At 53.2% G+C, this 68,845-nt stretch overlaps 2 protein-coding genes across 2 annotated transcripts in view; both read left to right on the forward strand.

Annotated features, from left to right (window-relative positions):
• Positions 1-4,839: 4,839 nt before the first annotated feature.
• PIK3R5 (phosphoinositide-3-kinase regulatory subunit 5) lies at positions 4,840-34,316 on the forward strand. Its single transcript, XM_027691868.1, has 19 exons — positions 4,840-4,922; positions 6,477-6,586; positions 15,298-15,398; positions 16,789-16,857; positions 17,584-17,722; positions 19,999-20,068; positions 21,218-21,392; positions 21,926-22,079; positions 22,531-22,614; positions 23,755-24,502; positions 24,599-24,746; positions 24,851-24,976; positions 25,212-25,337; positions 26,127-26,220; positions 27,456-27,532; positions 28,735-28,828; positions 30,409-30,491; positions 30,686-30,795; positions 31,833-34,316. The coding sequence occupies exons 2-19, from the start codon at positions 6,490-6,492 to the stop codon at positions 31,972-31,974; spliced, it is 2,637 nt and encodes an 878-aa protein (XP_027547669.1). The 5' UTR covers positions 4,840-4,922; positions 6,477-6,489; the 3' UTR covers positions 31,975-34,316.
• A 25,068-nt stretch (positions 34,317-59,384) lies between these two features.
• PIK3R6 (phosphoinositide-3-kinase regulatory subunit 6) overlaps positions 59,385-68,845 on the forward strand; it is a 20,089-nt gene continuing 10,628 nt past the window's right edge. Inside the window, exons 1-8 of the mRNA XM_027691781.1 lie at positions 59,385-59,466; positions 60,704-60,795; positions 62,804-62,872; positions 63,312-63,444; positions 65,361-65,430; positions 66,168-66,351; positions 67,094-67,241; positions 68,494-68,580. Coding sequence (XP_027547582.1) covers positions 60,706-60,795; positions 62,804-62,872; positions 63,312-63,444; positions 65,361-65,430; positions 66,168-66,351; positions 67,094-67,241; positions 68,494-68,580 — 781 coding nt within the window. The 5' untranslated portion in view covers positions 59,385-59,466; positions 60,704-60,705. The remainder of the gene's footprint in view (positions 59,467-60,703; positions 60,796-62,803; positions 62,873-63,311; positions 63,445-65,360; positions 65,431-66,167; positions 66,352-67,093; positions 67,242-68,493; positions 68,581-68,845) is intronic.

The following is a 68,845-nucleotide window of genomic DNA, read 5'->3' on the forward strand; positions in this document are numbered from 1 at the left end:
GTGGCTTGCTCAGGGACCAGGCACTGAGGTCTTCGTGTCCCCCTGGGAGTAGAGCAGGAATGGGCTGTCCAGGTTCCTGTACATCTCCCAAGGTGACTGAGCCAGGTTTGTGCAGACAGCAGTAAATGACGGCTTTTTCTTTCAGAGTTGACTTGTGTCCTGGAAGATCCTTCATTTCTGGTGTCCTCTTCCTTTCCTTCATCTGCACTCCTAGAAAAGGAGGAGGATAACAGAGGTGGATAGTGTATTTTTTATTTTTTTCCTGGTTTTGTTGGCTTGTTGGTTGTATTTTTCTCTGTGTAATACAGCAGGGAGCATCATGGGGACCCTGTTGTGGTTCACATTTGTAATCTGTCCTGTTCAAAGTCATTTGACTCCTCGCTCTTTAGACAAGGGGGTGATCCCACAGAGTGCCCAGGCACTGCTATGACTGACTTCTCAAGAAATCAGACCTCTTGACAACTTTTTCAGTCCTCTCAAGCCTCTGCCAGCACCCAGGGGCAACAGTGGTGATGCTCTCACACGGCTTGCATGGGTGAGTAGGTGTGTGGGAGATATGAGTGGTGACACATAAGTGGATTTCTCTCACGTTCCCCCTCTGTGGCCTCATCAGTGTTGGTTTTGGTCAGTTTGTCCATGGCCAGGATTCAGTAAGGGCTTGGTCTGGGTTTTGGAAAAGATTCTCCACGTTCCTTCTCTGTTGCCTGTTCCCCTGTTGGCTGGGGGAGGGAGACTCCCCAAGGTTTTGCAGTCCAAGGATCGCAGGTCACTCATGGTCCCTGTCATGGCCATGGCTCAGTGTGCTCTTATCCTCAGGGTGAGAGCAGCTCCTGTCCTTGCTCAGCAGGACAGGAACCCGAGGCTCTGTAAGGCAGCCGGGGTGTTTGGATGGTAACGCTCCTTTGCGAGCACCCTCAAAGGATGTTTGTCAAACCAGTTGCCTCCTGGATCTTTTGACACGATGCCTTTGTGTGGTTTGAAGGAACATCTTATCACCTTCATCTCCCTGCTCTTCGCAGAGCACTTACTCGGTGGTAAACACATGCAGGCTGAAGCTCGAATCTTGAAAATCGCAGGTTCCTCCCCTCGTTGCCCCGATTTCTACAAAGGCTTCCTCCAGCTGCTCCCTCCCTCGGCTCAGAGTTTCTATCTTTGGCTCCCCTATGGGGTGTAGAGGAGGCAGTAAAATCTTGCAAGTAAAGGGTAGTTGAAAACCAAGATTTCTTCTGTAATCTAAGAAAAACAGCCACTTTCACTGGAGGAGCAGGTACCACGCGTGCCCTTTCTCCACTATGTGGCATAGCTGCATATCCAGCTCCTCCACGGCAGTGAGGATGCATCTCCTAAAGCTCCCTTCCTGCCTGTTGCCCACTACCCCTTTGGAGGATGAAATGGAGGAGGCAGAAAGCTCAAAGGAGATGACCTTGCTGTGGAGCTTGTATGAGGATCTCGCCCTGAAAAAAGCTCTGCTTAGAATCCCTTTGCTTTGATTCCAAATTAAGTGGTTTTCCTCCTGTTGTAGCATCAGCCCAAGCTCCTCTTTTCTTTAGCCTCTTGCCCTTGTCTCCCCGGTGCCCTAAGCCCTTTGGCAGCATCAAGCCAAGTGCTGAGTCACGTCCTGGCACCAACCTGGGAGTTGGTGTCTCTGTGAGACAGTTTGTGTCCCTCCACCAGTTGTCAGGGCCAGCAAACCTGGGCAGTGTGTTCACAAGCTGATCCTGATGGTGAAGGGCTTGTTTGTCCTCTGCTGTTTCCTGCATGGGATGCTCAGCCTCAGAACAACTGGGGCAGGAAAGAGTGTTATCCTGCCATGAAGGTACCTGGGGCCTTTCTTTGGTGCTGGTGGAGCAGTGCCTTGCTTCCTTACTGCAAGGTTCCCTCTGGGAAGGTACAGAACTTTCAGCCAGGTCCTTTCCTGCTCAAGGCATCTCAAGGAGATGCTGCTGGGATTTGCCATGGTGAAAGGGGAAATGTCAGCTTGCTCCATGGCTGCCTGGGTTTGCTGCCTTGGAGGGTGGATTAAAGCAGGGCAGTTTTCTGGCTGGGGTGGTGCCCCCCTGGGGTGTCGTGATGGAGCCATCCAAGGTGGGTGGGCAGGGGTTTGCCCTGCTGGTTGGATTGGAGGTGGCTGGTGTCCCAGAAGGGATTGGTCTAATCACCTTCACTACTTTATTTGGAAACACCAACTTTGGACTTGATCTTGGAGCTCTTTTCCTCTGTTCCCATCTGATGGTGGTTGTTCTGAGCTCCACTGCCTCCACATCCTTTGGATGCTGAAGATAGGACTCGTGTGGACCTTAATGCAAGAAAAGTGTTTCTCCTTGCTGAAAAGGCTGTCACGGGCCATGTCCCAACTGTGTGGGGGCTGCTGATGTCCCTCTGCACAGCCAAGTTGAGGAGATGACCTTCTGGGCAAGAAGAAGTTGATGTGTTCCCTGCTCTGATACTGAGCTGGAGAAAAGCCATGGAAGGGAAAGGTCCCAGGACAGTGAAGGCAAGTGGGGGAACCAGTGTGTCCCAGCTAAGTGGAAAGTCCCTGTGATGGAGCTGTGACACCCTGAGGGATTCCCATGACCTCAGCAGGAAAATACATTCTATATTGTTGGTAGTTTTTCATAGTTTTTGAAAACTTCGGCATTTCTTCAAACCTTGTGCCTCAAAGCAGGACAAGTGAAAATCTAAAAGCAATGATCAGCAAGTTCCTGCTTCCCACCAAGGGGTGAATGTTTACCTGTTTGGTGCTAGTTAACAGGAACACTGTGATTTACCTGTTCAGCTTTGTAACTGGGACAAACAGAGATGAGGGAAGCCTCTTAACTAAACAATCTGGGATGGAATTTCCCAAAAATCTTGCATCCATGCAAGGACAATTTTACAAATACTCTTAAGATACTTTCCAAACTGAGCTTTTGTGTGCTGTGCCTTTTCTCACTCACTTTAATCAGTGGGTTTTTTAGAAATTTTTCAGGTGCTCTTTGGGCACTCAGGCTCTCAGAGGAGTGGGTGGGTTCATCTTTGCCCCGTGCCCACAACGTGGTGAATTGTTGGCCATGTGATGAAAACAGGGCAGAACCTCGAGAGACAAATTGGTTTCTCTCAGGACGTGGGGCTTTTAAAACCAGGGGGCTTAAATGTTGTCCCTTCTGTGGCTGAGGAGGCTGTAACATCACTGGCATGATGTGATATGAAGGAGAGCAAGCCTTGCTCTCTGCCTGCCTCGCCCTGAGCTGTTTGTGGTGTGGCTGCTTCCCTGTGCCCGGATCAGTGTGTTTATGGTTCCTGGGTTCCCAGTTCCCCTCTCAGTCACTGTCATCTCCTCCATCAGGGCAGGCTGCAGATGCACCTTGCTGATGGTGGATGGCTGTTCTGTGTAGGAGACAGAGAGGGGACTCTTGGGATGTGCAGTGGTGTGTTCAGCTTGGTTGGTCAGCTGTGTTTGAACCAGAGCAGTGTGAGGCAATGGGGACTCTGTCTAGGTGAGATCTGACCTGGTTCTTGTGAGGAGTCCAGTCCTTTCTGACCATGCCAATCCTGCAAGTGGCAGAAGGATGGCATGGGGCATAAGGAATGTGCATGGAGAGCTGGAGATTTGCCTTCTGCTCCCAGCTGTGCCACAAGTCACTGTGGGACAGCAGAAAGATTGCTTAACTCATCCAAACATTGGCTTCTCTGCTTCTTCAGTGGTGCCTGTATGGTTTGCACAGTGTTTGGAGGCTGCTTTTAAGGTGCAGTTGCTGGAGAATAGAAACCAACCTCATACTGGAGAACATTCAAGGCTTGAAATCCCAAGCTTGATTTTGTAGGGCTGGGGTCTGATGCATGAACGAGGTGTGGTGGGATAAAGCCCTTTTGCTTATTTTGCTCAGCTCTTGCCAACACTGTGCAGAGCAGGAGGGGCACTCGACCTAGGCACACTTTTCCATATGCACTATCACGGAATCACAGAATCATTGAGCATGGAAAAGACCTCCAAGATTATTGAATCCAACCTTTGACCAACCACCACCTGGTCCACTAGACCAGAGCGTTGAGTGCCACATCCAGTTGTTTCTGGAACACTCCAGGGATGGGGACTCCACCACCTCCCCTTCCAGCTGGGAGAAGAGGATGAACAGACAGATTTTTTTTTTCCCTGCAGTGTTGCTCAACACCCTCATAAAAAGCGAAGCATTGATCCAAAACCTTGACCTCAACACTCGTTTTTCTTAGTGTTCTTGAGATGCTTAACAGGGCTCCTTGGAAAGTCAGATTATGTCCTCAAGAACTGTCCCTTGTCTTGTCATCTCATTCAGTGTGGGTGGGAAGGAAGGGAGAGTTGAGGGAATACGCAGCAGAAAAGATTGCAAAGTTCCTGCTCGGTTGTGGTGGACAAATGGAGTCCTCTCCCACGAAAAATGCTTCCATAAGCACTGCCCTGGGAGAGGAGGTTTAGATTCGTGTGTGGTCTTTAGCACACCAGGAAAAAACCCCCAAAGACTGTGTTTTGTGCTTTGAAAGTTGTGGTAATACCTTGGTTATATTTTGTCCTTGAACTCCCTGGCACACGAGAGGCAGCGGGAAGGGATGGCTGGGCTGGCGTGGGGTGAGGAGCGGGTTCCCCTCCGGGGCCCAAGCTGTGCCCTAAAACAAGCTGATGTGCAGGGAGGTGTGTTTTTTGTGAGCTGGGTGTTGTAAGGGGTGCCTGTGAGTCACACAGTGCTCGTAGTCACCGTTTTCCTCTTGCCACAGGCTGTGACTCAGGTGCTGGTGTGCGATTCCCCGCTCATTCAGCCGTGGCACCGCGTTCCTCAGCGTTCCTCACAAGGGCACTGTGGATGGACAAAGCTTATGGTGAAGACCATAAGAACAGGCTGTGGCAGTGGGACACGAGGCAGGAGCCCATGAGCCTCTTTGGGGTGAAAAAGAGAACTTGTATTTGGCAGGTCAGTGGTTGTTCTTGCGTGTTTGCTTTCACCTGTTTGGAGCTGTTGGTGGATTCTCTCCAGGGCAGGAAGGACCAAGGGGCAAAGCTGGAGCCAACCTCCCCCAGTGCCTGGGCTCTTGGGGAGCCCCAACAGCCAGGCACAGTGCTCCTGAGCCCTTTTGGGGGATTTGCTGGGAATTAAGTGTGGGTGGAGGTGGCTGTGCTGAGTGCACCAAGCAGGGAGGACCATGGAGCATTTGCTGAGATCACAGTGACTTTGGTTCCTTCCAGGGCAGAGATGGGGGGCTGTCATGTGTGCAGCCACCACTGAATACTGAGCACCAAACATTGACCAAATAAGCAGAGAACTGAGAATTTGGGGTAGCTGTGGGAACTATATAGGTGTGTGGCATTGGTACAGGAGTGTTCTGTCCAGGGTGAAAGCAGGTGGGCTTTGTAGTATTGGAAGCTTTTGTTTCTTCTTCCTGGATTATGTTTGTGCATTTTTGTTGCCTCTAACCAAAAAGCAAAGAGTCTATGGGATGAACCCATGTCTGTGCTTTGGGAGAGGAGGGACACCTGCCCCAGGGTCCCTCTGGACTCCAGGCTGGCACTGCAGGGGAGGAGGGAATCTCAACCTGGTCACCTCTTTGATTGCTCACGGCCAGGCAGATCTGAGCAGTAAATCCTCTGGGCAAATGGCTTGTGTGTTCAAGACCTCTCAGACAGATGCATATGAACGGGGTGGGACAAAATCTTCCTCCCCCAGCCCAGGGTTTCAGGTTGCAGCCTGGGCTGTGGGGGAGCAGCGGGATGTGACGGGGCTGCAGCCCCGCGATCTGCAATCGCTGTTTCACAATGTCCTCGGATGTTGGGGCTGAGGTCCCCTCTGGGTTTTCCTGCATTGCCACAAAGGCACGTGGACCTTTTCTTCACGTTGGCCATGTGGCAGCAAGGTGACGGTGCTGGTGGTTTTCCTGGCCACTTGGAGTGGGTTTGTGACCATTGTCAGTGGGCACTAGAGGTGTCAAGGACAATCCATGCCTAATGCAAGGAGTAGAAGTGTGGACTCTGCTGCCACCTTTCCCAGGTTGGACCAGATGATCTTTTGAGATCACTCCCAGCCTGGGCTGTTCCGGGATTCCCATCTGTGCTGTAATCTCTTGCAGTCTTGTCTTCGAAGGAGGTTAACCCACGATTACCTCCTCACCACAGACACGTAAGCGAGACTCGTTCTGCCCTGCAGATGGAAGTTGTGAGAAGGCAGAGATGTCTGCAGTAGGTTTGGGGTGCCTTGGCCCCACTGCCTCTCCTGATTGAGTCGTGGACACGTGTGCCTGCTTTTCTTTGCCAAGGTTGGGAGGGACTGGGGAGCAGAGGGAAGATAAAGCCAGCAGAGTGGGGTGTGTTGTTGGCTTTGGGGTTGGCAGGGGTGACACGAGGCAATAATGGGGTGGTGATTCACCAGGAGCACCTTGTCTGCACTGCAGCAGAAGCGTGGCAGTGCTCCCTTCCTCACACTTCAGTAAGGACATTGTATACAATACTAACCTTCCTGGTTCTTCCCCTTTAGGAGATGAATTAAAATGCAGCACACCACGTGCACAGAGGACAGGATCTACCACGCACTGGAAAGATGTCTACACGGGCTTAGCAGAGATGCTGTGTCCAGCAGATGGGCTGGTAGGTGACCTGTTAACCATGAGCTTGTTCTTCTGTGTGATCTGCTGACCCACCTGGGCACCTGGGTAAGAGAGAGCTGCTGGTGCTACTGGAGGTTTGGAGGCGTTTTTCCCTTCCAGTGTTCCAAGTTATATGCGGGATCCAACCTAGTCAGTCTTCCTGGGCCTTTTGCTGTAGTAGGATGATGATCCAAGACACTGAACAAGTCATGTTAGGTCTTACCTGTGTAAAGGCTCAGCAGAGAAGTCGTGCGTGTTGCCAGCTGTCCATGGGTGAGTGGAGGGAGGAGTCGTCTTTGCTCACCAGGGGGAAGGATTCCTTTGTGCAGTCAGCCAGCCTTGCTTTGATGCTCATGGACCCCAAACCCATGGGTGTGGTCTCTGCTGCATTGTCAGAAGCAAGCACAGAGATATTGTTACTGACTTGATTTAAACCTGGGTCAGATACCATGGTGGCCATAAAGAGGTGAGCCATGTTCAGAGGGCTGCAAAGGGATTTGGGATGATGATGGTGAGGGCAGAGCAGCAACGAGCAGAAGTAATTTTTGAATTTTTGACCTTTCTTCCTCATGCTCGTGTTTGTGAGATGCAATTAAATCCCTCCTGAATCCTCTTACGGATGAAAGAATTGAAATGAATTCGAGGAGCTGTCAAATTCAGATTCCTTTTTGTCTTTGCAGTTCTTTACATCCTTTCTGCTTTTCTTTTTAGCTGTAAGTCAACAAAGAGATGCAAATAGTGTCCCACCTGCTGCCAAATACCAGGGTAATCCCTTTTGCCATGCCCATTTCCTCACACCCACTGTAGCAGTGCCAGGTGATGCTGTAGCATCACCTGGGGTCTTGGTTCGTGCAGTTATGACCAAGACTCCTGTGTGCTTTTCATCTCCCCATGCTCTGGGAACCAGGCCCTGAAGTGTGACCTACATTCCTGGTTCCTGGAAGCGCGACCTCGCGCTTGGCACCGTGACAGCGCGTGTCCAAAGGAGTCCCATCTCACCCAGCGAGTCATTGTGCTCCGCAGAACTCACCTCTTCCTGTAATTACAATCAATCAATTCCTGTGTCACTCACAAGCTCCTAATCCCAGCCCCTTGGAGCTGCTGTTTGAGTTAGGGAAGCCTTTAAAGAACGACTTTGTAATTTTTCCGGCTCATTAGCGAAGACCAGACTGTACAGGGCAGGGACTGGGGGTGGTGGGCTCTGCTGGAGGCAGCTGTGCTGCCCAGGGATTCCTCATTCCTAATGATTTCCCCTCATCTCTCCGCCTGCTGGTTCTCAGTGCTCTTCATGTGGGTTTTGCGGGGTTTGGCAGAATGACCTGGCATTCCTGGGGGAATCTCAGGCGTGTTACACATCAGAAAGTCCCCTTTCATCCAAGGCATTTGTGCTCTTGCCAGCACTCTCCAGCGTGACCAGCGCTCCCCGTTTCCGCACCGGCGCTGGGTGGGTGTTAATGGCTCTGCTGTGCCCTGGCCCAGGTTCTGCTGCTGGGGAGCCCCCAGGGCAACCCTTCCAGTGCCTTCCCATGGGGACTGTCCTTCGTTTTAACGTGCTGCTCTTTCACATCCTACCCCCTTGCAGTCGGAGTAGGAAGTATTTGCAGTAACATGTACGATTTAGGGAAAACAGAGCACAGTGCACCCACACCCCATAGCAGGGCATCCTATTGCTTTTCAAAAACAGAGCAGAAATGGTTTCACATCCTTCTGCAAGCAACAGTTTCATTATCCCTGTTCTATGTCAGATCCAGACTGTTATTTGTGGCAGGGTTGTTCCTCATGTAGTCAGTGAATACTTCTGTCTTGTTCTTAGCTGGGCCGTAACCTTCTCCTCTTTCATTTTTAACTTCTTGCATCACTTCTATTTCCCAATTTATTTGCTTTCCCCTCCTTTTTACCATTTCCGTGCACCAAAATAGCACACACCACATTGCAGCTCTTTGGGCTGAGGCCTTGCTAGGGTTTTGTTCATTTTTAAATTATTTAATGGTTTATCTGAAAATTCTACAGGAGGTTGCTCCAGAGTGGGTGAGTAATCGTTTCCGAGGCGTTGTTTCCCCCCCACGTAAGTGACTGAGCAGCTGAGGTGTGTGAAGTCAGCAAAGAGAAGAAGTTATGAGTCTTTGGCCATCCCAGATTTATACTCTGGATACGCCCATGGCCAGCTCTGGGGTCTAAATAGAAGATCTTTCTGTAGAGTTTATTGGAGGGACCAAATTAAAAGGAGTTGTCTGTGACTCATAAAAATCCCTGTTAGAAAAGTGCTTGGAAGGACAACTCCCTTTTCCTCATGGAGACCCCATTCAGGGTTTGCCTGGTTCGTGTTGCAGGAGAAAGACTGTTGTCAAATTAGAGTGTGATAAAGGAAGAAACATATTTTACTTCTTGCTGGTGAGCAGAGAAACAGGGAGCTTTTGGTGAAGGAAAGCCCTGGTCTTGGGTCTGCCTGCTGGCACTGCTGGGAATGGCCATGCTGGAAATCAGAGGTGGGGGAGAGGCCAGAGGATTGTGGTGGATGGGAGTTGCTGAGAAGTCTGGAGGGCAGCTCAGTGCCTGGAAGGAGCACTGGGATCTGCTGGGAAGGAGCTGTTGTGTATCTACCACAGGGCTCCACATGGGTCAGAGGGGATGACGGATGCTGGTGAGGGAGAGTGGGTGGAGGTCACTGGTGAGCTGGACAGTGTCTCACATGGTGCCCAGAAATTCAGTGTGCTCAGCTCTAAAAAAAGAAAAACTTAAGATCCTGTTCCATTGCATCTAAACACCCTCATGGGGAAGGACCAGTCTGGTGTGGGGCTCCTCCAGCTTCGTTACTGAGTAGTGAAATGCAGTGTCTGAAATACTTCCAACTCAGGGTGCAGAATTGTGGTTACTGGTTACTAAACCTGGCAAACCTTAACCTTTGAGCTGATTTCTCCAGGCTTGTCATGGGTTTTCTTGCCAAAATCACTGCCCAGAGTGGAAGTGCTTGGAGTGGCTCCAGCCCTGGGAGGTGCCCCTGTACCCTGCTGCTGGATATCCATATTCCATATCTAAGCAGCTGCTTGGACATGGAAGCTGTGGGTTGGATTGATGTGCAGTGCAGGATGTATCCCAAGGGGATGCTGTGGCTGCAAGGCTTGGACTGTCCCCTGTCCTTTGAGCATCTCCAGCCCCTCCTTACAAACTGCTGCGAGTTGGCCCTTCCTCTGGGCAGTCCCGTGGAGGAGCCACCTTCTTCTGGGGAGGATATAGGGGAAATGGTGGGAGAGGGTCTGGGGGAGGGAGGAAATGGGGCTGTTTGCTTTTCACCCCTCCAGCTGTGTCGCTTTGGACAGCACCAGCACCTGATGCGCAGCCCAGGCGCTGTGGGCAGCTTGGGCACGATGTGGTATTTCTGCTTTATTTCTCTCCTTTTCTGACTTGAGGGTTGCCCACTACAAAGAGCAGCGGAGGGGAAATATCACCCCCTCCACGAGGCCAGGAAGGAGCTACTCTGGGAGGGGGAGGAGGAGGAGGAGGAAGAGGGCATCTGGGTGCACTTCTCAGAAAAGAAATGGTAAAGCCTCATCCTTCCGAGGCCGCCCACGGGGCCGCTGCTGCCCGGGCTCTTGGCACCGATAGCGATCAAAGCGTGAGCGGGTGCTGTGCCCGGGCTCCCTCCCGGCACCAGGGGCTCGGTGCAGCCCCTGCCCAGCACCCCATCCCTGCTTGGCAGCTTTGCTGTGGTCTTTGCTCTCCCAAAGGGAGGTTTTTCTTTGGGTCTGTGTCACGCTGGGCTCAGTGGAATCGCGCTCTGTTGGATGCTGGGATAAGCACGGCTTAGTCCTGCTTTTGCTGCGGCTCCAATGTGCTGCAGCCCCAGGTTCTCCCAGCTGGGGACATGATGTGTTCTGGGCTGCCTGTGTTGCTGGCAGATAAATCTGACTCATTTTCCATCTTTTAAGAAAAAATAAATAGTGCTGGGTCACTGGTTTAGTGAAGCAAAACCGGATGGATGAGCATGAGGACAGGGTGGATGTCAGCAGTTTTTTAGCTGTGGGGCTTCCCGTTGCCCTGCTGGGAGGTGTCCTGTGCCTCTTGAGACAAATTCATTGTATTTATGGGCTGGAAGGTGGAGTTCAGGTTTGTGCTGCCTGTACAAAGGGCGTCTATAATGCTGATCTGAACACCTCTGGAGCCAGTCTCAAAGGGCTGCTCTCCTTTGAGGCGTTGAGGGATTTGTGAGTGTGATTTTACTTCCCACTTCCCTCAGCCAAGAGGCTCCTTTCTGAGCTCTCCAAACCCTGCCTTGCCATGGGCTTGGAAGTGTTTCCCTCCAACACAGAACTTTCCAGACCTGGCACAGCTCGACAGACTGGGGGTGATGGGGAGCTCAGCCCCTGCTTGCAGTGATGGCAGGGAGCATCCCTGCACTCGCCTTGGGGACTCTCCAGGGCATCCCCGACCTTGCACCCTCCACACAGACTCGGGGCCTCCCTTGCATCTCCTAGTGAAAAATGTTTTTTGGTAATTAAAGAGCAAGTGCAAAATTCAGGGGAAAGCCTGGTTCAAGTTTCCCACATGCCCTCGGTGCACATCTACCCTTGTCCACCCTGGGACAGGGAGGGTGCCCAGCATGGTCTGGTGCTGCTGGGTTTGAGCACACCTGGCACAGTGGGATGGACACAGCTTGTCTTTGTTCTGGTGCTGCTCTGGCCTGGTGTAAAACATCTCTGCTGAGTTGTCCCTGTGGTGGTTGTGCCTGGCCCTTTGTGGTGACACAGTTCAGTGTTGCAGCAGAGCAGCAGTGTAACATCTGCTGGGGCATGTTGAGGTGAGGGGTGGCTGCAAATAAACCTGTCTGGAAACCTTCTCACCTGGCTGCAGCCTCTCCCTGGCCTGGGAATAAGCCAAGTGCTGCTCTGCAGTTCATGAAGTCCCCGGGTGCCACCACAGCCCCAGCTGTGTCCCACAGGGACACAGGACATCTGCAGAGGGACAGAGAGAACTTCTTACTGCTGTTAAAGTTACCTTGGGCTTTTGTGCCTAACCTGTGCACATTAAGAGCATCACCTTCCCTGCCCAATAACCTTTTTGGTCTGGGTGCAGGGGATGCGGTTGCAGGGACTAACTCAGTTCCCAGTGGTGGGAAAGTGGGTGGTTGTGACCTGCACTGTGAGAGGAGGGAAGAGAATTCCCACCCAGGTCTGGATCCCCTCCTGACTGATGCCTGGTGGTGCTGGACACTTTGCTTTGCTGTGTGGTCTTTGTTTATTGTGTGCAGGATTTCCGAGCTGCGTTTTGTGCTTGAGACTATTTTTGCAAGGGTACAGCTGTTTTGGTGTGTCTCTGGTTAATGCAGCTGTGCCAGATTTAGGAGCTCGGATCCTGGCAGCCTGCTGCTTCCCAGCACTGAGTAGCTTAATCCCAGAGCCTTGCTATGTCCATGAATTGAACAGAAATTTGATTATAGCAATATCATTCAAATATACCTGGTTGTATCCTGGAGCTTCATCTCATAGCTCCTGTAGAACACCCAAAAATGGGTGAGAAGACCTCAGGTCTGAATCACAGAATATGCTGAGTTGGAAGGGACCCACAAGGATTGAGTCCAACTCCTGGCCCTGCACAGGACATCCCAACAATCCCCACATGTCCAAACACTCCTTGAGCTCTGGCAGCCTTTGTGCCATGACCACTGCCCTGGGGAGCCTGTTCAGTGCCCAACCACCCTGTGGGGGAAGGACCTTTTCCTAATACCCAGCCTAACACTGCCCAGACACAGCTCCAGCTGTTCCCTCTTATGTTTGTTCCTTTATGCTGTGTTTGTAAGATGCCTCCATTGAGCTTTACCCTTGCCCCTGCTCCCTGCCCATCCTCCCAGCCTCTCCACAGTGGGTTTGCCCCAGTTTCCCCCAGGGGAAGTAGCCCAGTGCTTCTCCCCCTGCCCCATTCAGCACAAATGACGCTGTGAGCCGCTGCCACCGCAGTTTCCTCCTCCCTCGCTACAAGGGAGAGGAAGGAAAGAGCCCATGTCGTGCTGGGCTGTTGGTGTTTGTGGTTATGGTCGTGCAGGATGCGGTGTTCTCCTCGCTGGGAGATGTTCCCCAGTGAGATCAGCCCCACCACTGTCATGGATCCTGCTCCCCATGGCCAGGCTTTGCCCTTGGCAGTGTAGCAGGGCCAGAGTCTCACAGGTGAAAGAATCATGGAATGGTTTGGGTTGGGAGGGAGCTTAAAGCTCATCTCATTCCATGCCCTGCCATGGGCGGGGACACCTTCTCTAGTCCAGGTTGCTCCAAACCCTGTCCAACCTGGTTTTGGAAACTCCAGGGCTGGGACGGCCACAGCTTCTCTGGGCAACCTGTGCCAGTCCCTCACCACCCTCACAGGGAAGAATTTCTTCCCAATATCCCATCTAACCCTGCCCTCTGCCAGTGGGAAGCCATTCCCCTTGTCCTGTTGTTTCAGGCCCTTGTCCCAAGTCCCTCTCCAGCTCTCTTGGAGCCCCTCTAGGCACTGGAAGGGGCTCTAAGATAAGTAATCCTCCCAGCTGGAGCAGGATGGGTTTTTTCAAGGCACCACATGAGCCCAGAGACTTCTTGCCGAGGTCAGCAAAGCTCCCGGCAGCTCTGACCACTTCTGCTGGGCCAGTTGCTTACTTGACTATCTCCCAGGTGCAGGAGCTTTCCCTGGAGGATGCCACGCTCTGGGACAATATTGATTTATTTGGGCAACCTGCTGGAGTCACCCCAGCGGATCTGTGGCTTTGTGGCATCCGCTGGTTTATGGAAGTGGCTCAAAGGAAAACTGGAGCATTGCTGAGTTCCTGGGTCACTGGGGCTGTTCCCTCACTGACAAGATACCACAGTATCTTGGTGGGTGTCAGCAAACCCAGTAAGATACTGCGAGTACAGGAGGCAAATTAGAAAGTGCATCTGAGCTGCTTGGAAACTTTCCAGAGGGATCTTTTCTCCACTGGAAAATGTTGATTCATTGAAAGTAAAAAGTTGTGTGGCAGCCCAGGGGATTTCCCCAGGGGAAGTCTCCTGCCCTGTTAATTCAGCTACAAGCCTGGCATAAAGCCACAGAAATAGTGCATGGCCTGGTGAGCAAACACTTGTCTACAAGTCTGGTTTTGCAACCTCAGCACTAGTTTTGCTTGTCTTGACATTGGTCTTCTCCCACTGGGCCATGTCGCCCTCTCCCCTGGTTTAAATTCCTCTTGCTTAGCACCTAGAAGGTGTGTAAAGGTATTTTTATGACATGTCTGTGTTTGATGAATCTGTAGCCTCTGCAGTTGGGAATAATGTTTGAGGGCCGGACAATGTGATCCCTAGGTTTGTGCTGAACTGCTGTCTCGTGCCAGCTCGTGATGTTCTCTTCCCTGCTCCAGCTTGGGTTGGTGATTTTGTCCTGGGCCACTTAATAGACCGTGTGAGTGAAATCCATCTGATTTATATTATTTTTCCTCTCTGATCTTTAGCACCTCTTCTCTGCAGTGAGAGATGCTCTCTTGATCTTGGTTTCTCTTTTGAGCTGAGACTGGGAGAGCCCCAGTTCCAGCACCCCCTGAACTGTGCCGTGGGCTGCAGGTGAGCTGTGTAGTGTCCACCCTGCATCCCATTCGGCTGAAAAAATCCATAGCAATGCAGGATGGGGGACATGCCAATGTGGGCCTTTCCCAGGTATTTGTTAGGCTGTTTGCTTGAAGTTTCCCCATAACATTTCTCCCTGGGGCTGTGTGGGGTACCCAGGTCCCTGGGAAGGAGGAGGGAGAAGGGGAGGAGGGGGTGCTGCTCACTCCTTGCTCTGCAGATCCTGGACTGCCGGCAGCCAGCAGGCACCTCCTCCTCCCCTGGGATGTGGGGCTGGGATGAATGGAGGCGGCCTGACAGCCTTCACACAGATCATTTCCTCTAAGGCCCTCTGGGAGGTGGCCCTGACCGCTGAGAAGAACGTCGGGAAACACCTTGGGCCATTGTCACCAGTCGGATCCCAGCAGAAGTCTGGGGGAAGGAGGTCGGGGGGTTTCAATCGACTGGGGTGAAGGACCCACCATCCCTTTGCATGGCAATTCTCTTCTTTCACTCTGACTAATCTTCTGGTGGGGTTTTAAGAGATTTAATGAAAATTTGAAGGTGCCAAGAGATGGACTAAATGCCGGGCAGGCTTGACAGCAGCGCAGATTTGTATCTGCTGACTGCTGTGGTGCTGCTGTGTTGGTGCATCTCCAGGGCCCGGGGAAGCTGCACGGGTGTGATGCAGCTGGAGGGGATTGAATGTCTGCTGACAGGAAGCTGAATTTGGCAAGATTTGAGTGAGTTTATAGTTGGGATTGTGCATCTGGGGCGTTTGAGCCAGGGGGCTGCAGGGCAAGGGGTCGCACTGGTGGGTTGTCTGTGCCTGGGCAGAAGGAACGTGGGTTCCACCCATGCCAGGCACATCCCTCTGGCCTCTGCACATGCACGTGGCAGCTCTGGAGTGTCAGATACCCAGCTGGCACCTGGGGAGAGGCATCCAGCCAGGCTGGATGTGTTGGGCTGTGAGAACACAAAGGTGCTCAGGTACGAAGCGGTGCTGCCGAGACAAGCACCATTGTTTGAGGTCAGATCTGTCTGTGAGGTTTTTTCTTCTGCTGTAATCTGATGCCTGTGGTCAACACCTTCCTCCCTGACCCCTTCCCATTGTTTGTCCCTCTTGTGACCTCCTTGAATGGGGGCTGTGACAGTGGCTCTGTGTCCCCCACAGCAGGGCTATGCCTGAACTGCTGGAGCCTGCAGGAGCTGGTGAGCCGAGACGCTGGCAACTACCTCATTCTCGTGGAGAAGATCCTTGGCAAGACCAAAGAGGTGAGTTGGGGGGCCTGTCAGGGAGGACTGCGGGCTTTGAGACATGGTTGGCTCTGTGGCTTGCCCAAAATGGAGTTTTGCTGAGCTTGCTGGGTGATTTTGGGTTGCGGTAAAGTATTGCTGGAGCCCCAGGACTTGGGGTCAGGTGGTGCTATGTCAGCAGGTACAGAACTCTGGTGGGAGTAATGCTGTGTCTCCCACATGAGAACCACAAGGGAAAAGCCCAGCTACGATATCTGTTCTTTGGGCAGCACTGCAGATCCACAGGGGTGGGTTTTGACTCCCCAAAGTGCTGCTCGAGGCACTGTGGGGCTGCATGGATAGAGCCAGCCTTCCCCAGGCCTTCCCCAGCCATCAACTGGGAGCTGCTGGTCCAGAGCAGAGCAAATTGAAAGGTTCCTGTTGTTTTTGATGGAAACTTCTCTGTGTCCCTGCCGGGCTTCCTGTGGAGCTGCGACACTGAGGACCATGGATGGGGTTTGCAGCCCAGCAGGTGACAGTGGGGTGAGGCACATCAGGGAGGTGAAATGGCAGTGGGGCCAATCTGTTGACCTGCTGTGGTCCCATCATGTGCCAGAGAACCTCAAGGCATCGTTGGTTGAGCAGGGTCATCCCAGGCTGCGGCAGGGAAGGCCTTGGAGGAATCCCTTGATGTGGCAGGAAACGGTGATGTGTTTCCTAAATCCCCAGCACTGGGATTCATGTGATGGGGTAAATGCTGCCTTTCATTTTTTAGGGAAGAAAGGCTGCAGAGCTGATAGCAGTTAAGTTTAGCACAGTTTGGTTACGTTCATTTATGTATTTTTGTAATGGTTGGTATTGATTTTGTTGCAGAGAGTGGTTTATTACATTAGGGTTTATTGTAGGGGTTTATTGCACTTTGTGCTGTGCTCATGAACAAGGAGAGACTGTCTGCAAGTGCATCCTTGAGCTATCACTGTGTCCCTCGGTGAAATAGTTCTGCTGGGTATTCCCTGGCAAAGCCTGGGATGGAAATACATGGATTTCACTGTGCTGCCAAGCTTTGCAAGCTGTTTGCAGGAGTTGGGCTGCCTCCCTGCCTCTCCTGGCTGCCTGCTTTGAGGCACTTCCATGGAATTTCATGCAAGGATCAGGAACATCAAAGGGCTGGGAGCTTGGCCAGATCTGAGCAGAGGCAGAGCAGGAGGTTGTGCTTATCTCTCTGTCCCATTGGTGTGGATTAGTGGGGCTTTAGGGATTGTTTTCCTGTCGGGATGAGGGAATTTGCTGGACACGGTGGTGTGGTGGTGCAGGTTGGGTACTTGGCTGCACTGCTGGGGAGTCCCCTGGTACCTCCAAGGATCCTTTTGGGTGTTGCTCATGGCAAACAGCCCAGCTCATCCTCCCGCCCTTGGGCTGTTTCCTACAGGTGCAGGAGAAGTGCGACTACGACCTGGTGACGCCCCTGGCTCTGCTCTTCTACTCCGCCGTCCTCTATGTAAGTGCTGAGGCTGCTGCATGGAGCTGGATCCCAGCCCCAGGGAGGCCATGGAGCCACATGGAGCAGTCCCTGAAATCAGGGTGGCTTTGTCTGAAACCCCACGGCCTGCTTTGATCAGTTCATCTCACAAAAAGATTCCGTACGAGTCTATAGGGATCAAGATCAAACAACCATTGCACAAGCTGAGTGAAAAAAAATGAGCTTCAGGATGTTTAAGCTATTTTTTAAAGGGTGGGCTAATCAGAAAGGGAGATGGACAATATCTCTATGCAGAGAAGGAAAATTTTTTCATTACCCCTTATACTTGTGCAAAATACATTGGCAGTATGAATGAAAAGAAGGAGCGGAGCCTTCACAGGAAGTACTTTTTTTATTATTATTATTACTAGCACAATGCATCATTATCCCAAGGAAATCATTGCTGCCAGATCCTGCAAAAGCACAGGCTGTAATGCAATTCATCTGTATGTGTCTGTGGTGGTTAAAAAGGAATTTATATATAGGCTTTGGCACGTGAGCCACAGCCGGGAGGTTGGGAAGGTGCAGAGCGGAAGGAGCTCTCTTGGAGCTGTGCCCAGTGGAAATCCTTCGACCCTTCCTTGGGAGAAAATGGGGTATCATAGGGTGAACCTCTGCTTTGCTTTTCCTCCTCCCACTTCCAGCCTAACCCCTCGAGTTTGTGTCCTTGCTCCCTTTCTGACCGTGTCTCCCTGTCCCCCGCAGGCTCCTCACTTCCCGCCGGGCTCCGACCTGCTCCTGAAAGCTGCCAGTGTGTACCACAGCTTCCTGACCTGGCCTGTGCCCTACTGTGACATCTTCCGTGAGCTGCTCACCTTCATCAGCAATGAGCTGAGGGCCCCTGGTGAGCACTCCTGCCCTGCATGTGCTGCTGCCACTGCTTTCCCAGAAACCCCCTCTGCCTCCACTGCCCGTGTTTGCTCCCCTGGTGTTGCTGTCTCACATTCCCCACTTGCTTCATGAATCCTGTGAGCGTGGTATCCCCAGTTACCTTGGGCATCCCAAACCTCAGTTTTCCCAGGAGGTGAGGACTCTGCCCTCCATCCTCAGGATGTGGTCCAGCACAGGGTGAGACCAGACTCCCCTGGAGGAGCAGGGCAGGGTGGTGCTTTTGGTGGCTGCCAAGGTGGTGGGAGCATCCTGGGGACTCCCAGCTCAGGGAATTAGCAAAATGGGTAACTATTTCCTGGCTGCCTTTCAGTCTGGTGGGTCTTTTCCATGGCAGAGCACGTGCTGGCTGCTCTCTCCCAGCCCTGGCCTTTGTTTGAGATGCTCAGTGGTGCAACTGGGGTGATAACAGTGAGTCTATTCATTGGCATCAAGGTGGCTGGAGCCTCCGGGCCTGCCCTTGCGTGGAGATTTCCATAGGGCTGAGGGACTCCCTGGCTCGTTCTTTACAGCCCAGACACCACCTTGTGATACAGCTCTGGCCACATCCAGCAGCAGCAGCAGTGCTCCCCTTAATTAAGGACTCCTCCTAGATGTCCTGTTGTTCCCAATGGAGCAGCTCTTCCAATTATTTCTAAAAGGCCCTTTTTCCTAATCTCCCAGTCTTTTGGTGGCTTTTGAAGAGCTGTTATCACACAGAGCAGATTCCAGCCCATGTTTAATCCTGTGCAGGGCCATGGCAGCAAGACTGACTCTGAGGAGGGTTTGAGAGGCCTTGGAGGGAGATGTGGGCTGTGGCTGAGGCTGGGGGTGCTCCCCACCTCCTCAGACTGGGAAGCTGCTTCAGAGAGCCCTGATGAGGATGTGAAATGCAGGGTCTCTGTCATGGCAGCAGCATCCTGTGAGATGGGAGCTTGTGGATCTAGGTGGGATGAAATGTGCTTTCAAAGGAACAAAAGGATGAAAAAAAACCCCAAACCCTGTGCATTGTGAGTGCTGGAATGGCTGCTTTACCCCCAGCATAAATGGCCATGGCCACCAGGCAGGGTCTGGCTGAGTCAGGGCTGTTTTACACACTGCTGGAAGGCTCCAGTGCTGGGGAGGGGGGGCTGCTACCCCCTGCTCTTGTGCCATCACCACCATCACCAGTGCCCAGTGCTGTGTGAGCTTTGGTCCAAAAACTTTCCCTCCTGTGAGCATAATGGATTCCCCCACCCCTGCCCCAGATGCCATGTGGGAGGGACTGGCTGCAGTGGCTGGGGAGCCCAGTGCTGCCCCTCACCGTGGCCTCTCCCCTCAGCTGGAGCCAGAGCCAGCAAGAGCGTGTCCAGTCCTGGTAAGCTGGCCAGGGCCTTACAGGCTCTTCCAGGCTTGTTGCATGGCCTCTGTGACCTGCTGGGAGGCTGAAGCAAAAGCTTTTTATTGAGATGAGGGTAAATATTAACTGAGAACAAGATGTTGTCAATATTTGCCAAGAATGCAATAGCTTTGATCTGCTCGCTGGGGCTGGTGCCTCTGCAAGAAGGGTAAATCCTGCTGTGTTATCAACCTGAGCCCCCCTTGAGTGCTGCTCCCAGGCTGCTGAGCTGGGTTGGGATGTGGCTGCCTGCACTGATAAGGGGGCAGGATCTTGTTGATGCTGTAAGGTCTTTCCCAAGATGTGCCCCAGTCCTGCTGTTTGGGGGAGACACTGGCTTTGCTGTTCCCACCCAGTGCAGATCCATCTGATGTCCTGGTTTGGGTTCCCAATGGCATCCTGGGGACAATCCCAGGGAGGCATCCAGGGCTGTGGCTGCCCACACCAGCCTCTCTCCTGCTGGGACCAGTCTGGGCTCCACCTGTGGGAGGGAAGGTGGCAGTGACCTCCTGTCCATAAGTGACATCAAGGGCCTGGGGGGCTAAAGCAAGTGGGAAAAGCTGCCAAATATCCATGGAATTCCCATCCCACATTAGCAGTGGAGCAGAAGGGACTGGAGGTGGAGCAGTTCTCCTATCCCATCCGTTGTTTTCCCTGGGCTTTTACCCTTTACCTCCCAAGCTTCCTTGTTCCTGGGCTGGTCTCTTTACACTGTGGCTGTGTCTTGTCTCTGTGAGGACTTCTGGTGGGGCCATTCCCATTCCAAGCAGCAACTCAGCCATGTCTACACTACACTGGGAGGCAAAGTCAATGTGCTGTTGAGGCAGAACAGTCTGCAGTGGTTCCATTCCTCATGTCCTGTGCTCTTTCCCCAGGGATCACTTTCCAGAGGCTGGTGAGGACAGAGCAGGGGCTGCCTGTGAAGAACTACCAGAGCTCCACTGTGTGAGTGTGACCATGGGCACTGCTGGTCCCCTCTGTGGCACCCCCACGCTCTGACACTGAGCAGCATCTCAAAGGGGTCGTGGTGGGTCCTGGGGAGAAAGGCTAGATAGTTGGGCTGAGCTGTGGGAAGGGATGAGGAGAGTGGCTGTAGCATTTCCACAGCCGTGGGACTAGGTCTGTGGGCTCCCCAAGCCAGTTATCCCGCAGGGCTGCTGAACTCTAGGGCTGCAGATCTGGGTGACAACAGCTGGGGAAGGCAAAGTCTCCTCCACAGGGAGCTGCTGATCTCAGCACACATTGGAGAACAGCTGGGAAATGCTGTGATCTGCGAGTTTGGGAGCCACCACCCCAACAGGGGTCAGAAGCAAGTCCATCCCAGTCCCAGTGCAGGGCTGAATGAAAACCTTGCAGCTCTGAGCACAAGTTAGACTTTGCTCCTTGTTTGAGGGCTGAACCTTTTTCCCTACCAGGGCACCTCATTTGTAAATAGGGAAATGAGCCTGAGTGGTGTCTGCTGTCCTGGCTCAGGCCCAGCCCCAGGGACAGTCCTTCAGGCACAGCCACTCTGTGCAGGAGGAGTGTCCTTCTCTTTTGGCTTGTCCACTCATGCCGTGCAGCCCTGGATCTGCACCCTTATCTCACCCAGCAGTGCTGGTGTATTGGCTGTATTTTCATAAAGAGCCCTGAAAACCTGGCACAGGTTCCTGTGTTGGAAGGGACCCACAAGGATCATCAAGTCCAGTTCCTGAACTCTGGGCTTATTGGAAGCTTGTGCCCGTTGCCTGAGCTTTCTAGATCCAAGCACACCCCAGCACATCCTTAATTCAGAGCTGGTTTTGCTCAGTGGACACTTAGTGCTATTCTCCATGAACAGAAGCACATGCTGTCTGGGCTGCAGGTTTGGAAATTCAAAGCCTGTGGATGTTCATGTTGTGGTCTGGAGCAAAAATGCAGCTGAAGAACGTGGTTCTTCTCCTTAAAGCTTCTCCTCTGACCTGCATCTTGCAGGAGAAAGATAGTTTGGGGGCCACTCTCATGTCCCACTTCATCCCGTGTCCACTTAGGGCAACTGGCTGCTGGGCTGGAGCCCTGTCTGGGGTTCACCACCAGTGTCCAAGCCTGGCCTAACTGGTGTCCCCTTGTCCCCAGGACGGTGCTGCTGCTCAACCGCTCCGAGGTGCAGAGTGAGTTCCTCTCCATCGCCGAGAAGCTGAGTGCCAGTGAGCACCCCCAGCACGCCACGCTCGTCCTGCTCCTCGAGCACCTCTACCAGGCCAACTTTGGCACCTGCTGTGACCTGGACAGCCTGCACCACCTCCTGAAGGTAGGCTGGGACAGCCCCGGCTTTGGGGATGCCACTGAGAGCAGTTTCGTGCAGTTGGCTGCCGGATTTCCTGACCAAAATAGTACATAATTGGCAAAAGAAAAGAAGTTTTGATAACACTTCTTGTAGGAAAAACACATGTCTTTCACTTCTCAGGTCAGACCTGAGGTCTGCACTTGGGTTTTGTGAAGTGTATGTGGGTCACTTGCCTTTTACCCTGTTCCTCCTTGCCTTTTACCCTGTTCCTCTCCATCCCTAAGTGTAGAGAGGAAGGGCCCCCAGATTTGAAGTGCAGCAAAAGTGTTTGTTTGACCGGAGAAACACTTGGAGGAGAGGCAAAAAATTTTGAAGAAAACCCCTTGGGTGTTTTCAAACACGCTTTTATTTCCTTCGCTAAAGTTTTGGGTGACTTGAAAGGGGGTAGAGGGCGGTGGAGGGAGAGAGTTACCCAGTTCGTGATCCTGCCCAAGGACCTGTGTGTTGCCTGTGTGGAGGGAACCCCTCAGTCTCTCACCTTGGCTCTGCTCCCCCAGTCCAAGACGCTGGAAGAGCTGTCGGAGATCTACTCCAGTGCCGCTGACGCGCAGGAGGTCGCGGCCGCCAGCAGCGACCCCGGGCTGGCCCGGGAGCGGCTCCAGGCTGTGCTCAGGGACATCGCTGGGGCCGCCTCCTTTCCTGCCATCACGGGTGAGAAACCCCCCAGGCCCCTCTTTTCTCCAGGGTGTTCTGCAGGCTCAGCCCCTGCAGCAGCAGCAGCAAACATTTTGCACAAAGTTTCAACCGAGCGAAAACACTACAACAAAAAAAAGCACCAACCCAGGTCCTGCTTCGTAACCATGCAATGAGCCAGAAAGGGTTTCATTAAAACAGCAACAAAACGAATTGTCCAGCCTTTATGGGCGAGATGAAAACATTAAATCAGAAATCGCTGGTAGCTGTGATGTCTGATGGCTCTTAGAGGTGTGGAATGTCCCCTCATCCCCTTTGCGTGTGACTGGCATCATTGGTGTTCAGCATGACCTGAGCTGCCCAAAATGTGTATGTGGGGTGGGTGGCATCTCCCACTGGCCAGGAGAGGCTGGCAGGGGTGGTGTTGGGGGTCCTTGGAAACTAAGTCTTCTCCTTCCTCTCTTCCCAGGTGAGGCTCAGCCCCACAAGCTCCACACCATCCCCATCCCTGCTGCCCGCTGCTACACGTACAGCTGGGACCAGGATAACTTCGGTAAGTGGAGGGGGTCCCCCAGTCATCCCAGTGAGACCACAGCCCTCTGTTCCCCATTCCAGGGGTGACTGAGCAGCATTTCAGCTTGGCTGGGGCTGCTGCATCCAGCTGGGTGTGTGAAAGAGCTGATAACACATTGTTGGTGCTGGAGGGAGAAATGACCCAGCGGGTGCCAGTGTCCCCTGGATGGGACAGGATGTGGGTGACAGCTCAGGTGTGATGCCTGCTGTGATCCCAAGTAGAGGGCACAGGACACTGGTGGCCTCAAATCACGTTTTTCCAGAGACAAATCATGCAGGGCTTAATCTCCTGGGCAGGGTTGTACCTTGTGTTAAGCCGGAATAGATTCATCGCACCCAAATCCATGGGAATATTGGTAGGACAAGACATTGGTAGGAAGCTCCTCTGCAAGGAGGAAACCTTGCTTGTGCCCTGGAAATAATTGTTGGTGGAAAAGCCTTACTGGGATACTGAGGCTTTGTGCAATTGAGACTGGTCAGACATGACAGCTCTTCGCCCCCTCAGCAGGGAAGGCCAAGGAGTGGGTGCCTTTGCTGTGCTCTCAGCCCAGCCACAGCAGTTTTGGAGGGGAAGCAGTGGGTTCCCCTTTTGCCAAACTGGTCTCTCCATCTTCCCCATTCCTGGAAGACCTTGTGTGTTCCTGTGAATGTTCAGTGTTCATTGCCTGCTGCCCCTAGCAAGCTGGAGTAGAGCTCTGGCTCAGGCTTTGCAGTGAGTCCAGCCTTGCCAGGAAGCCACAGTGGGTTCAATTTGGGGTTTGATCAGCCGAATACCTGGCTTTCCTCCTGCCCTCTGGTTAAACCTGGAGTGCATTGTGAAAGCTGTATAGGAAGGAAGCAGAAGCCCAAGTGGTGTTTGCCTTTTGAGAACCCAAACAGAGTGTGACCTTAGGGAGAGAAATATGTTTTGTTTTGCATTGCAACTGAGCAATTTATGGAAATCTGAAAACATTCAGGAGGAGGTTTCCAGCTCCTTGTTTGAAGCCATGCAGGATCAAAAGAGTACTGGCCATGATGTAGTGGTGGTGGTGTCTGGGGCTATCACATCTGGGGCCATCATATCTGCAGTGGTTCTGCTGGAGCCCAGGGTGGATGTGATCTGCCTCTGGTTGCCTTTCAGATATCCTCAATGATGTCCTCAGCAAGGAGTGCAGCGGTGTTGAGCCCATGGCCTCGGAGAACGAGGAGGAGGATGAAGAGGAGGAGGATGTGGAAACCGACAGCTGCTCCCCTGAGCGGGACTCGCTGCTTTCCCCCCTCTGTGCCATTTCCAGTGACTGTGTGTACTCTGTGCTCTCAGAGGAGGGATCTAAGCCCTCACGAATGTCCCTCTTCACCTCCTCCAAGGACTCCATCTCGGAGCTGACAGTGGTCTCCAGAAAGTCCCTGAAGTCGTTCGTCTCCAGCCTGAAGGACTGCATGGACAGCGGGTACGCAGAGGACAGCGACGAGAGCTCCCTGGACGTGGTGGGGAGGACGGAGCTGAAGGCGGAGAAGACCCACCACAAATACAGGCAAACACTGACGACCAAGATCTACAGATTGTTCAAGAGCAAAAGCCAGCTGGTGCTGAGGAGGGAGCTGAAGGACTGCCCGGGCACGGGCTCACTGTCGCTGCGCCGTGCCGAGAGCCTGTGCGCATCCCAGGCCCGGCTGCGCGTCCCGGCGCGCTCCCGGCGCGCGCACTCGCTGCCGCAGCACGTGCTGAACCAGCACCTGCCGGCCCCGCTGGCCCCACGGCACCTCAGCCTGCCCCGGCGGCCCTTCCTCAGCTACGACGAGGACACCAAGCTGTCCACCCTGCGTGTCGTGGTGTTCGGCTCCGACCGCATCTCGGGGAAGGTGGCCCGAGCCTACAGCAACCTCAGGTGAGCCGGGACGTGCGGGGTCTGACTGTGGGGACCCGGCCCTGCTGGGACATCCCGCGCTGCTCTGCTCACCCAACCCTCTCCACCTTCTCGCAGGCTCAAGGAGAGCGACTGCCCCTCACTGACAAGGTACTTCAAGCTGCAGTTTTTCTACGTCCCGGTGAAGAGGAGCTGCTTGGCTCCCTCGACCCCCCTGATGCATCATCCCTCCCCAGCCCTGGGGGACCCACAGCTCCGGGCACAGGTAGGTGTCCCGCTCACCACAGGGCTTGTGGTACCAGGGCTGGCAGGGCAGGCTGAGGGGAGCCTGGGGGACCCTCGGAGTGACCCCAGTGTGTGTGGTTCCAGGATCCCACCTCGGCTGGGATGGAGAGCAGCACTAACGACATCTCCCACTACATCGGCGTGTTGGACCCATGGTACGAGCGCAACGTTCTTGGGCTGATGAACCTGCCCATGGATGTCCTGTGTCAGGTACGTGTGTGCCAGCTTCTTCCTGGAGAAACTGGGGACCTGATCAGAGAAACTTCTGCTTAGCACTGGGCCACCACAATCCTCTACAAGGGCCTGTGCTACATGGACACAGGATGGAGACGGGGGTTCCTGGTGGTCAGAAGGAGGGTTTCTGTCCCCAGTGGGGTGGGATGGACAGTTCTGGATGTAAGTACCACATACCCCATCGTGTTGCTGACTTATTCTCCCACCACAGTCTGCCAAGCCGGAGGCTGAGCCCCAGGAAGACTCCCAGGAGCAGCTGCCCATCCTGGCAGACATGATCCTCTACTATTGCCGCTTTGCCACACGCCCCGTCCTGCTGCAGCTCTACCAGACAGAGGTAGGCAAAGAGGCTCAGCCCCATCTTCTGAGGGGAAAGGGAGGGTCTTCTGCCTGTGCCACCAGGTTGGGACCTGCCTGTGAAGTGATGTGGGTGTGTCACAGCCACCACGTGCTGGTGAGGCAGAGCTCGGTCTCTGAGTGTCCACGTTGCTTTGCTGATGGTCCTGGCTCAGGAATTGAAAGCATACAGGTCCTGCCCAGACAATCCTGAAGTCACACAAGCAGTTTTCCATCATAATTCCTTTCCTCATGACACAAATCAATGCCTGTCAGTGCTGGCAGGTTATTCACATTGCTGGAAGTCTCTCCAGTGCTCTGTGTCCCAAACCAAGCCCCCCTGTGAACCTGTTTTCCACACCCAGCTGTGTGCCTGTGGCAGATGTGGTGGGGAAGGTTGAATGTGTGGCTACAACAACTGTTTTGGTGCTGTGGCTCGGGACTAGATGCAGTGGGGCTGTGGTGAGCCCAGCTGCTGCTTTTCATGGAATTTGTGCTCCCAAAGCAATGCCCAGACTCATCATGGAGTTTCTTTCCAGTGGGCTGTGGAGTTTTCTTTAAGTGAAAGTTAGGGTTTGGGTTGTTTCAGTTGCTGGTGGTCTGTTAGAGCAGCCTGAAGTACAGCTAAAGACAAGTGTCACCCAGAGCAACTCTTGAAAGGTGTGTTTTGAGAACATGAAAGGATTTTCCCAAACTGACCTGTTTTCTGTGGAAAGGAGTTAGAGGGGTGAACTGCCTGGCACAGGTTGGGTGGTCTCACCACCACATCTTCACTGTTCTCCCCTGGCAGCTCACCTTCATCGGGGGAGAAAAGATGACCGAAGTCTTCATCCATTCCCTCGAGCTGGGCCACTCAGCAGCCACACGGGCCATCAAGGCATCAGGTCTGTACCTGCTGCTGCACCCACCCACCCACTGTGGGAGTCTGCAAACCATGGGACTGGGAGGCGAAGGGAAAGAGGGGCTGGAGGGAGCATGGGCTGCGAAACATGCCTGACCCAGCCTGAGCAAAGGTTCAGACAGCTCTTTGCTAATTTGGAAGAGAAATATCCTAATTCTTGCACTCCTCTTCAGGAGCCAAGACATGGCAAAGCCTTGTTGTTTCTGCTGCTGTTAACTCTAAAATGGATTTACAATAAAACAGCTTCAAACTCATTTCCTTCCCTTCATCACCACCTGGTCAAATGCAGCTTTACATTCTTTTCTTTTCGCTGCTGTTTGTGCTTTCTCCAGGAATGGCATTTATAAAACCCATATTTCCATTTCCTTAGTTTACTGGGCAAAGCAAGGTTTGTGTGTGTGCGCACTTGGAGCCTTCCTGAATGTACATTTATGTTAGGAATTTGTAAAATTAATAATATTAGAGAGAAAGAGCAATGGCAGGAGCATCTGTCTGCCTGCAGCGTGATCTCCAGCTCATCCCAGTACCCGGGACATCGTGCTCTGGTGCAGCGCACACAGACCTCTCGTGGCCAGCCCACAGTACTGCACATAAACACGCGGCTTCATGTCCTTAACCAACTGCTTTTCTGTGATCTCGCCTTGTCTTTCTAAACAGAGCTCGTAAAACATCCCCCACATGAAGTGTCACCACCCCACTCCCCCAAAATACGGGCTTGGGCAAGACCTCTTCCCACTAACTCGTGAAACCACCAATCCTGACTCGGATGGTTTTCCCTTGGGTCGTGTGACGAAACACCACATCTGCAAAACATTATCCAGAGGGAGGGGAAAAAAAGACTTAGGAAGTGTTGGGCACACTATTTCAAGGCTAATTTAATGTGGGCAGAAATATGCCTGGAAAAACAGGAGCTGGCCTTTTATTGCTTTGTGTTTTCCCTGGAGCACTGACCCCTCTGCACCAGCTTAGCCAGCGCCTCTTTCAGTTCTGCAGAGCGGCTTGTGGTGCTTTGTGTTGGAATTTCTGCACGGCATTAATTGCTTTCTGGCAGCTTTGAAGCCACCTTTTCTTTTTTTTTTTGCCTTTTTGCTCCACAGCCGTGTTCAGCAAACCATTTCCCCCCCTTTCTGTAGATACTGATTGTGCTGCTCTATCAGTAGCCAGTGAAGGATGGGGATAAAAAGCCACTGTGTGACATTTGCTCCTTGTTTTGTGCAGGTCCAGGCAGCAAAAGGCTGGGCATAGATGGAGACAGGGAAGCAATCCCATTAACACTACAGATTGCCTACAGCAAGGTGAGTGTGTGGGACTCACACAGACAAACGGGGCAGAATCCACCTCTGTGCTGGGCAGGCAAATCTCATCTGGGGGCTGAGAGAGGCAAGGCTGACAGTCTGCTGGAGGAGCTCGAATCCAAGTCAAATTCAGGCTAATTGTCTATTTAGTGGCTAATTGGAGGTGGCTTTCCACTCCTGTTCAGCCCAGTAAAATGGAATGTGTAGCCATCTTCCATAGACTGGCTGTGTTCTCAGTGCCACTTTACACAGGTAGACTCTGCCTCCAGGGAGCAATCTTGTGGTGGGCACAGCAGTATTCCTGTTTTATTGGTTCCTCTGAAGTCATTTAGTGGTTTTGCCTGGGCAATTTTTTTGTGAATCCAAGGTTAATTGAATTTTAATGCGTACACAAACTTTGTGCAGCTCCAAGTGAATCCAGATGTGAGCCAGCCCACACTGATGGTGTGGGGTGGGAGGTAGGGTGACATCAGCCTGGAGTGTGACATTTGTGGTGGGGTCACAGCTCCAGGTTTGGGGCAGAGCAGCTGGAAAGCTGCTGGTGGGAAAGGCCCTGGGGGTGCTGGTGACAGTGGCTGGACATGAGCCCAGGTGAGCCCAGGGGGGCAAGAGGCCAATGGCCCCTGGGCTGTACCAGCCCTGGGGTGTCACAGGCCCAGGGCAGGGACTGTCCCTGTGCTGGCACTGCTGGGGCACCTCCAGTGCTGGGGCAGCTCTGGGCCCCTCGGACAAGAGAGACATTGAGGGGCTGGAGCGTGTGCAGGGAAGGGAACGGAGCTGGGAAGGGGCTGGAGCAGCAGGAGCAGCTGAGGGGGCTCAGCCTGGAGAAAAGGAGGCTCAGGGGGGACCTTCTGGCTCTGCAACTCCCTGACAGGAGGGGGGAGCCGGGGGGATCAGGCTCTGCTCCCAGGGAACATGGGACAGGACAAAAGGAAATGCACCATGGGAGGTTCAGATTGGATCTTAGGTTATATTTCTCCACCAAAAGGGTTGTCAAGCCCTGGCACAGGCTGCTTAAGGCAGTGTTTGACTCACCATCCCTGGGGGTACTTAAGAGACATGTAGATGTGGTGCTTAAGGACATGGTTCAGTGGTGGGCTTGGCAGTGTCAGATTTAGGGTTGGACTCAGTGATCTTAAAGGCCTTTTTCAAGCTAAATGATTCTGTGGATCTCTCTTCTGGGTTCTGCTTGGTCCCTGCAGACAGCTGTCAGTGGAAGAAGTCACTGGAATGATGTTGAGAAGGTCTGCACGTCTGTCAACCTTAGCAAAGCCTGCAAGAAGTATGAAGAACTTGGTGAGTGGAGGTGGTTGTGCCTAGGGAACAGTGGGAGGGACTGGTGGAGTGAGAGGACAGTGTGGATCTTCTGGCTGGGGCAAATGAGGACTGTGTGAACGCAGGAGATACATGGGAGGTGCCTGGTGTTCCCTAGTCCTTGGCTGTCCTTAGCATCACATCAGGGACAAAGGGAATTTCATGTCCCGCTGTCCTAAAGCTTCTAGCTGGAAAATGGAATATCCATTAGGGATGGGGCTGGGATGGTCCAAACAGCAGGATGATTGCTGGAGGGAAGTGCTTTCCAGAGCAACACTTGTTTAGTAAGGAGGTACAACTGTTGTTAGATGAAGCAGGACCAGGGCAAGGTGCTTGTCCTGCATCCACAGCAGCCCTGTCTCACAGCCAGCCTTCAGCAGCTCTTGCTAAGCTGGTACTTCAGCCTGGTCCCCTTCCTGCAGCTCAGAGATAGCTGTTTGCCATGTGTGTTGGCTCCATAAGTCTTTTTTTTCTAGTCAGGTTTCCAATTAATAAAGCTTTGAGCCCTTTAAAAGCACCAAGACTTTTAGTCCGTGTGTGTATTTAGAAGCAATAGAATCACAGAATGTGTCACACCGTGTGCCTGAGAGCATTGTCCAAATGCTTCTTGAACTCAGACAGGCTTGGTGCTGTGATTCCAGTGCTCAACCACCCTTTGGGTGAAAAATCTTTTCCTGAGATCCAACCTACATCTCCCCTGACTCAGCTCCAGCTGTTTCCTCAAGTCCCCTCACTGGTCACGAGAGTGATCTGTTTGTTCTTGCTTAAGAACTGCTGGTTTGGCATTCAGACATCCAATTCTGAATAAACTGAGGGATTTTTAGTTCCTTTTTCCTCGTGTGCTTTGTTCCTGGCAGATGTGGGGTTTGTGAACAGAATAGTCAGGGCAAACGCCTGATCTGCCAAATAGGAGACATCCCCTACATGCTCCATGGAGCTCCACCTAAACCTCCAGCCCTCCTCTCTCTCCTCTTGCTGCCCCATCCATGAAGCCATGCAGGCAACTCTGGGAGAAAAAACAGCAGGAATTAGTTTCTCACCTCCTCTATACTTCGAGTTGGTTGTTCCTGCTCTAGTTCAGGAGCTTCACCTGTGCTGCCAGTGCTGTGGGTTTGCATCAGGGGGTGTCCTCAGCTCCACTCTGAGGAGAAGCTTCATGGATCTCCCTCCTTCCAAGAGAAATCTGGTCCCCTGGATGATCTCCATTGGTTTTCACATTCAGCAGTTTGACCACAGGATGTCACTGTGATGCCAGGCATGAAGATGCATCTCCAAGTGGACATGCTGGGAGAGTTAAAATTTCCTCATGATGATGGGGCAATGTTTTTTCTCCTGTTTGGGTCCTAAGACAGTTAAATGTCCTCTTCCCTCTGTGTCCCTGTTGCTTGCTTTCCCTGTGGATTAGCCTGAGGGAAGGAAAGCTGGAACTGTACTGCATTTCCCCCAGCAATGGGTCCTGCTGGAGCCACTGGCCCTGGGGTGCTTTGAGGAGTGGAGGGACCACTTGGGTTCTCACCAGTGGTCCAGAAACCCCAACTGATTGCAGTTTTGTTTTGTTACAGCCTCAAAGACAGAGTGTCTCAACTTAACCATGACAGAGGTGGTCAAAAGGCAAAACTCCAAATCCAAAAAAAGTTTCAATCAGGTAACTCTAATCATGGTGCTTTTACACTTGGTGAGGTGAGGTTGGCCTGACCCAGCTGGAGAGAGCAGCTCCTTGGGGATCTGTTTGCTGGTGGCCCCCAGACCTGCCTTAGGGGTGCCCAGCTCCCCTTCCCTGCACAGGGCAGTGCCCTGAGCCCACCAGCTCCCTCACCCCAGCTCTCATTCTCTCAGCAGATCAGCGTGTCCCAGATAAAAGTAGACAAGGTCCAGATTATTGGTGTCCAGTCCTCCTTCGCTGTGTGCCTGGACCAGGATGAGCAGAAGATCCTGCAGAGTGTAACCAGGTAGGAACTGAAATGGGGGCCAACTGCACTCCTGGGATGGTGCATCCTGTGTCCAGGGCATCCTGTGTCCTGAACTGGGGGGGGATGAGGTCCTGAGCACCGTGGTGGGTCTGTGCCAGGTGCCCAAGCTGGGTGATACAGCCCCAAGCTCTGCAGGGCAGCTGAGCTCAGCTAGGGTGGGTGGTCCTGCTCAGCTCTCAGCAGGAGTTTACCTTCATGAAGGGCCCAGTCAACTCCTCAACCCTGAAGACATCTTTTTCAGCAATAAACCAGAGGCTATGTGAGATAATGAGGTGTTTGAAGAGCACTGGGTATATGAACAGAGCCTTCAACTTCTAAACCTCATTTGGGTCCTTCCCTGCCTTTGGCATCTCCACTGCAGAAGGAATCCATGATGTTCATGGGAGAGTCTGGGGTAGAGCAGGAATTGTTCATTGGACTGTTCGTCTCTGTTGTCTTCTCAGGGCACCAGAGTGGCTCCCCAGGTGGTGAAATTTGAAATCTCAGTGTAGACAAGATACTTCCATGAGCACAAGAGATCAAACCAGTTGATGTACAGACATTGTAATTTCTCCCTTAGACTGAGCAGAACTCTGCAAGGTTATGCTGCCTCTAACAGAAAAATATTGGGGATCTTATGTCTCAAATAACCCCGAAGAGAAGTGTTTCTCCTAAAGTGGTTTATCGTGAAACTCAGGGGATAGTGGAGTTCAGTGCATGAAATGGTAAAGGAGCTCTTTCTGTCTCCCCAAAACTTGGGGGGTGCAAAAGTTGTTGTTTTTCCAATGAGTTTCAGCAAATACTCTTCATGGATGGTTCTGCTCTTGGTCCCAGTCTGAGCCAGCTGAAAGATCTGAACTCCCAGCACTCAGACTCCAGTCCTGTTAAAGGCTGCACTGATTCCTGTTTGGTTTTAGACATTCCTGCTGCACCTAAGGAATACCAGGATATACATAGAATGTTCTATATTATCACAATATACTGTACTATAATATCAGAGTATACTTAGATCTTGATTTCTCTTTGTTCCCGTGCAGGTGTGAGATCTCTGTGTGCTACAAACCCAGGGACAGTGATCCCTTTGCACTGAGAGGGTGCTCTCTGCCTGCCCAGGACCCCTCTGAGTTCCACTCTCTCCTGTGTTTACCCATTGCCACCTTCAGTGGAGCACTGCCTTGAAGACCCCTGTGTCCTTCCAGACCAGACTCCCATCCAACACCAATCCAGGCTCAGGAAAAGGAAGCTGACTGTCCTTCTTTGGACACCCAGCTGTGCTCATCCAAGATGTCCTGTAGCTGAAGTGTTATTGTGGTGGCTTAGCCCATCCTTGGGAAATGGGAACGTTGGTGGTGTGCTCTGGTATCTCTCAGGGTTCCTCAGCAATGGGAGGAAAGTGCTTTCCTTGAGATCTCCAGCTGGTTCAGCCAACTGGCAACACCTGGGTGAAGAGGGCAAGGCAAGGACAGGGGGATTTTCCTGCCAGCAAAAGGTGCTGTGGCTGTGTTTGACAGTGACTGCAAGGCCAGTGGGATCTGGGGTGGGGAAAGTGAGCTCACGGGGGGGATATTTTGGCAAGTGAATGTCCTTGGCTGAGTGGTGGTGGGTGTCCTGCAATGTGTGTGGAGTTACAGATCACCCAGCCGGTGCCATTTCACCTGTGACAGGTCGAGGATGCTCAGGGCACTTCTTTGGGGATGGGGATGGGCTTTCTCAAGGTTTTCTTTAAATTCTGAAGGTTGGGTGTCTTGCAGACAAGCAGAGCAACCCAGCTGCAGCCCAGCAGGCCCCCAGCACGGGCTGTAAGCTGCTGTGTGTTCCAGTGAATTGAGTGCCATAGGCCATTCCAGGGCATGGACAGCATGCCATGTATCCGTGTATTTAATGGACATCCAGGACCTGCAGGAGAGGAGTTTCCAATTTCTGCAGAATTTCAGCATTCACCCATGAGTATTCCCTGTTCATCCCCTGGTCTTGCTTCCTGCTCCCCAGCACCGTTTGCTGGAGGCACCCCAGAGGCTGAATCCTCAGTAGCTCCTTGGAATGCATCAGGAACCATGCTGAACTCAGGGAGGGAGGGAAGCACTAGGGAAACCACTAGGATTGCCTTAAGCTCACCTGAAGAAGCACCTTTGATAGAGAAAGACCCAGCACCAGAACCACTAATGACACTCACAAGGAATAATAGGATTTGAGATCCCTCTCCCTGGCAAAAGGCATTCTTCCCTCCTCCTTCTCTCTGCAAGGCTGTAGGTACAGAAAGGTGCAATATTTGGGGGTATTTAGAGGTATTCTGACCCAGTGAGCAAAAAAATAAGACTGGAAGAGCCTTTCCAGGTTTCATAGCCCTCGAGCTGTTTCTTGGTAGTTTTTGGGGGTTGTACTGGAGATAAAGAGGAAGAAGAGCATGCTCCCTGCTTCAGGATCTTGATGCCAAGGACATGTGCTCCCTGGAAATGTCTGAAAGGGGCCCCCAGTACTGCTGGGGGGCTGCAGGGTTCAGCCAAAGTGTGATGGGTCAGGTGTGTGTGGATTCCCCCATATCTCCTGGATGTGTTTAGGGAATCCCTCCTGTGCCATCAGCTCTGGTCCTGGCCCTGCTGGCTGCTGGTCCTGCTTTCTGCTCCCACTGTGTGGCTGGGGACAGCTTGGTGACACTTGGAGTGGGGGGTCACACCCTTGGGGTCACCCCAGGGGTGACATCGTGGTCCTTGCTGGCTCTGGTGTCCTCAGCAGTTGTGTGTAACTTCTGCCAGTGGCCAGAGATGAGCAAATACGAGACATGAACACGCTCCTGAGGCCTCTGTGCTCCATCCTTCTACTTGAATCAGCCATCCCAAGGATGGTGTTGCCTTGGGGACTCCAAGAAAAGACCCTCATGTGGGGTGAAGGATCCATTGAACGTGAACATCGAACAGCTCTGGCTCCCCCAGGATGCAGAGCCAGCTTGGACTCCCAGCAAGGACCCACCTTCCCCAGCCATGCAGCGACTCCAGGAGCACCCATCTCTTCCTGCATGGAGCAGTGTCCATCCCTCACTCTCAGCACAGGCTTGGCAGGTCGTGCTGGGCTGTCTCCTCCCTCACAGGCTGCCTGCAGGGTGAGGCAGGACCACTGAGGTCACTGCTGTGCACTCCTCTGCATCACTATTCTAAACCCAACAGGCTCGAGGGATCAGAAACAGATTTTAATGGCTCTTTCCATGCACTTGGAATAAGTTTTCTTCACTGACTTTTCATTTCCCAGGCAGGTTTGTGTGTGTTTTCTCCAATGGGGCTGAAATTTGACAGCTGGTTATTGTTGTTCAATACTTTAAAATAGCACCTTATCCTGTCAAAACATTGCTATTTGTGATCTTGATATCCATGGCTAAATATATCCCTGCCACTGGTATGGTATAAACCACTCTGGTTTCAGCTGGCCCTCCAGGAATACTGGAGAAGAGAATTTCCAACCCATAGAGGAAAAACAAGCACAAACTCTAAGGACTCATAATCCTGGCCAAGGTTTTGACCTCTGATGCTTTCAGGTCATCTTTGTACATATGTGCAGCCTCACCAAATCTGTGTAAAGTCTGTGCTGATCTGTAAAATACTGTTCGAAGAACTTTTACAGTAATTGTAAAGTATTAAATGTTGATTTATTTCGAGTACAAGTTTGGGTCAAGTAATTCCTGAGCAGGGGGGAGGCAGGGGAGGAATCTCCACGAGGAGGACACGCAGGTCCCTCAGAGAGGAGCTGCTCTGGGAGCAGGAAAAAGCTTATAAAAGCCATTATAGTCATGAGCTTGGTCCCAGAGGGCACGACACGGAGACCTCCGGAGGTTAATTGAGCTGCTTCTGTTCTGTGAGTGAAAAAGCAGGTTTTGATGTTGTAAATCCCAAATTGGCTTCGTGTTGGATTAAGGGGAAAAGAAACGAGCAGGGCTTGTGTGCACAAGGTGAGATCTGTGCGTGCCCTTCCCTTCTCAGAGGCTCCGTGGCCTTTGCTGTGTTGATTTGCTCCTGGGGCCAGGGACAAGGTCCAGCCTGGGGGGACAGCAGAGCTCTGGGATGAAGGGTCCCTGCTCAGGGTCAGCAGGTGGATATTACAGAATGACAGAATATGCTGATAACTGAGGGATTTCTGACTTGGAAATCCCTTCTGCTTCTCTGGGGATGCAGATTGGCAGCTGGAGCTGTTGCTACTGAAAGTGCTCTGAAATATGAAATGACACTTGGAAACATTAAACTCTCTCCACTGTCACCTGTGGATATTCAAGGAAAGAGGCTCAGTTGGTGGGTGTGAGGGCCAGTGTGTCATAATCAAATAAACAACGTGGGAAAAGTCATTTGAGCTCATACAAGCCAAAAACCAGATGAGAATAACTTCTGTTAATCAGCACTTTGTCATGTATTAGCTGTCTTTTTTCACTCTGATTAAACAATAACAAAAAGTGTATTTTAACTAAAAAGGTCTTTTGAAAAGGCAGATAAGGAAAACTTTCCAAGCTGGAATGATAATCTGCTTTTGTTTGTTCTCAACGACAAAAACACCCCTAAACCACAAATTCCCCCCCCTCTGTTCTTTTCTTTTATAGAGGTAAGTGGAAAGAGGAACATGTATGATTAAATCTGAAGCAGTAAGAAAGTACTTTGGTCTAAAAATGTCCATGTCAAGAAGTTTGGGATCAGGGTTCAAATCTGATCCCTGAAGTCCTGCACAGCTGAGGTGAAGTGGCAGTTTCAGGTGCCCTCCTCTCTCAGGGCTTGTCATCCCACAGCCACCTCAGCTGGACTTGGCAGAGCTGGAATGTTCTAGTGCATGAGGTGAAGGACATCATGAGCCAGTGCTCATCCAGAGAAGGGGTTCTTAAGAGGCCACTCACGATCTGGTGGTTAATTAGAAATACAGAATTAATTAGCATCAAAAGACAGGAATGAGCTGGCACGTCCATGGGCTTGTGCAGCTCAGCACTGCTGACCCCCTGCATGTGTTGAACTGGTTGGTTGTTGGAACTGTGGGACAAACCTTCCTCTTGTACTTCTGTTTCCTGGCAGGCACACGTGTAGTTCCATGGGTGTCATTTCTAGGTGTCCCACAGCAAGAGACCAGCAGATGGGGGGATGACTCCAGGTGTGGAAGCCCACAAAGACCTGGGGTTTTGGGGACCTCAATTAGGCTGAATTAAGACCTGAATTATTTCCAGGAGATCTCTTACAGGAGGCGTGTCAAAGGTGCTCATCTGCTCTCTCAGCAAGAAGTAGCAGAGAGCAGAGTCAGCTTCCCAGCAGTGCTCAGTCCCTGCATTCCATTACAGGACTGGGATTAACGTGCCTGGGATGTCTCCTGGGTCACAGCCCCATACCATCATCCCTTCCTTTCTGTCTTTTTGCTGTCTGTCTGCTCCCATCTCTGCAGCTCAAATTTCCTTCAGCCAAGGCAGGGGCACCTGGGGCCAGCTCAGGTCCTGCTGAGAGCGAGCCCCAAGCTGGGCTCCTTGCCTGAGTCAGCGATGGGCTAACCCGGCCACGGTGCCCAAATTCTCCACCCTGCCTGACTCAGAGGGGTTTGTCAAAAGACACACCAATAGTCCAGCACTTCCAGAAGAAAAGGGAGAAGCAAAAGAAATCCAGAGAATGTCTTCTCCTGCCAAATTCCCTGCCCTGGTTTCCTCTTGTGGCTGCAAGTTTCTGGGCTGGTAGATCCGGCTGCTTCCCATGTGCACGTTTTAGCTGCTTTTACAGGAAGTTGTAAAGTAAAGATTGGAAACTTCTGTGAATTTTACTAATTTCTGAAGGGTTCTGTCCAGCACCTGTGACTGAAAAGGGCATCCCTGGTTGTTTCAGGACTGACCTTTGCTCAGGACTAACGGGTGAAGCAGGACAAGTGGAACTTTCCTGGGCTCCAGGCAGCTGTTCACCTCTCCTGGCAGTGCCTCTGCTCCACTGCCCTTATCTTACCGGTGCTAATCAATGATCAATTAAAAGTTAATGAGGCTCCCTGTGCCTGCATGAAGAACAGAGTTTTCCTGGCAGGGAAAAGTCACTGGAGAGCAGTAATGGTGTGCTAATGGTACAGTTGCATAATTATCAGTTTGTTCCATGCCTGTCTGGCTGTGAGTCGGTGCAGACAGATGACTGCATGAGGAATGGGGGGCTTTTCTGTCCCAGTCCCCAACTCACCTTCTTCCAGTATTCTCTGTGCCCTCAGAATCCCCTCTCCTCTCCACAGGCACCTTCACTGCAGCACTCACAGAAAGACATGCAAAGGTTAAGGGGTTGGAAAGCACATCCTAAAACTGAAATCCAAGTCAAAGCAAGCATGAAAAATATTCTGTGTTGTTTACCCATCTCTAGGATAACCTGGACTTGGGTTTGGCCACATAAAACTCTCTGGGCAGCAATGGGCCAGTGTAATGCTGTGTTTTTAGCTGGTGTTTCCAGCCACAGGGAGGGCCTGGAGCAGGGGGGCTCAGTCAGATGAACGCTCTCTGTCCTCACAAGGGCAAGTCTTGCTTCTGGCTGTGGCACCTCTTGCATCAGGGCTCCTGTGTGACCACTCTGTGGCCAAAGCAACGGCATGGCTGTGACCAGGAGAGTGCAAACATGATGGTGAGGCGTGGATGGGCTTGGCTGCCTTTGTGTGCTGGTGATTGCAGTGTCTCAGGAGACACTGTGAAACACAGGTTGAGATGTTGCCCCTGTAACTAGAAATCTGGGGAGGGTCTGTCAGGGCACCCAGGACCTGGGTCCTCCAGGGAGGGTCTGCTGGGAGATCCCTGCTTTGGGACTCAGCGAGGGGCTCCCTCTTGCAGTCACTTTTGGAAATAGGTGGAGAAGAAGTGAGGTTGCAAGACTGGAGAAGGCTGATGACAGAGGGTGTTGCAGGACACGTTGGGGGTAGGCAGGGTGAGCAGGCAGTGCAGCACGAGCTGCTCAATGTCCCCTCCTGGGCATGCACTAGGGGCTGGTTCCTGAGTCCAGCCCTCTCCTGGGCTTATCCAAATAAGCAAACCTTGAGATCCAGAAACAACCTGCCCCTTTCTCTGCCTTCGAAGCTTAATCAGCATTTCAAAAGCCCTGCTCTGTTCATCCTGAACAACAACTGTAGAAACAGCTTCTCCACTCAGCTTATCAGCTCAGCGAGTGCTGCAGCGGCTGTGATTAAAATGAGCTGTTTCCTTTTGCACTTTATCTCTGGCAGAACCGATAAGCTCAAGGAACTGGGCTCTTTCCAAAACCGTCACATTGGTACCATTCTGGGAAGAAGATCCCGGGAGTGTGAGCAGCAGGCACATAACCCTTGGTGTACGTGTGTGCAGCACGTCAGATTTGGGGCAAAAATCTGTCCCTATTTCAAGAGGCTGATCTCTTCCTCAGCACTGCCGAGTCACTGACAACCCCTGTGAGCACAAACATGCCCAGCTCATCAGCACGAGGCAGTTCCAGCACCCACCATGGATCCCTTTCCTCCAGGTGCCTCAAAGTTTCCTGCTCACAAGTGGGTAACCTGTGATTGATCAATCTGTAGGTAAGAAACTGCACCTCCTGGTGCTGGTACCTGTACAGTATTTACCAATTAAATGATATTTTTCACTTTTGCAGGACAAACTGAGACTTGAACAGTCTGTGGTTGTTTATTATTATTATTATTATTATTATCATCATTATCTTTTGCTGCTGCTCTCTCCTTATTATGATTTTTTTTCAAGACAAAAAGAGTTGGAGATGACTCAGTTTAGAGAAATGAAAAAGGCAACTTAAATACCATCAAACTGGCTGTTTGTTTGGCTTTCCCTCTCCCCAAATCCACCCATCATCTATATTTGCTGAAGCCGGAATAAAAATAGAACAGGGCTGAGTGCCAGGGTGGAAAATAGAGATGCAGCATCAAAATATTGCTTGGTTTGTGACCTGTTCCCTTATAAACTGTAAGGAAATCATCCACGGACAGAAGTGTCGGGGGTTTGGACATGTGCCAGGAGGAGGTTTCCCTGCAGGATGGGAGTGGAGCTCAAACAGCGCCGCTTTCTTTGCCCAAATACCTTTGCTTCCCTCAGAAACTCAGATGACCCGGGAGGTATGTTATTGAAGCAGCCACGTAATGACGGAAAACTGAAGCAGGGAGAAGTAAAGCATCCGCGAATAGAAACCAGGGCAGGAGGAGAGTTGTCCAGAGCTCCCCTTTGACGGGGAGGGTGTGGAGCAGTGGCCAAAATAGGAACGGAACGTCAGCGCTGCGATGGGGAGGAGAAGCAGCCCCGCCTCTGCCGGCCCCACTTGATGCCAGGGCTGGCACTGCCACCGCTGCTCTGCCAGCCCTGTCAGTGCCAGTGCCGAGAGGGGCTGAGAGGGGCCGGCGTGTGACCACCGGGACGGACCCAGACCTGGTGAGTCGGCTGCTGATCTCGGTGGGGAGCTGCTGCTGCCGGCACGAGTTCAGGCAGCGGTGGGATCTCAAGAGCACAGAGAGCTGCGTGCTGCTCCCATGGCAGGAAAGCCCCTTTCTGGGCAGCAAGTTCCTCTCCAGGCTGGAAACCTCATCTCCTGAACTGGCGCTTCAGGTGAGCTTTATCTGTTTCACAGAATCATGGAATGGTTTGGGTTGGAAGGGACCTTAAAGGTTGCCTCATCCCACCCCCCTACCATGGGCAGGGACACCTTCCACTAGCCCAGGTTGCTCCAAGCCCCGTCCAGCCTGGCCTTGGACACTTCCAGGGATGGGGCAGCCACAGCTTCTCTGGGTAACCTGTGCCAGGGCCTCACCACCCTCACTGTCAAAAATTCTTTCCTAATATCTCATCTAAATCTATCCTCTTTCAGCTAAAGCCATTCTCCCTTGTCCTGTCCCTCCATACCCTTGTCCCAAATCCCTCTCCAGCTCTCCTGGAGCCCTTTTAGGCCCTGGAAGAGGCTTTAAGCTCTCGCCAGAGCCTTCTCTTCTCCAGGCTGAACATCCCCAGCTCTCTCAGCCTGTATCCAGAGCAGAGGGGCTCCAGCCCTCGGAGTATCAGGAGATCATTTCAGGGGACAGACTTTTTCCGCTTGAGAGAGATTCAGACTGCTTCAAAACTCTTGTGTACCCCTCTTGTGCACAGAAGTGAAGAAGAAAGACTCCCACAATAACTTTAAATCACAGAGGACAGTGTTTGCAGGGAGAAAGAGATGTTTTGCCACACAAGAGATTCTTTCTCTACTTCATTTTGGTTCTTTTCTACTTTTTTTTAGTCTTCTGAATGAAGCCTTTGTTTGAGCAGGGTCATACCTGGCTCTTCCTCTCTCCGTGGTCAGAAGTGTGATGTTATCTGGGGTGATCTGGCAGTTCCCTGTCCTGTTCTCAGGATGCCCCTCAGCTGTGTTTCAGTGTTTAATGACATCAGCTGCAGAAAACACAGAGAACCAACCCCTACCTCCCCTTCCATGTGTTGCCACAAGAGAACACGGCCCTGCACCAGGAGGGCTGATGCTGCTGCTGTGACTAGAGATGGCCGGTATGGAAAAGGCAAGGGGGGAAAGGTCTCCAGAAGGACCCTTTAGCTAAATGAATTTTTGGGTTGGGATCCCAAAGCTGGTGGCAATGAGGGAGGTGCTGGATGTGTGCTATGAGGACGGTCCAAGGAAGGTCTCTGGCCTCCTCCTTCCATAGCTGTGCACCAGGAGAGAGTCCAATTCTAGTGAAAATAAGGGGAATGGTGAAGGTTTGGGGCCTGCAGTGACCAGCTGAGAGGGGAGGAGTGAAAACATCCAGCAGCATGTGGGAGATCCCAGCCTTGAAAGATGCCTGTGAAGCCCCAGCAAAGTGAGAGCACATCTGATAAGGGGGTGCCACATACCAGAGCCACTCTTTCCCCCTCCTTTGCAACATGTGGGGCTCATCCCCTCACTCCTGTGAGTGCATTGGCTTTCCTCTGGCATTTGCACGGGGAACAGGATAGCATGGCAACTTCTGCATGTGGCCAGAGCTCCTGCACGCTGGGTAACTCCTGCAGAGGAAGGACAGACAAACATGGCATGAGGATGGATGGACAGGCACGGGACAATTGAAGAGTGATGCAGCCTGGGTACGTTGAAGGTGTTAATTCTGATTCCAGCAAGGACAAAGCGTTGCAAACAGGACTCCATGTGTACATCCCACAGCCACAGTGCCTGCAGTGGCCGGGCTCTGCAGCGGTTCTGTCCCGGGGCCAGGACACGTGTGTGTGTGTGTGTCCTTCATGAATGGGAGCGATTGTGAATGAAAACAAGACAGGGGAAACGAGGATGTTATCGTGTGCTGCTCTGTGCTGCTGTTGTTGTTTCCCCGGAGCCTTCCTGCCCGCGGGGCGGCTGCTGGGGCGGGCGGGGGAAGGGGATGGGAATGGGAATGGGGATGGGAATGGGGATGCTGCTCCGCGCGGCAACTTGGCACCGGTGCAGGGAACGGGAATTGAATGTGAGTAACGCTGACAGCCAGTTTAACTGCCTCCTCCTGCCTTTCTCTCCAGTCAGGAAGGAAGCAGGTTATTTTTAAATCTGGGGCCCAGGTATGTAACTATACCTAACGCTTTTGCTCATGTAGAAGAAGATGGGAAGTGATGCAGCATCAGCTGCAGTTCCCACACTCCCTCCATAAGTACTTTCTCCCCCCAACTCACTTACCCCAGCAAAGCTCAGCACTTCAAACCCTGCTCTGGGTAAGAGTTGGGGCAAGGAGCTGACCTAGCAGGTCCCTGGCCACAAATGGGGATGGTCCTGGTGGTGGCAGTCGCTGGCCAGAGGGGTTGGCCCATGCATTGGTCTGTCCTGAACACTTTGTGCAGCAGAGCGTGGGACACACACACACTTGTGTTCCAGCAGCTCTCTGGGACAACAGAGCTGCCAGGCTCATCCCAGCCCTGCACCCACATCCCATAGGGATCAACATTTATCTCCTGCTTTGGGCTGTCTGCTGTATCCATGCATTCCTCCCATGTGCCAGCCTGGGCTCATGCCAACACATCCCAGTCTTAACTGAGCACCAGGACATCGACAGACCTCAGCAGCCCTGAGCAGCCTCACCCAGGGCCCTATTCAGACTCATCCCGGGAGCTGCACTCCTGTCACCGAGTCACAAGTGGTGACAAGGTGACGCCCTGCTGAGCACAGCCAGACTGCTCCAGCCAACACCTCTGTCACTGCAAAGCCAAACTTCTCCATGAACACATTCCAGAAGGGGCCGGGCATCCCCTGCCCAGGCTGCATCCCGGAGCTGGCAGCAGGCAGGGGCTGGCACTGAGCAAAGGCAGATGTGCCCGAGATGCTCCGGGCGGGAGGCGCTGGCAGAGACACAGAACACTGTGCCTGGAACAGGGAGCTGGAAAAGTGTCCTCTTGGATGGACTCCTCCTCGTCTCTCGTAGCAACGCTGTTTATTCCAAGGTCCTGGGTGTGCAGCTGGGAGGCGGCAGCGCCGGATTTGCCCCGGCATGGGGTGGTCAGTGGCACGGCGGGGGCTGTGCGGGCACCAGGGCTCACCACGGCTGTCCCGGGACAGGCTCGTCCCAGAGCAGCCCGACCTGCACGGCGGGTTTGTGGGGATCAGAGGCAGGGCAGGACTGAGCCCTCTGTCGCCTGCTCCTGCACGTCCGGACAGCGCCGGGCGAGCGCGACCTGCGCGGGGACAGATTTCTCCTTGGGGGACTTCTCTATGAAAGAGGAAGTTGTCTTGAAATAACTCGTCGCTTCCCTTTCTGCTGTGCAGACTTTGAAGTGGCTGCAGAGCTCAGCAGCCGCCCCGACGCTCTGCCGGCCCCCGCCGACCTCCCCACCGGGCAGAGCAGCCCCTGCGACGACCCCTCCCGGACCCTCCTGTGCCCCCCGCGCTGGACGGGACCTCTGGAGTGTGTGTGACTCGCTGGGGTCCCGGTGCCTGCCCTGAAAAAGCAGGTAAGAGTTCCGGGGTCTGTGCATGAGAATTGCTCCTCCTCCGCCTTGTCTTCTCCCTATTCCCTTGAGCGGCACCTGCTGCTCTGCTGGTCCCCTGTGACTGGGAAACGCTTTATGTCTTTGAGGTTGGTGGTGTGTGCATGAGCGCTGCATCCCGGTGGACCAAAGAACCTGGAAAGCCACAGACGGGCAGTTTGATTCCTTTTCTCAGGAAGAATTAGGGGAGGGGGCACCGATGGTGCTGGAGATGAGGAATGTGCTGCTTCTCTGAAGGAAAGGAATATCTGTGCGAGCTTCTCCTGCTGCACCCTGCCAGAGAGCAGGATCCTGGGGGGAAACGGGGTTTGCTCTGGAGCCTGTCCCAGGGAGGAGTGTGGGAACTTTGCTGCCTGAGCCCCAGAGAAGACACGAGTAGTTTCAATGTTGTTACTGCTCTGGCCATCGTTCCAGGCCCCCGGGCACTCACTGCTCGCTCATCCCCTGCACAGACAGCCCAGATGGGTGAGTTACATCACTGACTTGGGGCTGGTTCAGCACTAGCTCATGCTTATTCACTTTGCTCTGTGTGAAACAACTCCCAGCTGCAGGGAAGAGAGTCACCTGCCCAGTGCCACTCCCGCCTATCACCCGGGGGCTCCTCCATCCCAACTCCTTGTCCCACAGCGCAGGCAGCCGGAGGGAGCCCTGTGCTCGGGATTTTGGCGTGGTGCACACTCCAGAGCTGGCTGTTTGTGCAGTGCTGTGGCTGCCTAACTTCCTCTCCCCTTGGCCTGGTGCCTCAGCTGTCCCTCGGGGCCCCGGGCGCTGCAGCAGTGACGGGGCAATAAAGAGCGATGGCAGCGGCGATAACGGGGAGAGCGCAGAGCCCCGTCCAGAAAGGAAGCAAAAAGCTGCAAAAAAATGTAGATGAGCCAACTCTGTGCAACAGGCACGTTTTAGTCCTCCTCCCCTGAGTGCTTTTCTCTGCACCCTCTGTGTGCACCAGAGGCACTGAGCCATTGCACCCTGACCGCTCCCTGGGATATTCTTGACTCCCACAGGAGCTCTCCCAGTGTCTGTGTAACTTAGCAGCACTTTTTCTTTCTGTTTCATGACCAAGGCTGAACACAGAAACAAATTCCTCTGGGCTTCAATGGCTGATTTATCACCTCTGAGTATTGCACAAACTTTTAGGTGTGTACTTGTTTGGTACTGGAGTTACAGAATGAGTATGTGGCTCCCAAGGCTTTCCCAATGTTTCTGAGTCCCTCTGTTGGCAGCCCAAATCCACAAGACATTAATTCAGCCTTTACAGCTAAAGGTACATCCTGCATTTGCAATGGAAGGAAACATGGGTCAGTCTGGTGAAATCCATGAGCAACCTGTGCTCTGTCACGTGAAGCTGTTCAAGCTGCACAGCTTTCTCTCAAATATTAATTTGACCTGAGGAAATAGTTTGAGTCCTCAAAGCCTCCAGCTGTCCTGACCAGACCTGGGCCTTTGCAGAGCTCTGTCCTGGAGCCTCTCCCTGCTGGTCCTGAGATGGGGCTCCAGTGCACAGGATTGCCCTGAGCAGTTATTGGGGAGCTGCTGTAATATCAGCTCTGATGGCGTTTCTACCTTAAAATAATTTGCTGTATATTTTGGGGTTTAGCCCTGCTTCCTAAAGGAATAGAGCTATGAGGCATCACTATTTGTTGCCTGTCCATATTCCTGACTGGCTGGCCTCAAATCAGACCCCTTGGCCCTGAGTGAGATGGATTAGGGCAACTACCAGTGGTTTTACAGGAGTGTCCTGGACCAAGTGTTCAGGTTGTTCTGAGACAGGAGCACTGCTTTCCTTTTTGTCTCAAAAATAAGATTATCTCTGCTCGTGGAGGAGCTGTGGGGAAGAAGACTGGCCACTGTTCCCCATTGCCAGGCACCAACCTGCACATCCCCACCGGAGCAGCTTCCACGTTCTCTTTTTTGTTCAGATGGTTTCCCCCTGGGATCCTGTGAGCTGTCTCAGAGCTGTCCTGCTTGGACATGGTCTCCCTCCACAGGTGACAAGAATCTTGATGTACAACCTGTGTGTGGCCCCTTTGGCAGGGGTTGCCCTGTGCACCATCTCACCGGTGCCTTCAGAATTGCCCCCTCCCCATCACCTTGTGATCCGTGGGGTGGGCACAGCTGCAGTTATGACAGGCCATAACCACCCTTTATCAGTGGCAGCTGCCTGTTGGGGTGTGAGCAGGAGCAGCACCACTCCCCAGCACCAAAACTCTTGTTTTCACTTGGAGCTCCTCTGCTCCAAATGCTTGGGAGAGCGCTGACCCAAGAGAACTCTCACTGTAGTTGTGCCCAGCCTTCCTAATGCTGACACATCTCCTACTCAGCCGTGGGGGCTCTCAGGAGCTGCTTTCCCAGTTTCTTTCTTGCTTTGGTGAGCTTTGCTGGTGTTAATGGCTGTTCTGAAGGCAGATGCTGTGTTGGCTGAGTCACGTCTTTCTGTTTTGAGGTGTGACATGCCTTGCAGACAGCCCCGTTCATCAGATGTGATTTGGGCAGGAGCTCTCCAAGGGAGCTGCTGTCGTGAGTGATCTGTGCTGGGATGGGTTTTGCTTGTGAGTGAATCTCTGCTGTGGTTCTCCAGACCAGGCTGGAGTTACAGGGGTGCTCGTGGTCCTACTTAAAGCTGAGGTTTCTGTTGTTGCCCACACCATGTAACCAAATCTCATTGTTGACCTTGCCCTCCTGGTACAACACCATGTACCCATCCCCTCCTTGCTAATCTTCTCTGTGCTCTGTGTTAGCCCCATCAGCAGCTGTCACATCATTCTGCCCCACTGCCAGAGCAGTGCCAAGAGAGCACCACCAGCCTGCTTATCTGCTGACAGCAGGGGTAGGTGCCACACACAACTTGCTGTGGTCACTCTGACTCTGGTCACCCTCCTTATGTGACCCCCAAGCCCATGGGCAATCACCCTGTGCCCTCCCTGAGTCCCAGTGACCTCCACTCCATTGTCAGGCAGGTGTGGCCACCTGAGTGCAGCTTCCAGCAGAGGTTGGGTGAAGCTCCTCCACCGTGGAGAGAACAATCCTGTGTCCCTGCACAGAGCTGGGCTTAAATCATAAAAAGCGCTGGATTCACCGCTGAGGCTTCTGAATACAGGTGCCCCATGGAGGTTTCTTCTGGTCTGGTGGCCAGGTTGGACCTGTGGCCAGGTGAAGCAGGTTGGTACCTGTGTGTTACCAGTGGCCTCGCTCTCAGAGTTTGCTGCAGCACCAGCCCTGCCGTGCTCAGGGTCTCCTGCAGCCAGGGGGGAGCTGCTGGCTCTGCAGCAAACAATCCTGAGCACACCCCGGAACTCATGTTTCTGAACTCCAAATTTCTTTGTGAGAGTAAACCAAGATGATCAGAGGGATGGAGCATCTCTCCTGCAAGGAAAGGCTGAGGGAATTGGACTTATTCAGCCTGGAGAAGAGAAGGCTTTGGGGTGACCTAATTGCAACCTGAAGGGAGCCAACAAGAAAGATGGAGAGACACTATTTCCAAGGGTCTGAAGTGACAGAACAAGGGGGAATGGCTTCAAACTGAAAAACAGTAGGTTTAGATTGGATATTAGGAAAAAATTCCTTACTGTGAGGTCTGTGAGGCCCTGGCACAGGTTGCCCAGAGAAGCTGTGGCTGCCCCATCCCTGCAAGTGTCCAAGGCCAGGTTGGATGGGGCTTGGAGCAACCTGGGCTGGTGGAAGGTGTCCCTGCCCATGTCAGGGGGTGGAATGAGATGAGCTTTAAGGTCCCTTCCAACCCAAACCATTCCATGGTTCTATAAGGATTTGCTGTTACTCAGAACTCTTCTCTCCCAGCTGGTGACACAGAGCACGTCGAAGGCTGCAGGGACTGTACCACCAGTGGCTCTGCTGGTGAAGGTGCTGTATGAGGGAGGTATTGCTCAGGGAATGGGTCTGTATGGAGGCAAGGAATGGCTCTGCCATTCTACAGCCTCTTCCACCCCAGGAAAGCAGCCAGCTCCCTGCCTGGCCTCTCTCAGACTGGCCACGTTTGGGAGCCTGAGCTCTGCCTGCTTTTATTTCCCCCTCAGTTGGGCAGCTCTGGGCCGTTTGCGCGCACAAACCTGGCACTGGTTTTCAAATCACACGTATTTTTTCCCTCTGATTGTTTTTTCCAAAGCCGTCTCTGGGAATGGAAAGAGATGCTAAATCTAAAAAGCTGATGTTTCCGGAAAACTCGTTTCTTTCCTTAGAAAGAATGAAATGTGACGTTGGCAAGGAAGTCTCCAAAGGGCCGTTAGTGTCCAGGAAGCTGCTCGACTTCCACGCCAGCTTTAGCAAAGGGCTCTGGGGCTCATTCAGTCCTGATGGGCTGATGAACAGTCCTCTGCAGTACGAGCTGCAAAGGTGTTTCATTAGTGAAATGGCTCCAAGATCCATCCTTTATTTGTCCCTCCATGGGCACGAGTCTCCTGGCAGGGCCATGTCTTGCCAGAGCAACCAGCAGGAAAGCGGCACCGCGAAGAGATGCTGGAAAGCAGAGTCTGAGCTCAAGATGCTTTTCCTTGGCAGTAAGAGCCCGAGGGAGAGCATCTGGTTTCATGTCAGAGCTGTCTGAAGCCACAGGCTCTGCCAGGTTTTGAGCTAAATCTGAAAATCAGACCAGAAGGGGGGCTCTGGGCTAGGCCACAGCACACGTGGTCCCTCCACCTCTTCTGCAGGTCCCCTCCCCTCGTGCAGTGTGTCTGAATGGGGACAGAAGGGAGACAGGTGATCTTTCTGTGGGGTTTGAGTCTCAGAACCAAAGCTCTGCTTAGTTTTAATTTGAACTGAGACCCCTCACTCTAGGCAGCTGAGGGAAGGGGAGGTGGAGCATCCTTGCCCTTGGTGTTTATCCTTGGCCAAGGCTCAGGTCCTCGGGGGAGCCTGGAGCTGCTGTTGCTGGACAATAAGGAGGGCTGGAGGCTGGAAAGCTGCATTTGTCTTGCTTTCCTACCTGAGCTGTGCAGCTGGGCTGGAGGTCGGGATCAGGGCCAGAAATAGCATTTGCTCCGCTGGCAGATGGACACGGTTTAAGAGGAGGGTGCAAACAGGATGTCAGACCTACCTCTGATGGGCTCCCCTGCAGCATCAGCCTGTCCTGCTGCAAGGGATGATTCTGGCTCCACAGGAACAACTGCTCAGCATTCTGGGAGCTGCCAGCTGCAGTTCCGAGCAGCCCAGAGGATGCACTGCCAGACCTTCAGGTTCACTTGGGAGAAGCAGCCCTTGAGGCCACACATCCCCCTTTGGCTCCCAGCTGAAACCTGTGCTCCAGTCAGTGCTGCCAGATCCAGAAGGAAGCACAGGCTGGGCGGCCACTCCCGAGCCGTGTAACGTTAGACAGAGCCTCTGATGTGCTACTTTCATAACCAGTCTCACCCAAAGGCAATGCAGGGGGAGGGCAGGCACGAGGGGGTGGTGAATTCTGGGCTGCTCCACGGGGCATCTGTCACCCCGTGATGAAACGCTGTGCTCGTGTGTGTGCCCTGGGGCTGAGCACTCACCACGGCTCCCTTCAGGACGTTCCAGCACTGAACAGCTCGCTCCTCGCTGACAATGGTATTGGTACGATCCTTCCTTGCGCTGGGAGCCAGCCAGGGTGTCTGCTTCGGGATGGGAAGAGTTGGGATCAGGGCAGTTACTGGTGGTGGGATGGGGGAGAGGGGAGAGCACGGCCAGGGGAGCAGCTTTCCACGCTCCGTGCCTGCGCGAGGCACCGGCTTTTCTTTTTGAGTGCTTGTAGTGGAGCTGATAAACAACCACAGGAAACCTTAGATGTGCCCGTGTAGTGAATTTGTAACCAAACACAGGGCTGCAGGAGGCGTGGAGAGCGGGACTAAATATAACTCAAAGAAAGCAAACGTGTGTGCTCCATGGGCTGGGACTGCCCTGCTGTGCCACTGCTGCCCTTGGGCAAAGGTGGGAGAGGGGACATCCCCCAGGGCTGGCTGTGGTCGGCAGAGCTCCAGGCAATGGCATTGAGGGTCCAAGGTAGGGTGTGCCAGGCAGCAGAGGATGCCTGGACAGGTTGGAGAACGGGGCAGGATAGTGCAGCCAAGCTTCCCAAGGGAGCCTGTTGTTTGCTGCTAGCCCTGCTTGCACTGCCAAGAGGTTTGGCTTCAGGTTTTCTTTCACGGCTTCAGATATTTCTGAATCACTGAGTCTGTGTCTCATGTGTTTCACTTAGTCTAGGGGGTTTGGTTTTTGGTGATTTCCACAGCTTTTTAAAGCCCATGAGACAGAGCAGTACCTCTTCTTGAGGGGCTGTGCATCCCCTTGTTGACTGCCTGCAGGGGACAGCCTGAGTCACTTCCCTCCACTGAGTACGATGGGTTGAAGTGACTCACCTGGATGGACATGTCTCTGTTCCTCTGTGTTGGACTTTCAGTCTCACTCCAGTGGCCTCACAAAGGGCTGAGCTTCAAATCCTGCCACAGAGCTAAGAGGGAAACACCCTTTTCTTGGGATGGGGATGTGCTTCCCTGCAGAGATGGATTGTTCCTCCAGCGGAGGCAACCCCATGGCTGTGCCTGGCTGTGCTTGTTGTAATGTCAGCAGAACGGAACAGGAGGGGGGATTGGGCTGCTGGAGGGCTGGGACATGGCCCAGGTGGCCTCCTAGGTCTCAGCTCTGGTGCTGGTCAGGCTGGATTCACCTGCAACCTGTGAAGGCTTTTGGGTGTTTGCTGGCAGTGCGTTGGCAGCTCTTCCAAAAATCCCCCATCCCCGTGGGTGGGGAGGCTGTGGCTGTGCCATGCCTGGCTCTGGTGTCTCTGCCTGGGCTGCAGCTGCTCGGGGTGCTGGGAGGCACGTGGTCAGGTGAGCCCTCCCTGGGGCAGGACATGGGACCACATAGTCCTGAGCCTGATCCAGGGACCCTTGGGACTGCAGGGGGTGGAGTCTGACTCCAGTAAGGGTGCCAGCCCATGGTATATTTAAAGCAATTTAACAAGAGCTGAGGGAACGTCTCCTCCTTCAGGGAGGTCAAGAAGCCCAGCTTGGTGCTTTGTGGTGTAGGGACTGAAAATCCTACAGGGGCCAGTGATCTGCTGTCTGCACAACCTGGTGGTGCCCACCCAGCCATAGACAGGACCCTCCAGACACATCCAAAAAGCAAAGAGGTTACTGAGTGATCTGCTGAGACCCACCTCACAACGGGGTCTTTGGTGTCTGCCCTGCCAATGGCAGAGAAGGGAGAGGGCATTGGTGTGGTGTCCCCACCATCCCTCCTGGCTGCAGGGACAGGGGAGGGGACAGCCCTGGAGGAAGGATTGTTTCTTTGTGCACACCTGGGCCAGAGCAAATGGAAACCCTCTGCTCAGGAGGAAGGAGGTTCAGTGGGACGAGCAGGGGAAGGATGGAGAGGTGAGGAGGGAGGCAGACACTGGAAGATCCCAGCCCCAGTGACATCACCCTGAAAGGGGACAGCACTTCATCTTGTATCATCTCAGATGAAATAGAGCAGGAAACTGCTCTATTAAAATAAAAGAAACCCCTGTTTCAAAAAACAGGGGCTCCCCACCTCTGGGTCCCCACAACTGCTGCCCTGCAGAGGAAGGGCCTGAGGAGGGATTGGTGCTCAGTCAGGTCCTGCTCATGCTGTCTCCAGCCCCCTGGTAGTTTGGAAAAGGAGGATGAGGCTGCAAAGCCCTTCAATCCATGGGTTCATCAGCCAGTTTCCAGGGTAATTTCAGTGCAAAGTTCTTTATTTTTAAGAATATAACCAGATGGTTCTCATAACTGCCCCAAACTCTTGGGGAAGGTGGCTTTTAAGTCACTAAGGTTATTTTCACTATAAATCTCATAGTTATTGAAACCTGAAGGGAGAAATGTGACTTCTCTCCCTTCCCTTTTAAATTTTTTTCCCTGCAAATGGAATAAAATCCAGCTGATGCCATGGGTATTTTAAGAATTGCACAGAGGAAGTAGAGATTTGCAGCTCTGCAAAGTAGTGGGATGAATGCAGAGAAGTCTCTGGTCTTGCTGAGCTGGCAGACAGCAAAATAACCAGTTATGGGATGAAATGTGTCTGCTGCAGGGAAGGGAAGAGATCCAAGTGGGGAGGAGGGGGACAGAAAGCAGAGAAACCCCCACGGGTGTGATCGGGGAACTGAGAGGCTGCTGCCTCTTGCCGGCACTTTCGCAGGGCTTTGTTTTACACCCTGCACCGCCCTATTTCCCCTCAGCTCATCTACCACCGCCCCGCGGGCATGTGAGGGCTGGGACCGGGAGCCTTCCTATGCCGGAGTACGAGGCTGTGCTCCCTGCTCAGCTCAGGCACAGGCACGAGGAGCAGGAGCGAGCCCCGAGCTCGGCAGCATCATGTGCGGGCTCCGGAGCGGATGCCGCAGGGAGCTGCTGTAGGGATCAGTAGGAAGCGCTGCATCCAGATCTCACCTGCTGCACTCAGCTTGGCCTGACCTGCCGCTGCCTCCTCCCTCCTCCTCCTCCTCCTCCTCCTCACAATGTGCCTGCCGGGAAGGTCCTGTGCCCTAAAAGGAGCGGTGTTCCTGGGAGCTGGAAGGTCACAAGAGAAGGTGAGTGCAGCGCGGATCCAAACTGCTTTGGGACAGGGTCCCTCCTTTGGTTCCAGGGCCAGGCTGGGGGGGTCCCACCCCAACCTGCTGGGCAGGGGTTCCCAGGTGAAAGGTCTGAGTTAGTCCACAAGGACCAGCACAGATTCCATCCCCAGAAATGGGGACAATTCTCCTCACTTGTGCCAGGGATCAGTCATTTTGGGAGAGGTGTGGAAGGCAGAGAGGGCTGTCTGTAGTGGGGGGCTCTGATGTCTGGTGCTCCCCTTCCTCTGGGTCGGCAGCAAGTCCTGTCTGCTGCATTGGGATCTCGGGACCAGGCACAGTTAATGCTGAAGGTCTGGTCCAGGGACTCAGTGAAGTCCCCTTGGCTGAGTGTCCCTGCATGAGACCCCAGGGCAGCCATTCAAACCTGAGAGAGGGGGACCTGGCTTGCCTGGATCCATGGATGAGGCAGGGGGCAGCAGTGCAGCTCAGACACTTCTCTGTACCTGCCATCCATCCCCACACAGCTCCTGAGCAAGCCCTGGGCATCGGGGGGGCTCATCTGGCACGTGGGGGGTCAGGGCTCAGGGGCACAAAGCACAGAGGTGTCTGTGACCAAAAGGGGTGGCAACAGCAAAGGATCCATCACGAAAGGACTTGTCCCTGAAGGCAGAGGATGAATGGACATCTGCCTCCGTCTTCTCCAGGGAAGGAGTTGTCAAAGCATCACAGCACCACATCCCAGTGTGTGGTGTCTGGTCTCCCAGGGGATTTATGGCAGCTGTGTCCTGGGAACAGTGGGGCAGGCAGGCACACAGGGTGGGAGTGGGGATTGATCCTGTCTTGGCAAGCCAAGAAACCTCCTGGTGCAGTGACAGGGATCCTGCCACACCCCAGGTTTCTGGGTGTCAGTGGGTGACACCTCCCAGGGCTCTGACACCAGCACTGTGGTCTCCATGTGGAACTGTGCCTGTAGTTCCACACATCCTCTGTTAAAATGGATTTTCACCCAAATCAGCAGCTCTAAGTGTGTCTTTGGAGCTCCAGAGGGTTGTTGTGTCCCTGCAGTGGCACGTGGCTCCTAGGTCATGTTCAAGGAATGCCCCCTGCCAGGTGATGGGCTTCATCCCCCATGGTCAGCCTTCCCAGAGGGGCCTAGGTTGGGTCTTTGCTCCCTGACACTCTGCTCAGCACAAGAGCTGCCAAGATCAGGTCATTTGATGTACATCAGCCTGGCTTCATTAATGTCACCCAAAAACTCCCCAGGCACCTTGGTTGGGGAGCAGCCTCCATGTCCACAGGAGGCAACTGTCTGGAAATGCTCTGCACAAAGGCAGAATTTGGTCCTTGGACAAACAACAGGCTTCAAATTCTTCCCCTCCATGTGACTGGGGTTGAATTTGTGTTGGGGTGACTGCAGGGCCAGTGGCTGTCAGGAGAGTCCTGATGTAGCCCAGGAGGGAAGGGCAGGCAGCCCTGTCTGTCGTGGCCGGGGAGGGCAAATGTGGTCCTGCTGTCCAAACTGCTCCAAACTGGGGCTGATGTGATCCAACCCTTCCCATCCTCATCCCTCCTCCTCCTTTGGTAGCCCTGGTACCCTCACCCTTGGGAGCAAAGCAGGCAGAAAACAACCCCAGTGAAAAGGGGATATTTTCTGCTCGTTTAGGTTCCTGTGCCAGACCAAGTGAGAACCAGTGGCTGGAACCTGGCAGGAACCAGACTGAGCCCAGTCTTCCTCACCAGCCTGTTTCTGTGTATGTCCTTTCATGCCTCTTCCCATATGACACTTATCCATTCTCCCACAGGCAGCGTGACTGGACTCTGAACATGCCTGGGACCAGTTTTTGTCATTTTATGTTGAATTTTCTTAGGAGACCCAAGCACTCAGAGTGAGCATGTGGACTGTGGATTCAGTCTCAGCTGCTCTTTGCTGAGAGTGAGGAAAAGGAGCATTTTTTAAGCAGACAGGTGAGGAGAGAACCAAAGTTTCTCAGGCAGGAGGAGCTCACATTGATGTGGTCCTGTTGAGCCCTTTGCTAAATTTGGAAACCGAGTGTTGTCACGGACGTCTCATGTTTGGCCAGCAGCTCCCCTCCCACGCAGGTAGGATGCGGATGTGGAAAACCACGGACACATTTAGCACGGGCTGTTTCCTGCGGCAGGCAGGGGGCAGAGGAGCCCGGAGCGCGGCACCGGCTCCACCGCTCGGCGCAGAGGCTTCGGGTCTCCCACGGCTTCGGGGAGCCAGCGCTTTCCCCAGCAGGAAATTTAATTTTGAGGGTGGCAGTGCCAACCAGCTCGTCCTCTGTGTGATGCTGCTGTGTGGCATTTGGTGCTCTTATGCAAGCAAGGGATCAGGACAACCATTCCCTTTCCTTCTGTAGCCAGTGATTCAGGGGGGTGATCTGAGAGTTTTGAAATGAGGAGGATTAATTGATGTTCTTCTCCTCTGGCCCAGATCCTGGCATACCAGGGGGCACATCCCAGTTCTGCCTGCAGAAGCAGAGCCCCATTTGAGCCCAGACACGTGGCTGGTGCTCAGTGTGGGCTGTCAGTGCTGTGGCCAGTGGTGGCCGGGGTGTGAGGGCATCCTTCCCATGCTCACTGCTCTGCTCAGCACCTCCAGGAAACCAGCTGGTGCCTGAGCTGGGCAGTGTGGGTGCCAGGGGAAGGCAGGTGACTGTGTCACAGACAGGAACAGCCTGTGGGCAGCATGAGCATGGGGTGCAGAGGGATAAATGGTTTCCTGACCTTAACAGATACCCTCTGCCCTGCTCTGCATCTCTGCTGCCCCCCCCCAGCATGGTCACCCTGGGTGAAAGGGCACATCCATCACTGCAGCAGTATCCATGTGCCACAGAGATGCAATTCTGAGGTATAAGGCATAAAGCTGAGCTGGAGGAGACTTAGATCTGCTCCCTGCTCCCAGCCCTGGACCAAGCTGCCTGCCTGCTGTGCAGGTAGAGGCAGGGAGGTGGTTGTAACAAGCCCCTGGCCTGCAGATGGACCCCTGTCCTTGCTGTCAACCGTGGCCAGAAGTTGCCCCCATGGTGCTGCTTGGCAGGCAGTGGAAATCCTCTGGAGTGGCTCAGTGCCAGACCCTTTATCCAGCCCCGGGGTCAGGAACAGAGGCCACAAGGGGCTGAGATGGGTTCTGAAGACTTCACGTGCTGCAGGAAACCTTCAAAGGGCTTCTGGAAGCTGCTGTGAGCAGGATGCTCTTGGGGCCCAAGTGGTGTGTGGCCGTGGCACTCCCTCATGTGCCCGTCCACCTCCTCCTGCAGCTGCAGAGCTGTTGGATTTGGTGATGGATATTTGCAGATTTAGGAACTACCCGGGTAGAGTCAGGTTTTAAACCTGACTAAATGGAGCATCCTAAATGGAGCAAAGACAAGTGTGGGCTGATGGTCTGCCTGTGCCTGGAGGGATTCTGAGGGCTGATGGCACTGCACTGTTGTTGATGCCTGTGCTGCTTTGGGGCATGATGGAGGTGGGCTCCCTGTTACCAGCCATAAATGTGGGTGTGTCAGGGAAATCACAGAATTCAGACCTGTGGCCTGGGTTTTTTTGTTTTTTTTTTCACTCCTAAAGGCAGGAAGAGAAGATAAAACCTGCAGGCTGGAAGAGGCTCAATCTAGAGATGCTGGAAGCCGTGCTGCAGCTCACTCTGGCTGCAAATACAGGCACCACAGTCCTGGGGGTGTTGCTGTGCCCTTGGATGGGGAGGTGGGAGAGGGACATGCACTGGGGGAGATGCTGCTTTGCAGTGGGCACGAGGGGGGCAGGACCACAAGGTGCCAGGAGGACCCAGTTGGGGGTACATGGCTGTACATGGCTGCAGCTGAGCATCTCTGAGGGGATATTTTGCACAGAAGACACTGATGTCTCCTCTGCTCCCCCGTGGCTGCCCCGTGCCGGCTCCACAGCCTGGTTGTAGCTGTGTCACAGGCAAATCTCCCTTCCTTCCTCCTCAGCTCTTAGGCTTATTTTTTTTTCCTTTCTTAGGAGAGAACAATACTGGAGGGCAAGGGAAGCTGTCTGGCTCCAGGCTGGCTTCCCTCTCCAGTGTAACTGTCCCCTGAGCTTTCCTCAGGGTTTCTTTTTCTGGGATGCTGGATCAGGATGGCAGTGGATCAGCATCAAGCATAAAAAACTCATGGAAATTTAGGCTTTTTTTGGGTTGTTTCTTTTCTTTTTTTTTTTTTTTTTTTTTTAGCTGGACTTTGCATTTCAGACTCAGTTTGACTTAAATTGAACATCTCTCCTTAAATCCTGGGGAGGGTGAGGTTCCTGATCCTGCCCTTCTCAGTGATGCTGATGCTCATCCCTGGGGATCTTCTTGCTGTGGGAGGCTTTGGGGGCCAAATATTCAGATGAGTTCAGCTTTGAGCTGAAGGTTTCTCCAGCAAAACACAGCCTGTTCTCCCCCTGGGCCTCCCTCCTGGACACCCTCCACGCCGGGGTCCCACACCCACAGTGTCCTGATGGCTTCATGCTCCCTCCCAAGTTTCAGGCTGACTCTGGTCTCCAAAACCAACCTGAGCCACGTGTGCCCTAATGTTTTGCAGGCAAGACCCCGGGCCCAAGGCCATGCCCGAGTGGAGTGAGGAGCAGCTGTGCATCCCCCCCAGCGCAGACGCCCCACGGCCGCCGTGCCCGCCCCGTGCTGCAGCCCCAGCCCGGCCATGGACAGCACAGGTGGGTGATGCTGAGCCCCCCGGGGTGCTGGGGTGGGGGGATCCCCGTGAATGAACCCTCAGCCACCTTCTTCTGCCTCAATCGCCCTCCAGTAAACCACACGGATCCCTAAACTGGGCAGACCTCGCTCTTTGCGAGGAGCTGGCAGATGCTGCTGGATGGGTGGAAATGAGGCACAAAGCAGTGGAGGGGCAGCCAAAAGATTTCTGTAGTGGGGCACTTTGAAAGCCTCAGGACTGGCAACCCTTCTCATTTGAGTTTTAAAGCAGTTTTATGTTTTGTTGTATTTTTTGGTGTCCATTTCCCCCCCCCCCCATATTTTATTTTCACGCTGTTTGACAAGATGGTGTTGAACTCCTGGCACCCCGAGGTCAGGATGTCACTGCTGGAACATTTTATCTAATTTCTGAGCCACTACTGTTTGTTGCTGGTAGGTTGAGCCTGTTTTTAGATCAAAGCTTCTCCTGTTTGTGTTGGAACAATATTTTTGACGTTCTGCTCCTCGTGAAGAAACCTCAGCGTATCTTGGCTGAGGTTGCTTTGATTTAGAAGGAGAGGACAGTATTTATATCAATGCCCAGGAAAAGCTTCCCCTGGTAATTACAAACATACACAAATGAAAAGAACAGGAAATTTCAAATAGTCCATTATTACATAATCCCTGAGTGCAAAACCAATAAACAGAATAGTGAAACTGAGGAGCTTCACAAAATCACCAGAGACAAAACAGAAAGGAAGGAAAATACAAGTTTCCAAGACATTTTCCCAAATGACACTTCCAAAATGAGGAAAATCCTATTTCAAAGGACATTTTTGCACTGTAGTTTCTCCCTGTGTGGGCACCATGACATGAACTGTGCACACACAGAGCTTCATCAGCACGTGTGAATAACTGTGACCCTGAGTGTGGCTGTTTCCTGACACAGCCTTGACTGAAGCCCCAGCAATAAGTGCTCCTCTGCAGAAGCCTGGATTGAATGAATCCTCCCTACAAGCATCCTTAAGGGATGCGCTCCCCTGGGGTCACCAAATAGGAGAACTGTTTTGGCTGTTGGGGTGTACTCAGGAATAGACCATCCCAAATATTTTAAATTTTGCATTTCCCAGTTTTCTTTTATGCAGAGCTCATGTCTGCTGCCCCTATTCCCTGATTACCATCTCTTTGGATCCTTGGCACTGCAGGCTTGGGCTTGGAGAGGGAAAGAGTGGCTCATCACCGGCTGTGATGTTCCCCTGAGAGCTGGGCATGAGGCAGCACCAGAGATGCTGTGAGGGGCAAAGTGCTCCTGTTCCCTAGTAGACATTGCCAGTGGGAATGGTGGGGTGCCACATCCTCTCTCCTGCCTGATGACCCTCAGCCACCACTAAAAGACACAGTAGAAGGGCAAAAAACAATCTAGTTTTTGCTTCAAACCCCTCCTGAGATGGTGTGTGGGACGAGGGGCTGGATACTCAGAGCTGCCCCATTGCCTGTATGATGAGGTCTGGATGGTCCTCTGCCCACAGGAGCACTCAGTGGAGATCATAGAACCACAGAATATCCTGAGCTGGAAGGGATCCACAAGGATCATCAAAGTCCAACCCCTGGCCCTGCACAGACACCCCAACAATCCCACCCCGTCCCTGAGAGCGTTGTCCAAACCCTCCTTGAGCTCTGTCAGCTTTGGGCCTGTGACCACTGCCCTGGGAAGCCTGGGAGATGCCCCTGCTAGTCTGAACCTTCAGCTGAGCTGTAAAATCCCCCCAGTATTTTCCTGGTTTCCTTCCTGTAGCTGCCAACACAGGTCCCAACACACCTCCCCAGTCACCGTTCCTCATAAAGCCCAAAGCCTGTTCCACCAACTCAACCCTCTCCTTCAGGAGCCAAGGGAGGAGGTTTGGAGGCTGTGGTCCTTGAGTACAGCTCTGGATCCTGTAGTGAACTGAGTGTCCTTCTGCTCTTGCTCTGATGTCAGGGAAAAAGGAAACGTGGCAGAAGAGGGTGCAGAGGGAATGAGAAATACAGCAGCAAAACTGGGCAGGAAACGTGGTGGTAATGACACCCATCCCAAAAGGCAGTCCCACGTGGATGAGACAACTCTGACCAGGCAGTATTTGTCTGGAGTTCCCTTAGGAACTGGATAAATTGCTCCTTGCATCCTTGCCAAGCAGGCAAGACCCACTTGGTCACTGCTGGCAATGATCGGGATCCCACCCGTGAACATGGAGACAGGAACCTGCCCCAGGAAAGGGCCCTGGGACACAGTTGCCACAAACATCTGAGGCCCCTGGAAGTGTTTAAGCCCAGATTTGATGGAACTCTGAGCAACCTGATCTAGTGGAAGGTATCCCTGCCCATGGCAGGGGGTGGAATGAGATGATCTTTAAGGTCCCTTCCAACCCAAACCATCCTGGGATTCTGTGATCCTCCCCTGGACCAGGCCCTGTTCTGGCTGCTCCAGCCTGAAATTTCCTACATCAGGAGAACATCACCTGATAATATCCAACTTTATATAATGCTTTTTTTCATTACAAAGGAGCAAGAATTGTTTTGCTGGTAGGGAAAGAGCCCAGTGTAAGGAGGGACACAAAGGCAGGACCATGGTGGGGTACAGGGACCTTGCAGCCTTCCTGTCCTTCACCCACGTGCTTTCAGGGCTGATTTTTGTGCGTGGCCAGTCACTGTCACCCAGTGAGCTCATGCTCATGAGCCCTCAGCCCACTGTGAGTCATGCCCCAAACTGGGACTGAGGTTGTAGAACTTATTTCTGGCCGAGAGCAGGATGCAGTTTGGTTTTGATGAGTACAACGTGCATGTGGTGGTTACCAGGCAGAAGCACTGACCCAGAGTCCCTTCCTGGGGAAGCAGAAGGTGCTCCAGGCCCAGGGGTGGGTGGTTACATGTCAGGGAGAGGCTGTGAGGGGTCACAGGTGAAGGCAGGAGGGGACATGCCAGCCTGGTGGCTCTGCATGTGTTTCCCATGAGGGGTGAGCTGCTGGTGTGGGCAGCAGACCTTGTTGCAAGAGTGCTCCTTGCAATGGGTGCGAGGTTGAGGCTGAATCCGTGCAGTGCCAAAATGCAGAGGTGTTTCTGCTCGTTCCTGGTGCCAAGTTGTGGTTTAATTTTGCTAGTTCTATATTTAATGTGTGATTTTTTTATCGAACAGGGGAAGAGGAAGGCTCTGCAGAGCTCATGTATGAGCATTCCTCTGCAAAGCCTCTTTACCCTCACGTCCCTGCAGGAGCACTCTGCTCTCCAGTGTGGCTCCAGGGACCACCAGTCCATGGGTTGGCATTCCCACCCGGCTCGGGCAGCTCTGCTCTGTTTCCACAGAGGTTCATTCAGGATTGAAACCTGCTGGGACAGCCACCCTGAGGGCTGTGTGGAGGGTGCAGTCCCTGTGCTCACCCAAACCAGTCTCTCCTCCCCCGGGGCTGTCCCAGTCTCCCAGGGGTGCTGGCCTGGCTGCTCACGCCCTCTTTGTCCCCGCAGAGGTGGAGTCGGACATCCTGCGCCGGGTCCGGACGCTGCTGCGAGAGCTGGACGGGCACCACCCGGCCTGCCAGTGTGACCGAGGTGAGACACACCCCCGACACCGCCCCCGGGGTCAGTGCCCGCCTTGCTGGGGCTTGCTTGGCCCCAACAGCCCCTGCTCCCCTCTCTCAGGCAGTGCCAGGGTGGGGGGACACAGTGGCTTCGCCCCCCCGGCGCTGCTCTGCCCTCCCTAAGCTGCTCTTGGAGGTGCCAAATCTTTGCTCCTGGTGACCCTGGGATCAGCTCAGCTGCTCAGAGCATGGTGCTAAAACACCAAGGTTGTGGGTTTGATCCCCTCACGGGCCATTCACTTAAAAGTTGGACTCAGTGACCCTCGTGGGTCCCTTCCAACTTGGAATATCCTGTGATGCTGTTGTTCTGTGACTGCTGTGCACCAGCCCCAGCCGTTTTCATCATCCTCTGCATGGCTTTTACATCCTTCCCACCCTACACTCACCCAGGGTGTCCAGCATTAAGCTGGGACATAAATGCAGAGCTCCCAGATCTGACACTGACTCCTGGCACATCCCTGTCCAACTCACTCAGCACCTCAGAGCTGGAGTTTCCCTGCCTCTCTCCATGGGGATACTGTTTTGCCATGCACTGCTCAGCTCCTCACTGAAGAGTCACTTGATTTCTCTGTTATGCATTTGGAGAATGAGACTCTACCTGAGCCAGTCACTGGACTGTCACAACCTTAGGAAACCTAATTAATTTTGAAAAATTGATTTTTCTTGGAGCGTGCGGAATATTTTACAGTTTATTAAGTTGGATTTTGTCTGGAATGAGCCTTGACATCCTCAGGACTGAGATGCTTTGCGGTCCTTGCTCTGAGTGCTGTTGGCAAGCAGTGTTCAGGTGCTGTGTGCTGGGGACCAGCAGGAACCCAAATTCCTTGGGGCAGGCTGTGAAAACAGGCAGTGATGCACAGAGCAAGAGAGGCAACAGGAAACAAACTTCATGTCCATTGCCCTGCCCTGCTGTTCTCCAGCTCCCACAGTCCTGGGGACCTTTTTCCAAAGGTTTCCCAGTACTAGAGATACAACACTTCAGAGCTGCATCCAGAATCAGGGCAGCAGCCTGGCTTGTCCCTTGCAGAGGGATGATTGAAGCAGAGGGAAGACAAATCTGGTTTAACTCTGATAGAGATGTCAGTGCAGCATCCCAGTGGGTGTTTTTTGCACCGACAGTGCCCAGATCTCCTGATTCCTTTGTGGAACACCCTGATCCCTCCCTGCTCTGCTTGGCAACCTGACCTTTCCTGGCTTTCACTTCTCAGGGATGCTGCGATGGACCCTGCATAAAAAAATCGACCAGAATCCCAGTAACAGCTCTGTCCTGGTCAGGATCCTGGTGAAGGAGCTGGAAAGGGTAAGTGCCACCTCAGAGGTGTCCCCTGAGTGCCACGCTTGGCCTCTCCGTGGCACGTGCCCTGCTGGGTGGGCAGAGGAACGGGGACTCAACTCCACCTCAAACAGGAGTTTTTAGGGGCCTTGAGCCTGGCTGGGGACTGTGGCTTAGCACAGAGTGGAAAACCCTGTGGGACACCAGGGCAGAGCTGTAGCTGGTCCCCAGCTGATGTCTGCAGGGGCCAGGGTTTGTCCCAAAAGTGACGATAAGCTGTGGGCAGAGCCAGGAACCTCCCCAGGCTCCTCAATGTCACAGCAGCCAAGCCCTCACAGCCTGCAAATAGTGATAAACACCTCCAACCAACCCAAATCTCCCTCATCCCACCCCACCAGCTGTGGTCACACGTAGAGTGGAAAATACTCCTCCACATCACCCATTGTGATGAAACACCTTGCCCAGCGTCCTGTCCCGGGAGCACACGTGGGAACCTGTGATGGCTTTTTGCTTTCATTGATTTACTTTGTCATTTTCTGCTCTTGTATAAACCTTTAGCACTCTCAGCATCCTGGGGTGACCTGGTTTGTGGTTTGCTGAGGTGTCATGTGTAGAAGAAGCACTTTTTCTCTCCTATGAGCCTGCCTCATTTCACCCAGTGCCCTCATTCCAGTGCAGGGAGGATCAGCCCCTGTTCCCCTCCTCCTCCTCATTCTCCTCCTTCTCACCCCACTGATGAGCCCACACTCCTCATCCTGTGTGCACAAACCTCCCTGCACCATTTTCTCTGCATTTTCACTAATTTCTCCTTCTGATCTGGGAGGATGGAGCAGCCCTGCCGAGGCTGCCACCTCCCTCCCTCAACATGTGCCACACACACGGGCCATGCCAGCCCAGTGCAGATCCCTGTGCACACATCCAGCAGTTATTCCCAATCCCAGATTTCTGCCTTGTAGCAGCTCTGAGGCTGCTTGCAGGCTGTCTGTCTCATGCTGTGGCAGTTCAGCTTCCTTCAGTGCCTTGGGAAGGGATTTTATCCAGCAGCTTTTGCAAATCCAGATAGACAGGAACACCCACATCACCCTTGGCTGTGGATACAGGGATTTCCTCTGGGGACTTGAGGGCTGCTTTCCTCTGCTAAAGCCATGTCAGTCCTCCTCATACCTACTATCACTCTGCTACTCTTATCTTTCCTTGCCCAGAAAGGGTGTCAGTGCTCTTAGTTTGTAATTCCCTTCATCTCCCTGAAGCTCTTCCTGGAAATCTGTGTCGCTCGTTTGGGTTTTATTATTTTTTCACTCCTCTGGCGCTGCAGCAGCTCTGAGCCACCAGTACCAACCAGAGATGATAATTTAGCAATTTCATGCTTGAGTTCCTCCAGGGCAAATATCAACTGGGCTCAGCAATTCAGCGTTATTCATTTCATTGATCGTTTCTAAAGCTTTGCTGCCATCAGTTCCATTTAACTCAGATCCATCAGCCCTGAAGAAAGGTGCTGGAAATATCTTTGGAGTGGAAATACCTTTCCCACGTTTATCCCTGGGCATTCCTGTTGCTGGAGCTGTTGTTAGAGCCAGGCCAGGCTGCAGGGAGGGCCTGGAGCTGTGTCAGCTGGAGCATCCATCTGGTTTCCCATGGGCCAGGATGGGGATGCAAGAACAGCTCCCTCCCTGTTCACTCTGGTCCCACACCCACCAAATGTAAGACAGGCTTTTCCCAGAGGTTTTGGTTTTCCATATGAGCTTCTGCAATAGAAAGGAGGTCTGTTGGAAACCTTTGCTCTCTCTCTCCCACCGTGCCTGTGTGGTCCATGCACCCTCCAGAGACATCCTGCCTGCCCTAAAAGCCTGTGAGGGGATCCCAAACCCCACCTTGACCCAGGGATCATATCCCCTAAGCCAGGACGAATACCTTGGGCATCTGAGCTGCTGAGAGACAGAATCCAGCACATCCTGGGGGCTCTGGGGGCTCATTCCCAGTGCTGGTGCCCAGCCCGGGATCCTGCAGGCACTGACTGTTCCTTCTGCTTCCACAGGCAGAGCGGGGTGACTTCAGGCATTACATCATCCCCTTGCTGCACACCCTGATGTACACCTTGATCAAGGTAACCTACCGTGGGCCTTGCTGGGGCAAGAGCCAGGGAAATCAGAAGCCACAGGAGGGGCCACTTGAAGTCACTCAGGACCTGTTCCTGTGCTGGAATAGCCCAGCCCCTGCTCAGCAAAGCCCTGGGACTGCCATGGGTGGGCTCAGTTGGGTATTTCCCAGGGTGCTGTGAGACTTTGTCACCTGTGACACGCACAGGAGTGACAGGTCCTTCCAGCTGACCTGCTTTGCTGGAGGTGTTTAGGTGCCTGGTGGTGCAGGAAGCCACAACCTGGTAAAAAAAGCGCCCACATCCTTCAGTGGTTATTGCTGGAGGTTTCCAAACATTCTGCTTCATTTTGCATTTAAATCCACATAGAATTTGGTGTAGTTCTGGGGTCTGTGGGGAGAGCAGCATCAGGGATCCCTGCCCGTGGCATCTCCTTATCTCTCTCCAGGCTCCCTGCATCTCTGAGGAGCTCTGTGGCAGAGTCTACGACTTCTGCAAGAAGCTGCTGACCCTGCCCAAGCCTTTCTGCACCATTGGGCTGGACTATGCCACCAGGCTGAAGGTGGAGAGGACAGCACCAGGTATGATGGTGCCCTGCTCTGTCCCTGCATGGCACCGGGCACGGCTGGGCCCTCGAGGCAACGGGACTGGGGTGTCATGAAGAAAATCAACTACACCCCAGCCAAGAACAGCTCATGGGGACTCTGGGGGATTTCCATGCCTGAGCTGGCCTTTGCCCAATGCAGTGAGCCATGGCAGGGAGATGGCCAAATGCCTGGGGGTCTTGGGCATGCATTTGGGTGGGAGGGTCCCCCTCTCCTGACCTCAGGCTGCTGAGCCTTAGTTACTAGCAGAAAACTTTGGGGTCAGTGCAGGCACACCAGAGTCCAGGCCAGCCCATCTAAGGCCAGCTATATGTATAAAAATATAGATAGATAGATATAGATATATAGATATATAGATATATAGATATATAGATATAGATATAGATATAGATATAGATATAGATATAGATATAGATATAGATATAGATAGATATAGATATAGATATAGATACAGATATAGATATGGATACACACCCTCTGCATTATGAGGAGTGGCTGAAGTCACTTGGTGTGTTCAGCTGGAGAAGAGGAGACTGAGGGGAGACCTCAGTGCAGTTCCACCTTCCTGGGCAGGGGCAGAGGAGGGGCAGGGACTGAGCTCTGCTCTGGGGGGACCAGGGACAGCAGCCAGGGAATGGCTGGAGCTGTGTCAGGGCAGGGTTAGGTTGGATATTGGACAAAGGTTCTTCCCCCAGAGGCTGGTTGGGCACTGCCCAGGCTCCCCAGGGCAGTGGGCACAGCCCCAAGGCTGCCAGAGCTCCAGGAGGGTTTGGCTGATGCTCTGGGGCACAGGGGGTGACTCTTGGGGATGGGCCTGTGCAGGGCTGAGGGTTGGACTGGATGATCCTTGTGGGTCCCTTCCAGCTCAGCATTTTCTATGATTCTATATGGGAAACAGGATGTTTCTGCTCCCAGCCTGGGCATCTCAGTGTGTTTTGTGGAGGTCTCCTTTTTGCAAAGTGAATTTTGCATCTGAGACTGAGTTGCAGCTGCCCAGCATGAGCTGTCCCTCCAGTACCTGTGCATCAGGTTGTAGACACTAAAATGCCAGTAGTGTCTGCAGAGAACTGTCCCTTCTAAAAAGCAAGCTAAGGGACAACTTTGTTTCCCTTTTCCTCCATGTTGCTTTTTAAAATTCTTCTTTTTACAGTTTTCTTTAATAGGAGTCTTTAAAAGTAATCCTTCAGAACAGTGCAGGGTGCAGACACCCTGTGAGGGGGAGGTAAAACATGAGAAACATGGTGGGAAATAAAAAAATGCCATTTTAGGTATTCTCAGCTCACCCCCATCACCCCAACCACCCTTCCCCAGTACTGCTTTGTCTGGAGCTCCAAGGTCCACCTTTATCTCACCTGATTTCTGGTAAAGGAATGATTCAGCCTGGAGAGATGGGGATCTCCAGTGGGGCTTCCCTCAGAGCACCACAAGGTTCCCAAGATGATTGTACCTGAGCAGTGCCAGGTGGGTGTATCTTCCCCTCCCCAGAGCTGGGTGAGGCTAAAATACATCTCTCCTGATTCAGAAGCCTGTTGTGCTCCTCATATCCCCCCAGACATTGTCCCCCCGTGTGGCCCTGGGGAGGGAGGCCAGGAGCAGGGCTCTTCCTCCTGCTTCCTCCCAAGCTCATAATCCACTAAACAAAGGAAGGGAAACACAGGAAATCATCCCTGAATAGAAGGGGTTTTCTTTTTATGTAGCATGACCTATCTTTGCCTTTGAGTATTTTTAACTCTGGGCCTGATTCTTGGCTCCTTTACATCATCTCCCCAGCAATGGGACTTGGCAGAGCCACCACCAGCCTCTACAACTGGGAGTAGCACTCAGCTGCTCCAAGGAGTTGTGTTATTTCTCATGCTCTGACTCCCATGTTTTTTTCTCCCTGCACTTGCCAGGTACCTTGTACCAAAGAATGGTCATTTCTGAACAAAGCCTCAAAAGCGATCCATACCCTTACCAGGAAAAGTGAGTAGTGCCTCCTTGAATGTGCTGATACTTTTATTTTGCAGTCTCTTAGTGAAATCTGTCCTTTTCCAGTGCTCTAAATTAATCTTGGATGGAACAGACAATCTGGACCTCAACCCCGTGGCAGTACGTGGGGGACACAATTTGGTGGCATCCAGTACCTTGCCAAAATGAGCTTTGCTTTGGGAGGAGCATTATTCCTCTTGTGTGTCCCAATTTATTTCTGTGGTCCTGGGAAGCAGGAAGCTTCCCTTGGTGGGGAGACAGGGTGGAGAAGGGGAATATGAACAGCAACACTTTTTCTCTACATGGAATAAGGGAGACGTGAGCTGCTCAGTCTACAACTCCCTGGGCAGGGGCAGAGGAGGGGCAGGGACTGAGCTCTGCTCTGGGGGGACCAGGGACAGCACCCAGGGAATGGCTGGAGCTGTGTCAGGGCAGGCTCAGGTGGGATCTCAGCCAAAGGTTCTTCCCCCAGAGGCTGGTTGGGCACTGCCCAGGCTCCCCAGGGCAGTGGGCACAGCCCCAAGGCTGCCAGAGCTCCAGGAGGGTTTGGCTGATCCTCTGGGGTACAGGGGGTGACTCTTGGGGATGGGCCTGTGCAGGGCCAGGAGTTGGACTGGACGACCCTTTTGGGTCCCTTTCAACTCAGCATATTCTGGGATTCTATGATGTCAGTAACAGGGAATACTCTCCTCTCCTCTCTTCTCTTTTTCCCACCCTCCTGCCCCACACAGGATTTTCATCTTTGCTGACCCCGAGCTGCTCTCTGAAGCCATCTGCAACGCTCTGCTCACCGACACAGAGGCAGCTCAGGTGTCCCAGAGCCCCCGGGCGTGCATGTGCTGCGTGATCAGCCACGCCATGCAGGCGGCCCTGGGCGAGGGCTGCGACCTCGGCGCCCTGAAGGGCAGACTCCAGGTAACAGCAGCACCCCTGCAGCACCACCCATGGTTTTCCAATTGTCCTGCTCTTGTTGGACACCTTGAAGAAGAAAAAGGTGTTTTGTCAAGTGGAGAGATTGCCCCCACCCAGCTCCTCACTGCTGGTCTCCACCCCTGGCAGCCCCAGTGTTACTTGCAGAGCTGGTGTAAAACTAAAACAGTCTTCAAATATAAAACAGGTTTTATAAATAGCCAGAGGTTTTGAATCTTAAGTTTGAGTTGTCAGTTTTGCCCAGCAGAGCAGGGCTCTGCCACTGAAACACAGCTCCCCTGTGAGCCCCTGGGCATTGCAGAAACATCTCAATGTGGAACAGTTTCAATGAGTTTTCTCCAAAGCCTCCTTGAAGGAGCTGTGGAGCCACAGGAACACAAATGCCTGGTTCAGAAAGGCACCTTTGGAGGGGCTCTCAGCAATTTCCGCTCCAAGGACGCCTTTGTGTGACTGCTGTCCCCATTTCCTCAGAGTCATTTGAAGTGCCAGCACTGCTGCTGACTCCCCGGGGGACACAGTGTCCATCAGCTGCAAACCTGCCAGAAAAAAGCTTTAAGCAGACAGCACAGCCAGCCTTCCCCGGGGACAAGAGGACCTTTGTGTCCTCTGCTATGAAACGATTTTTGCAGGACTCATTTGCCCTCTTTCTGCCCCCTCCCATGGCTCTGCCCGTGTAGCATCCCCTCTTTTCACACCTCTGGGTGTTAACAGCTGCTTCCCACGGCAGGATATGCCCATGAGCGAGGTGGAGCACTGGTTCCAGCAGGTGGTGGTGGCAGTGGAGTGTGCAGGAAGCGAGGGGAGCACAGCCCGTGGCCAGCACACAGCCAGGCTGGAGGAGATCTACCGGGCCCTCCTCAGCTCCTCGCAAGCAGGTGAGCTCCAGCCAGCCATTCCCAGTGGGAGAGAGGAGCAGCTGGCAGGCCCTCGCCTCCCTGCTGTGTCTCTGCCATGCCCTCCCATAGGTGTCCATCCCCACCTTCCCTCTGCCTCTGCTTTAGCAGCAGGACTGGGATCAGGTCCTTGCAGTGACCTGATGGCCAGGATGGAAAACTGGCAATGGAAGGCAGATTTGTCACCTGAGGAAAGGGACTGTGGCAATCTCTGCTCCTGATTCAGCTGTCTCTGTTGTTTGCAAAGGGTGTCAGAGATGGCAGCTGGGGGAGATTGGACAGGCTCTGAGGTGCTCTGCTGGTGCAAGGAACATCCTGCCATGGCCTGGACAGGGGGGACACTGTGCTCCCCTCCCTGAAACTTCCTTGTACTGATGTACAAAGTTTCCCAGAGAAGCTGTGGCTGCCCCATCCCTGGAAATGTTCAAAGCCAGGTTGGACGGGGCTTGGAGCAACCTGGGCTAGTGGAAGGTGTCCCTGCCCATGGCAGGGGTTGGAACTGGATGGTCTTTAAGGTCCCTTCCAACCCAAACCACCTATGATGTGGTGGACTGTGGCACTGCCATCTCCTCCCATCCCTGGCAGTGCTCTTTTCCAGCCTGGTGCCACTGGGGCTACACAGATTATAAAAAAGGTCTCCAGTCATTACAGCTCCTCACACAAATCTGGGATAGACCAGAGGGAAATGGAGGTCATGGTTCCTCTCCTGGCTACTCCCTGTGTCCCAATCCCCTCCCCAAAAATATCTGGAGACTGTTCCACTGCAAGATATGAGGAATAGCAGCCAGTGGTGCAGGGACAGGAGTGGGACCATCTCCACCTTTTGGATGCAGTGAGCTGTTAAAGTCTGTCACTGCCTTTCCCAGAGCCATAATGGGTTAAAAAGAGATGGTGATGGTGGGACCAGAGGTCTCCCTGGTGAAGAACGTTTGATTTATTCTGCAACCCCTCTGCTCTCTGCAAAGCAAGGTCCTTCACTTGCCCCTGTCTCAGCCTCCCTATTTTCATTCCTCCCTTCCACTCGGGGTGTAGGCATCTTCTTACAGCTGATTTGTGAGAGCAGAGGCCCTGTGATTACAGCCTCACATCTGGCCAGAAGCAACCAGGGTGGGAGAGCCCCTGGGACTCATCAGAGGGTCTCTCAGCCAGTGCCTGGTGCTCAGCACTGGGGGGGTTCATGAACCTGAGTGGGGAAAATGCTCCTGTGTGTTACAAGCAACCTTGTTTCCCCCAGGCAATGCTCCCCTGGGAGGGCTGCAGGACACACCTCTGCCCAACCCCACCATCAGCTTTCACCTCTGGACAGAAGACAACCAGCTCTGTGAGTGCCCCAGGGGGGCTGTGGGGAACTGGGGTGGTGCCTGAGGGTGGGGGTCCTGTGCAAAACTTGTCATTTAGCCCTGACTCCTGAGCAGTGAGTCTTGTAACCATCACCCAAGGGCCAAGCTCGTGGGGTTTTGTGCTGAATGCAGCAGCCTTCCTTCTTGTGGTCAGGGGATTAGGGGTGTAATGGGCTGAAGGAGTGAGGAGGGGAACAGGCTGCAGCAGGATGTGTCCAGAGTACCTGATTTTGTTGTGGATGCCCC

This window comes from Neopelma chrysocephalum, unplaced genomic scaffold (assembly GCF_003984885.1).
Source record: "Neopelma chrysocephalum unplaced genomic scaffold, ASM398488v2 Primary Assembly neopelma1_84, whole genome shotgun sequence".
Lineage (NCBI taxonomy): Eukaryota > Metazoa > Chordata > Aves > Passeriformes > Pipridae > Neopelma > Neopelma chrysocephalum.

Coding starts and splice junctions, on each gene's coding strand:
- PIK3R5 (XM_027691868.1), top strand. CDS start 6,490: ATGCAGCACACCACGTGCACAGAGGACAGGATCTACCACGCACTGGAA. Junction 21,393..21,925: donor GCCTGCACCACCTCCTGAAG/GTAGGCTGGGAC, acceptor CTGCTCCCCCAG/TCCAAGACGCTGGAAGAGCT. Junction 24,977..25,211: donor CCATGGATGTCCTGTGTCAG/GTACGTGTGTGC, acceptor CTCCCACCACAG/TCTGCCAAGCCGGAGGCTGA.